The sequence below is a fragment of the Ruditapes philippinarum genome, unplaced genomic scaffold, assembly GCF_026571515.1.
Source record: "Ruditapes philippinarum isolate M1 unplaced genomic scaffold, ASM2657151v2 ctg3886_1_1_1_1, whole genome shotgun sequence".
In the NCBI taxonomy this organism is placed as follows: domain Eukaryota; kingdom Metazoa; phylum Mollusca; class Bivalvia; order Venerida; family Veneridae; genus Ruditapes; species Ruditapes philippinarum.
Window position 1 is genome coordinate 142,015 of NW_026863133.1, and position 72,089 is coordinate 214,103.

Genomic DNA, 72,089 nt, shown 5'->3' on the forward strand with positions numbered 1-72,089 from the left:
GTTTTAATCCTCACATTAATTCAACAATCTATGAATACATTGAACAGTCAAGTGTATTATCAGTACATTATCAACTTAACTCCATACATCAGCTGTCAAAAATTCTAGTGTGACTAGGTGATAAAGCCCTGTCTGACCCAATAGTGATAAACAATTCAAGGGAGATAAACTGTACTAACTTATTGATAGTTAATAGTAGAATCTGCTATATTGTATTTAAATTAGAATCAAGAGGGGAATTTTTTGTAACTGAAATTATTTCTTACAATCAGGTTAATGACATAACTTGAGGGCGTGTGATGCTTCATTAGCGAATATTATAAAGGAGATACCCTTTACTGGCTTTTTCTTTAGTATAAGGGAGGCAATTCTTGCATTTATTCAATTCCTAAACATGCTCACAACTGCAAGTGCTTTTTTTCTTTTGTTGTACAATTAAATATGTGACTACAACATGCCAAATATGTTTAAGGATGTCAGCTTGTAAGTTCTTACTTTCTTTATACCAAGGCAAGCATTTTCCCTTTCTGCTTTTATTGAATTTATAATGATCGCAAAACTTTGTGAAAATACATCTAAGGAAATATTCTATAGTTATTGAACTTACAACATTATTTTTGATCAAGGTCACTTTGACTAACAAGACCTTGACCTTTAACCTACAGACCTCAAAACCAAAAGGGATTATCTGCCAACACTTGAACCCGGGAATACTGTTTCGCAACTCTCACAACTTAGCTATCTGACTGCTTATACATTCGCTTGCCTAAATAGTGAACATTTCTGAACCATGACATACTCTCTTGCTATAATGAAATTCATCCTCGAGGGTTTACAGAGGAATGTGAATTCCAGTTTTAATATATTATTATAATTATAATATATTCCACTCCAAATGTCACAAGGTGAAAAAAAAATATGCAGCCTAACCGGGCCTTGAACCCGGGACCCTTGGAACACCATTCTGCGGCTCTACCAGCTGAAATATCTGGCTGCTCATAAATTCTCTCCCCTAAATAGTGAACAGTTCCAAACTATGATAAAACAATTGGACAAGAATTGATCTATGGACAAAATGTGCAACATGTGCAAAAAGTAAACCCCTGTGTGCTGTGTGTGTTTTCTGGGTGGGAGGAGGGGGAATCACAAGTTTGAGAGATGAACAATTTTGAAAACTAGAAATGTGTCCATAGGACACGGGTGCCCCCACCACGACACTGTTCTGTCAATCTTTTTACTAAGTCAAGGGAAATAACTCTACAAATACTGGATAAATCCACAAGCCAAACCCCAGGTGCAAATCTAAAATATGCTGAGCAACCTGCCTATAAGGTTTATTGACTATGTCAAATCCTTTTTGAGAAACTTGCGACACAAGTTGAAAATTGCAAAAATTTTCTACGTGAAGGGCAATAACTCTAAAAATACTAAATAAATCCAGACGAAAATACCTGGTGCACAACTGCACATGCTGATCAATATTCCTGTAAAGTTACTTGACTCTATGTCAAATACTTTTTGAGTTCTGTGCGACACATGTTGAAAATTGCAAAATTTTACTAAGTCAAGGGCAATAACTCTGAAAATACTAAAAATATCCAGACGAAAATACCCAGGTGCACAACTACACATGCTGATCAACATTCCTGTAAAGTTTCATGACTCTAGGTCAAATACTTTTTGAGTTATGTGCGACACAAGTTAAAAATTGCAAAATTTTACTAAGTCAAGGGCAATAACTCTAAAAATATGCACACGAAAATACCCAGGTGCACAACTACACATGCTGATCAACATTCCTGTAAAGTTTCATGACTCTAGGTCAAATACTTTTTGAGTTACATGCGACACAAGTTGAAAATTGCCAAATTTTACTAAATCAAGGGCAATAACTCTGAAAATACTAAAAATATCCAGAGGAAAATACCCAGGTGCACAACTACACATGCTGATCAACATTCCTGTAAAGTTTCATGACTCTAGGTCAAATACTTTTGGAGTTACATGCGACACAAGTTGAAAATTGCCAAATTTTACTAAGTCAAGGGCAATAACTCTGAAAATACTAAAAATATCCAGACCAAAATACCCAGGTGCACAACTACACATGCTGATCAACATTCCTGTAAAGTTTCATGACTCTAGGTCAAATACTTTTTGAGTTACGTGCGACACAAAAGTGAACGGACGGACGGAAGGAAGGACGGACGGAAGGACGGACGGACAGACGGACGGACGGAAGGATGGACAGACAAGGGTAAATCTAAATGCCCGCCACTAACGTGGGGGCACAAAAATGAAGCAAAGAAAAGTTCAAAACAAAAATGAACATATACTTGTTGGATTGAAATCAAAACAGAACACTTCATACTTGTTGGATTAAAATTAAAACAGAACACTTCATTTTAAAAACATATTTATTATTTAAGAATTTATAAAAGTTAATAGAATAAAAACAGTGGTATCACATAAGCTTCTTATGCTATGTATAAAGTTTGAATAAGTGTATGTATATTTCTGAAGTACAATGATCTATAAAATCTTTCATATAATGCACACGTCAACAGTAACCTTGGCCCACCAACCAGCCATTCAACAATGGGACTTTGACTCTTGTATGATCAAACCCCCTGTTAAAGGCCCTGCCTTTAGGGGACAACCACACTGTAAAACCCCCGTTTGATTCCCCTACACTGCAACATTGACAAACATGCTAATGGTACTTTATGGCCTACACAAAACTGCATTGACAAGGCAGTGTAGGGACAAACAAAAAGGTAAAAACTTGGCATGTTTTACCTGCTTCCCCCCTTCACTGTTTGGGCCTTGGCTACAACTGACATGAGCACATGAAAGAAAACATTAATTTGTGTATATAAAATCAGTGATTTTTTTAACATTGTGTTTAAAAAAATATTTCTAAAAACAAGAAAAGGTTGTCTTTTCTGGAATGTAATATTATGCATGAGGGTTTTTTCTGATATGTATATATACATGGAACAATTTTTTTTCTCTATAATTTTTTTTCCCACAATTTTAGCAACACACACACATGGATCTGTACATTTTTTATGTATATTTCTATATCTTACAAGGTGAAAAGTTTGGAAACAGTAGAAATTTTATGAATAATGTATATAGAAAAATATGATATTCCAAAATAAAATATATCACAAGAAAATAATATTACAAGTATCATGGTTGTTTTGATGGGGTTTTTTAGTATAACAAATAGGTAAAGGGGAATCACTGACCTTGACCTGAACAACTTCATAAGGGTAATTTCATACCAAATGTATAAGATATGTCAAATAATTTCATGCCACATATATAAGATAAAAGTCAGTAAAAGAAGGCTTCATTAGGAACACTAGAAAATATCCTGACTACATCAACCTCAAAACTGACATATTGGTAAAGGTTTAAATAAGGTAGTTGTATACCAAATATTTAATATATAACAGTCTTGAAAATGAAGGGACAATTAAAAATGGTAAATAAGAATGACTGACGGATAAACTGGACACAATATGCTTGTCCAAAAAAAAATTTTGAACTGCATAAAAATGAAAAAAAAGGAATGATTTTCAAAACCATCAAAATAGCAATTGATACACAACAACAGTTTTACAAAACAAACATGGTAATAATGAATGTATAACAAAACTGGTATAGAAAAAAGTCACTAATTAACAGTCACCTAACACCATAAATGCAGGGCTCTGTTGGTAGTAATAGACCAGGCCAGCCTACAAGTCAATATATGTACAGCCATGTGACCGGCTTAACGGTGCTAATTTTGATTTGTTGAAAAAACAAATTTAGTGCTGCCATCCCTGTGAAAAGTTATGAAACTGGTAGTTACAATAACTGTAATTTCCCAAATTGATATATAAGTGAATATTTTCATAGATTTTGAAAGATATATAAGTGAATATTTTCATAGATTTTGAACATATTTAAAGCCAGGAATTATCAAATACATTGAAATAATTTTAAATCGTTAAGACAGTAATATAAATGATAGAACATTTCTCCTGATTGACATCATTAAATTTTGCCAATTAATCTAACTGAAAAAACATCATATTTATGTTGTCAATGATTTTTTTTGGTCTTAAAGTATTGCGGGTAAAATTACTACAAATTTAAAGCTCTACATGTATAATGGTCATAATTATAACATTTTGCAAACTTGGACCAGCCAAATTTTAAGCATTTTTTTATTTCTACATAACATAAAACGTACAATGAAGTACCTGTATGACACTTCAGAAGCACACTACTTAAAATAAACTTTCACAATCAAATAATTAGTTCAATTGTCAAAAGAATTTTCTTGTTCAGCGGTGACATAATTATATATGAGCCGCGTCACGACAAAAAAAACATAATGGGTATGCGACCAGCATGGATCCAGACCAGCCTGCGCATCCGCGCTGTCTGATCAGGATCCATGCTGTTCCCTATCAGTTTCTCTACTTGTTATAGAGTTGGCAAGCGAACAGCATGGATCCTGATCAGACTGCGCAGATGCGCAGGCTGGTCTGGATCCATGCTGGTCGCAAACCCAATTATGTTGGCTTTGTCGTGACACGGCTCATATATATTTCTACAGTGAATAATGAAACAATTCTATATTATAATTGCACAAAAAAATAAGGAAAAAAGCTGTAAATAAAAAACAACAATAGTAATGTACATTATACATCTACATAATACAAAATGGATTTCCTGTTCTGTACTTTATATATCTATCTATATATTTATATATACCTGAATAAGTGTGAAATAAAATGGTATCAAAATTATATAAATATTTTCATAAATGCATAGATTCTGTATATAGTACTGTATGTACTTATCTGCAAGACAGACTGCTTATAAGTCAGGGTCTAAATATTTTACACTAAAATCTGCAGTGTATTGGTTTGTCCCTCAAACCTCTTCTATGAACAGAACTCCAAGCACTGTGTGCTTAGGTAGGCTAAATTATTTGAGTTTCCCTTAGAAAAAAAAGAAGAAAAAAAAACAACACAAAATAAAATCTCAGTTGCCTTATTTTTTTAGGTGATGAATATTGTTTAATGTGAATGAAACAGGAATGTAGTAAGTTTATATCTAATATAAATAATATCTATAAAAATCAATGAAGCCATAAAATATCTCTATGTCCAAAGGAAAATAAAAAACAAGAGAAGTTAACCTTTGCACTCTGACAAGTTTCTAAATAGAAACTCTTATGAATAAAATGTTTATGCCTCGACAGAAAATGACCTAATGATTAAAATTCCTTTTCATTTCTCTTGTAATAAATACGGTAGAATATCCAAATACATGTTCAACTAAAAAAGTTTGTTTTTTTCTTACAGAGTTGTAAAAAAGATGATTTTTTTTATCCCAGTTAAAATCAACAATATATCGGTATAAATCTATAAAAAGCAATTTAACGACTTTCATTGGTCAATTAAAAAGTTCAACACAGCATTATAGCCAATCAGTTATTAGATATTTTTGACTGGTCTTCCTAATTAAGATTTAACCGTTATGAAATATTCGATAAAATCCAATTCCTGAAAATAAGTAGTATAATACTAGTGAAAAATCAGCTGTTTTCTCATTTATTTCACATCCCCAGGTGTCATTTCCATAGCGATTTGTTGCTCCTCTATGCTAGGTCCTATATAAATAAAAAACATAAAAGTAATGTGTGATAAATGCATAATGACAATAGTTTCTTTAGCTTTGATATCCGATACAATATTATAATACATTGCACATTTAGTTCTCAATTATCTAAAATAATAAATGCTTAACAATACACTACAAGAATAACTTAAAGCTATTACCTAAAATAGTAATTAAGTAAATAAAATTGAAACAGATATCAAATACTTAATAAATGCACATATACATTACATTTACATCTTTCATCTTGTAAAAATTATTTTCTATTTAATCACCTAAGTCACTTTAAGTAATGCTGTAAAAATTATAATGATGCTAGGTAGAATGTGTTATAATAGCTAAAATTAATTTAGGTGTTAATAAAGAGAAAGCTAATATAATGATAGGCTTTGTGCAAGTGTTTGTTGTTTTATTTTTAAAAACAATAAGCTAAAATCACCATGGAAAATGGTAGGACTCTTTAAGAATGAAAAAACTGTTTCTTGACACTTGAAAAACTGCTTTTTTATCTAGAATAAAAACTTTCATGATGTTCAAAACAAATCTTTTTATCTTAATGTTAAAAAAGCTTTTTCTTCAAACTTGAATACAAGGTTTCCCAAGCTGTCTTGAAAAAAATCTAAACTTTCTTTTCTCTTCAAAAATTCTTTCGTCAAACTTAAGTTAATGAAAAAAAAATCTCTATCAAATGAAATATTTCTTTGAAGAAAAACAATCTTTCATTATGTAGACTCTTGAAGAATAAAGTTACATTGTTATTCTGTGACAGAAAGTATTGAACTAAATTCTAAATTTTTACAAAACAGTCCTGATTCTGTAACAAAATCTGAATATATATACAAAAAATTTGACATAAAACTGGAGGGTCAATTATTATTTACATCATGTATTATATATAACATTATCTTCATCACACAAATCACAAAAAACATGCTTTAATTGCACACTACAATATCTAATCAAGCGCAAAACAGTTTTATGTTAAACATAACATGACAATATATCATGAAGAAAAGATAAATTGCAGCAGATTTTTATACACTATAAATTTGTGTCCATATAATTTTGTTATATTGGTGAAACTGTTTTTGAATAATCATAATAATATCATTGGTAGGGCCTTTAACTGAAACATTATATCACTGATACCTCCATACAGTCATATATCTTTATAAAGCTGCTAAATAATAGCCATTTTATAAATATAAGTTCTTTACCATTACTTTCAACAACATTGTAGCTCCTTTTCATCTTGTTAACCTTTCCCCATCCACCCAAAACATCAAACTTATAAGAAGTGCAGTAAGTGTTCTAAACAATATCAATCATTATTTTAGAAGGAAACCATCTTTTCTTCATAATACTTGTACATATGTATGCAACATTATAACTGTTATAATAAGCTAATATATCCCTTATAGTGGGTAAAATGTTAGCAGATCTATTCAAACTTCATTAGCTATAAATACAAACAGGAAAGATTTTACTAACTGATATATATTTCAAATATAATCTTTTCTAACATTATACAGCTACAAAACTACTGAAACTAGAAATGTGTCCATAGGACACTGATGCCCCCACACGCCACTGTTCTGTCAATCTTATGACTCTAGGTCAAATATTTTTTGGACTACATGTGCCACAAGTTGAAAACTAAAAATCAACAAACGGCCATAATTCTGTTAAATTTGGTCGCAGCAAAATATCCTTCCTTTACTACCATCTACACATTAAGGTTGTTAATCCCTGGAAGTTTAAGCAAAATCTGCCATCCGGTTTAAGAGGAGTTGCGTTCACAAAATTTCTACATAGTATATAGTGTAAAAATCAACAAAGGGCCATAATTCTGTAAATTTGGTCGCAGCGAAAATTCCTTCCTTTACTGCCATCTACACATTAAGGTTGTTCATCCCTGTAAGTTTAAGCAAAATCTGCCATCCGGTTTAAGAGGAGTTGCGATCACAAAATTTCTACATAGTATCTAGTGAAAAAATCAACAAAGGGCCATAATTCTGTAAAATTTGGTCGCAGCGAAAATTCCTTCCTTTACTACCATCTACACATTAAAGTTTGTTCATCCCTGTAAGTTTAAGCAAAATCTGCCATCCGGTTTAAGAGGAGTTGCGTTCACAAAATTTCTACATAGTTATCTAGTGAAAAAATCAACAAAGGGCCATAATTCTGTTAAATTTGGTCGCAGCAAAAATTCCTTCCTTAACTACCATCTACACATTAAGGTTGTTCATCCCTGTAAGTTTAAGCAAAATCTGCCATCCGGTTTAAGAGGAGTTGCGTTCACAAGATTTCGGGACGTACGGACGGACTGACTGACGGACTGACTGACGGACGGACTGACGGACGGACTGACGGACGGACGGACGGACAAGTGCAACGCTATATGCTCCCACATTGTGGGGGCATAAAAATCAAAGAGATAAGAAACATTTTATTCTTCGGTTTATGACTTTTTGATCTAGAGTACATGATTATTCTTGGTGTGATTTATACATGAAATTATATATTCATTGTGATAGCAAATGGACATTTTTTCATAATGCTTATAGTCATATAACAACTGATCAATAAAATACAAAGCTCGTTAACATACAGTGAACTGTTCAGATTAAAGCTTTGTATACTTAACACTTTGAAACATCTAAACCATTTCAAATGCTACATGAAAATATGCTGGCAAATCCTATGTACTAAGCACAATAAAATTTTAAGCAAAACAATGGAGTCACTAAAAGCCAGACAATGGCTGATCACTATGTAGTTAATTTTAACCTGATAAGCCCATCTTGCTTTCTAAAGATGATTATATACCTTAAATTTACTCTCAGCTAATAACACAGCCAAGACAAGGCTCCCTAGTTTCTTTTTCTGTTTGATATTGCTTGTTTTTCCCTGTTTTAATAAAAATACACCAGAAAATTATCACAGCATAACAATATGTACCAATTTCCCAAACAAATACACACAATGTCATTCAGGACACAAGTACCAAAGCCAATGATAGAAGATCATTCAACACACAATCAGAAATGCAAAAAGAAAGGCTGAGGGCATACAAAAAAGTTGAACAAGAGAATATATCCAGAAGTCAAGATGCAAGTATTACAGTCTCTGAAATAGGCTGACTGTAGGCAAGGATTTTTTTTGTAAAATTAGAAAGTTAAAAACAGAGAATTTTACCCAGACTGATTAGAATAAGCTAGATTTGTCAGTGAAATCATTTTGTTTTGGGTAGACAATCTAATTTATGCACTCCTTTCTATAGATCTAGAAGAAGAAAAAATCGAACAAAAAAATAAAAACATAAGCAACCTCTTAAAATTAAATCATAAATTCATAAGAAATAATCATAGAAATCAAAGAAAAATTATTTAATCAATAAATTTTAGGTTGCCCACCACAAAATTAAATGATTTCACAGTGTTAAGACCCATTCCGATTATTATATGACAATGCCTCTCACATTTTACAAGTTTACCAATCATCAAGAGACATTTCTTCTGCATTTTTCTTTCCCCCTGATTTTTTCTTTCCCCCAGCTTTTTTCTTTTCCGCTGAACTGAAATTACCCGCTGAAAGAGTGACAGGCAAACGATGACAGAAAATGTACAAAAAGAAAAATTTACCTTTTACCGCCACATTACAAGGGTATAAAGCTGTAGCTTATGAAATAATTTTTTTAAAATAACTAACAATAAAATTATATTATTTCCATAATCTTACGGTCTATTCTCAAAAAGAATTGTAACATAGAATGTCTCTGTTATTTAACATTCATGAACATTGTACGTAAACATAATAAATTGGTTTCGGAACAAATATTATTTAACTATAACCCATTAAGCATGCGCCTTTTGCTTTTAAGGCAATTAACCAGCTATAATTCTATAACAGATCTGTCTAACTTTAAATTCAAAGTTCATCAAAATACAAAAATTGAGAAGTCTACTATCCGTATCCTGTTTTGATTAAAAGTGCTCTTTTGTTTTTAAATTTGTATATACAAAAGCCATGTAATTGCCCAGAGCTTATTAATTGCATGCAGTAATAGGAATTAGATTTCAATTTAAACACAAAAAAACAACAAAAAACAAAAAAAAACCAAAAAAGTGTATAGCGACATTTACAAATATTGCCTTTAATTAAATAGATTTATCTTACACCTTTTTCCGAATTAAGAACCTAACTCGGTTCTTAAGTAAAATCCCACCCCTTATAAATATAACAAGTAAATAAATGCTGTTTCAACAAATCATGGCAGATGGGAAATAATAATTATCATAATGAAATTTTTAATATTAAATCACATGCAAAATGCTTTTGAAGGATCAGATTATGCTTTCTATTATATAAAACACATACCATAGTAGCAAGATTCAAAATTGAATTTTACAGACACACAATTACATCGTGTATGTTAATAACAGAGTCTATATCCATCATGCATTCATCAGTAACATATATGAGGAGGAGAGAAAACTGATTCATGCAAGAACATATTCAACAGTTTTTTAACAATCAATCACTTAGCTCACTTGCATTTAACTACATGTATCAAGCACAGCTTTAACATGCAATTTCAAACTTTTATCAACAATACAAGGGTATCACAGCTTTTTGTACAAAACTAATACAAGGACAAGGTCTCTCAAAGGTCAAATAAGGCCAAGATTACACAAGCTATCAAGAAAACTATTGCTTTCCTGGTTCTTTCAGCTGTTTGTTTTTCTTGCCAATGATTTTCATCAGACCTTTACTCATAAAGTAGGGTTTCTCTGGTGTTCCATCGTTCATTTCTAGGTCCTCCACTGCAAACAGAAAATATAAATACTAAATTATGCTCATAAAGTAGGGTTTCTCTGGTGTTCCATCATTCATTTCTAGGTCCTCCACTGCAAACAAAAAATAAATACTAAATTATCAGTCTGTTACAAGAGATTATTGTACTGTTACAATTGAAAGCCTAAGAAAACTAATACAATGTGAAAGCTTCTCTTTGGCCACCTAATACTGCCCAATCCTCTAATACTCCTTAGTGATCTACTGCAATCCTGGCTAGGACTCTCGCAATCTTACAACAAAGATCATTTCTCTGCTCCTTCATATTCATATATAACATACTCTTTTAATAAATGATAACCTTATTTTATATCCTAAATTAATTTATTACCTTTACCCTCCCCAAAATTATTTTCCCATCCCCTTCATCCCATGTACCTTGCCCCCACAATCACCCCTTCTCTTTTATCCCATATACGTACTTCCCACTAATACCCCTACTTTACCCAATATACATTTACCCCATTTTTGCCCCTCTTCCATCCTCTCATTCCTCCCCAATCTTTATCCCACATACCTTTTCCCACCACCAATACCACCAGCAATTAGTCTTTTATTAATAATCATGGTCACTTTTGATCAACTGCTTAATTAATATTTCCATCATTACCACAAATCAATATAAACCTGTACTGCATGCAATTCTTATAATAAAATGTAATAAAATATTGACAGCTCTTCATTAAATACACATTATATGTGGCCAATATCACACGTAAAAAGGTAAAATGACATGCAAAAGAAGTCCTATTGCATGTTTTTGTTTATAGTTTATGATAATATATTATATGTTTACCTATATAAATACCCCATAGGCTATAGGTGATAAAACTGAGAAACGAAAGTCAATGAAAACTATAGATCAGTTAACTGAAAAGGTGACATTGTGCTTTACCTGTAACCTGTTGAATATGTGCTACATAATGAATTTGCCATTCTTTGAATCTGAAATACCGTCCATTTTTATCTTTCTCTAAAGATATCTTTTTTTGAACTGGTGGGGCGTTTGTTGCACCAACATGATATAGATCATATGGCAATTTTCTAGCTTTACAGTTTGAGGAAAAGCCTTAGGTGCCTTTCTGTGCATTATTTCAGGCACAAACAGGCACCCGAGTAGAATCATTGACATTCTGGTGAGGGGCAAGTGCTTTGAAGACAACAACCTTAACCACTTGGCCATGGATGCTCCTCCAAATGGAATAAAGAAACCCGCAGAAATCAAGAATTGAATTACCAACAGTACAGGGCTTGGTCAGACTGCATGGAAATCTCTCTAATTAAGGACCCTTATCCTACAGAAAGAGGAGTCAAAGCTTTAACCCAATTTGTTTAATCTAGATTTTATCTAGGGTTTTAAATTTGGAAAATTATTTCAAAGAGGAGCAGGCACCTAGACAGAACCACTGGCTTCTTTAAGCCAGCTTGATATTAAAATATTATACTTACGGAAGCATAAAAACAATGTGTCCACCGCCATACTGTAAACACTGAAGAAACACGATGCTATCAAATATGTTCCCAAGATGACCAGCTGCAAAATAAATATTACAGTCAGTAATGGACATTGATTTTAACACCATTTAGTTTATACAGAATTTATTTTAGTTTGATTTTGTAGGGAGCTAAAAGCTTATAGACACACTCTTGAATCCTCCCTTAAACCAACCAATACTCGGCAATGAGTATTAAGTTTCTCAAGGAAACAATGACTTGCCCAGAACTGTGGTCCTTGAAGCAAGCATACTCTAAATGTATAAACTGATAAAAACATTATTAGATCAGACCTGGTTTATACAAAAATATTTTTTTAGTTTGTGTAGGAACCTATAAGCTTATAGACACATTATTGAATCCATTCTTGGAACCAACCAGTACTGAACAATGAGTGTAAAGTTTCTTGCTCAAGGAAACAAAGGCTTGCCCATGACGGACGGGGTTTAAACCAATACAATAAATCAAGGAAACATAATTCTGACAATACATTTGTTCCTTATTTCACATCAAAAATGAGAATCTATGAAGTTAACTAATGTCTTAACCACAAAATTTCATATGCATATGAAGTGAACTGACAGGAGGATCTTTTTCATTTATGACAAATTAAAATACAACACAACTTTATGATGTTATGTTAACAAGATGTATTGTTTTCAGAATAGATCTGAGACTGTCCCATTTTATATCTTTAAAAGTTTTTTAGTCTGTAATTCTATACTTACAATAACTGGTGTAAAGAAGTAGTTAAGCTTTGGTACATAGTCACTGAGGTAAGAGATGTCCCCGTTGAAAAAGAAAAATGCAGCCACGCCCACGGCAGATACGCATAACAGCTTACTGATGAACAAGACAAAGTCTGTAACCTTGTCCAAAACTACCACTCTGTAAACAACAAAAACAATACTTTATATCTACTTTACAAATTAAACAGCCACTATGTAAAAAATAATAAAATTATAATATATACTTTGCCACATCTCAGGGAGTAGCTTAGTTGAGTTTCACTATTTGAAATAAGTCCTGGGCAAAATGAAATCCGACAAAACTACAAAATATTATAGTGTTCATAGCAACAGTGTTTCATATAATTATAGCCTGTATCTACAGTTAAGTCACTGACAAAAGGTTTGACAGTAAATAGTTTTAGCCACTGACTCTCTTAAGCAAAAGGGACACAACCAGTTAAACCTGCCAAAGATTTTTATCCATGATTATCTCCCTTCATTTTAAAATGTGCAAATGTTCTATAACTAATAATGCAGAATGAAATCTTACCTGACAACATTTCTCATGATGAGGAAAAATGCATCTTTAGCAGATGCACAGAAATTCTTCCCATATATAGCAATCTGTGAATAAAAATGTTTCAACAAATTATTTCCTTTCACAATTGTTAATTTCAAATTTGCATAATGGAATTCTCTTAAAAATATCTTTTCAGATATAAACATTAGCAATGCTGTTATAGAATTTTTAGTTATGTAGATTGCCAACAGGATTAACAAAAGAATATAACCTGAACTCTATTTATGGTAACCGGAGATGAGACTTTAAAAATTGGAAACTTAATTGACTATCAAAATTTAGAGTGATTAGCAAGCATTTAAACACTTTTAGTTTTTAGATTATTTTGCATATTAAATAAAACAAATTTTCTAGAAAAATCGAGAGTGAATGACTTCAAGTCTTTCACATTAGAGTTTGGTATAAATTAACATCATTGGTCATATGTCATTGGTATAAAAATCTGGAAAAAAATACTTTCAGCCCAGTCATGTTAAAAAACAACAATGGAACCAAATTTCTTAATCAGATGCACTACTAAACCAACTTGTTACAAGCCTCTGCATGGTGTGCATTGCCCAAATGACAGTCAGGAGAAAACTTACCAAAACAGTCAGGAAAAAAAAACTTACCAAAATATATGCATTTTTGTTGAGGAATCTCAGAAACTTTTCTAAACACCACATACAACATTTTAAACATCTGAAATATAGTAAATTGTAAGTATATATTAGTATTAACAAGTAATAACAAGTTCATTATCAAAATAAATGACAAAACAGCAAATGACAAATCATCTTAAACCTTGTGAAATAAAACATAATTTGCATGTTTAGAAAAAAAAAAGAAAAAATACAAAATTGTATGTAAACTGACTTTCAACTCAGAACAATGTGCTGGTTTGAGAGAAAAAATTCACAAAATAAAATGTGGTAATAGAATGACTGCTCTACGCTTCATGATGTACAATATGATTTTATAATCGATAGTTCCTGATTTTCACAATATTTACCTCCCTTTACCTTTCACCTTTATCTTTCCTCTTCATATCAAATAGAGTTAAAATTCTTTAAGCTACAATATAATTGTACAGAGAAGAGGGTACTTACTTAAGTATGAATTTAGCAACAACGTTTCCAGAATCTTTCAGTTTATAATCAATGTACTCAAGGAACACACGGATCATCTGCACTATTGCAATCAACAATGAGCCAAATGCTAGAGATCCCAAATGAAATCTGAAAAAAACAATAAATATTTCAATTCAATTCAATATTTTATTGAGCATATAAACATATTTACAATGTTTTTTACCCACATTTATGACATGTAAGGCAGTGACATTTATTACAATAAGACCAGCATGCTTACATGTATGTTATTAAAATGATTGATATTACAAGTATTTGAGATAAAAGTACAAATACAATGTACTCTCTTATTTCTATTTATATCATTTACTTTCTTTCTTTTTTTACTATTATTAATCCAACAATTATAAATTTAATCTTCCATATTAAATTGATGCTTATAATAATAATAATAATAATACTAATAAAGTCTTTATTTAAAGAGGCTACACAGTTGCAACAAAGGCAATCTACCCTGTGGGCCTTTTTGCAATACAAAAGCTTGAGGCTTTTCAGGCAGAAAATCAATCAATTTTGCACTAACATACATGTACTTATATTAACAATAGGAAAATCGTCAAGCGGTATTACATATGATGCAAAATTATTGACTTCTCCCCTTTGATTATGAAGATTACAATGTATCTTGAATTTATCAAAGCCTTTTTTTCTCAGCAATTTATTTTAATTATTTTCTGATCCTCTATATACTACAAGGAAAATCAAAGTTAGCCATTTATTGATTATCTTTTCAAATATAATTATGACTAATTGAAGTGAAATTTCCGTTTATCAGAGTAAATTGAGAACAATGTATAATTAGCAGGTTAATATACTCACTATAACAGTTTATAAAAAAATTACTTAAGAAAAATGTAGGAAGAGAAATATTCCCTTATTCAGATAATGGTATATAGCCCTTTACCTGGGGCAAAACCGTATAGCCCTATTCTGGTAAATTTCTATATAGCCTTTACCTGAGGCAACGGTATATAGCCTTTACCTATGAAATCATTGTAAAGCCTTTACTTGAGGCAACGGTATATAGCCTTTACCTATGAAATCATTGTAAAGCCTTTACTTGAGGCAATGGTATTGTAAAGCCTTTACTTGAGGCAACTGTATTGTAAAGCCTTTACCCTAGGCAATGGTATATTATTTTACCTTTTACCTAAGGGCCAATGCTATTAAAAAACCCTTTTAAACCCAAAGGCAATTTTACGTCGGCAAAAAGTATATAGCCCTCTTTAAACCTTAGAGCCCAATTTACAAAGTTCTTATTATTTTTAGAGAAAAGAATATAACCCCTTTCCCTAGAGAAACGGTATATAAGGGGCCCATTTGGAAAGTGGTAAAATCCTTTGGTTTTAAAATCCCCAGTATTTTACGGGGAAAAGGGCCCCGCAAATTTTTCACTGTCCGGGGGAAAACAATGAAATTCTCCCCCAGAAAAAACAAAAAATAACGGGAACATTTCCCAATTTGGAAATTTGTTTACCCTAAAAAAAAAGGTAAAAATTATGTTTTTACACTAAAAACCCAGCAAACCCCCTTTGCCCTAAGCCCCAATAAAAAATTTAATTTAAGTTTAAATTTTTTAATTTTTTCTTTTGTTTCATGTTTTTAATAATATTGAATTTTTTAAAACCAGTTTTAGTGTGTACATGTACAAATGTATATAGATTGTCTCTATATAAAAACATCAAGAAATATTTTAATAACTTAATTATTTTTTTCTATATCCTAGAAAGTCTAGCATTTCTACTGTAATACTGTTTATTCTTCTAGCTTAAGCAGCAGCAGACAATGACCATGACCTGTTCAAACCATTGAAATAGTTTCCACTTAAATCTCTTTGTCAAGCAAGAAATCTAACAAGAAAGTAAAGTTCAACATGATAGAATGAAAATATCAAAAGCAGTAGTCTGAATTTTCTCTTTACAAGTTTATACTGGATTTGCCTCGCATTCAAATTTGGAATAGTCAAATTTCATTTTAAGGGGTTTAGTATAAGAAATTTAAAGTTGAGCCTCCAATAGTAAAGTCAGGTTAAACTGCACCAGTCTACCCTTTTTAGGGGGGGGGGCGGCTCTATTAATTTGGGAGGGTAAAGGCTAAAGTTTTCAACTAAAAGTATTCATAAAAACCCCTTATTCCTGCATTATTATTTATGTAAAGGACTTTGCCCTATCACTTTGAGTCTTTGGGAACAGTCCATTAGAATTTAAACAAGCGATTTCAAATAAACAAATACATTGTACTAAAATTGATCTGACAACAGTATAAGAGCTTTGTCAGCATGCACAGATGTGCTAGGCTGGCAGAGCTCTGTACTGGTGCCAAAGGCCCACATGGAAGATTGGGAACCAAATTTCAAGCCTCATTAAATGAAGTAATGTTACTTACTAACTTACTTATCACATTAAGTTCCAGCAGGTTAAGGGTTAACACAGATAAAGTATATGTGTATAGGTAGATTAAGAAGGAAGCATTGTCACACTCTTTTTTCGTAAAAGCAATGTCTTTTTTTTCCACCAGAAGCCACCAGAAGACAAGCGCATGATGTTTTAGATACCAGGTAGGGCATGGACATTGTGTACTAAAATGTACCCCCAGTTTATGTATACTTTGCCAGGGATACAGTATCCGTGTATCTGATCCAAGAAATGGACAAGGCAAAGATTAAAGTAATTTATATAATGTATTTGCCTTTATCCTTGCAAGGAAAACATGTATTATGACCAAAGGATACAAAAGATAATTTATTGTTTGGTAGACTTGGTAAAAGGTGGTTGGTGTTGTCATTCAAAGCAGTCTCTCATTATTGGTCCTGATTAAGATTACTTCCATAAATGAACATATAAGAAAGAGATATGAGCCACGTCATGACAAAACCAACATAATGGGTTTGCGACCAGCATGGATCCAGACCAGCCTGCGCATCCGCGCAGTCTGATCAGGATCCATGCTATTCGTTTTACAAACCTTATAACAATAGAGGAAAATATAGTGAAACAGCATGGACCTGAATCAGACTGCCCACCAGATGCGCAGGCCTTGGCGGATCCATGCTGGTTGCAAACCCATTATGTTGGTTTTGTCATGACACAGCTCATATTTTTTTTTACTATTTCAAAGATGTGTTGATTCTAAGAATGGGTACATGCCAGACATTGAAGGAAGATTCAGTAAATTGCTCCAAAACTGGTACCCCTGTTCATGCCCTGGTATAAGAACATAATGGCATACCCTCAGTAGCTTTATAATTGTTGTCTTTTTTCTGTTTTATTGACAGGACAGTTTGAATATTCATACATGTTTAATATCAGAACAACAATGACAACAGAAATTATATTCACATTAAGTTAAATCAAAATTAAACCAAATTTGAAATAGATCGACATGTTTACAACAAAATACTGTTATACATGTACATGTGTAATTTAGTGACATGTAAACACAATACATAAGTCAACCTCTTCATTTTTCATGAGAGCAAAAATTCTACATAGCAATTTATTGGACAAACCACACAGAATGCAAGCTAGTGTGGCCCTTCCGACTTACAATTATTATCGGGAAAAAAAAACTGAGTACCATAGTTTAAACTAAAACATATGATAATTGCTTATTTTCATCATTACATGAATAAAGTGCAAGTGCTTTCTTTGTACAAAAACAATATACAGTATATCTTTTATTACCTCCCTGAAGCAATTCTGAAAATATTATCTCAATACATTATTACCAATGTAAACACATGTGCTATTTAAATACACTGATACTTTGAATCTATAAAATATAAGACATCATAATAAACAAATACCTGGTCATAAATATGTACAATGTGTAGAAGTGAAAATTCCAGAATACTGAAACTTTTAACATGAAGTTCAAGGTCATTTACAGACAAATGGGTCAAGGTCAAATGCCAGTATCTCTTGTCAAATGGGTGTGTTGTTTCTTCATATGAAGACTTACTTAAAGAATGAAAATGTTACAACCACAGGCAGATTGACAGGATGAAATCTACAAACACATCCATCTATTCATTCACTTGACAACAAATATGTCAACTTAAAGAAATCATATGATATAGAAATGAAAGCATGTCTGCACTCGGAAGTATGTTCAAGTAACATCAATCTGCAGACCTCTCTAATACAATGATAACATAATAAGTAAATTCACTTACTCATCACCACCATATTTCACAAAATCACACACTTCTCCTGTATTCTGATCCTGCAATTAATATGTATTGTTAAGTAATCCATATTTAAAAGAGAAAACATATTGCTATAAACCAGTTAAGAACTTCCCCCATACTGTTAGGCAAAACCAAAAGAGGGAAAATTCAAAAAAAATTTTAAAAACTAAGTGTCTTAAACAAATTTAAACCTTTAAAATTTAATCCAAAAATGGAAAGGCAAATTTAAAAACATACTGGTAAGAACATAAAAATTTAAAAAATATCAATTTAACATATTAAGGTGCTATTTAAAAAAATTTTTCCCGTAAATTTTAAAAAAAAGATAACAATATAAAAGGGTTTAAGGGGCCAAATTTATCTTGTTATATAACTTCAACTACCAGCATTTGAGCCAAAATTACCAGTTTCATCACATGGAGCACGTTTAAGGTAGTAAGTGACACCTCCATCATCTGTTGTATTTGTGGCATTATTGTAGAACTGTGACTTTCCCATAGAGGCTACGTATGCTGCACTCACTACATAATACGCGAAGAATGCAACCTGCAGCAGGAATGGTATCACAGGCCATACAAGTGTAAATATCATGTTACCAATAGCTCTGAAATAAAATATTTTGTATTAAAATGGCTAGTATACAAAAGATAGAAAAAAACCATTTTGATAACTTTTAAAAAGAACTGTAAGTTTTGAACATAGTTTTCCATCTCATCCTGGTTTCTTAATTACATGACTGTAGTATCTATAAGAACATTACAACAAGTAAATCAAGAGAATGAGAGAACACACGTCAAACATCAGAATGTTCTGTAAATTGATTTATTCAAGGATCTACCAGTTTCGGCCTTTCAAGACCTTCATCAGGATATATTTCAATGATACATGATTACTGAAGTACTAAAAAATCGGCTACAAAATATGACATATGTTACTTTAAATAGACATATAAGAACATTGATTGTTTGGTTTAATTGATTGTTTGGTTTAATTTATATTTTTGGTTATATCTCAGTGGTTCAGGCTCACCTAACCAGCACTCTGGATTACAAATTTCTCCACAAGTGGCCAACTACCAATCTTACATGATCTTTGAATCAGTGGTAAGAGACAAATGACCATAAGACATAAGTCCAGATCAGTTATCATGGAGAAATTTTGCCTTGTGTAGACATGACTTTCTTGGTCTTTAAAGTTCAATGTAGGCAAATAAAATCTAAGGTTTTAAAGTTCAGTGAAGACAGTTAGATCTTTAAATTTCAATAAAGGAGTGTCAAACCAAACCTAAGGTTTTAAAGTTCAATGTAGGCATTGTCAAATAAAAAACTTAGGCTTTAAAGTTTAAACTTCAAGGCTTAATCAATTAATAACTGTCTTATTTTGTTAAAAAACAACGAGAAAACTGAATTAAAATGTATTTGGTAAGTTGCCCATTAATTTATCTCTAGTTCTAACTGATTTTTTAGGGTGGCCCTTGGCCGATAGGTTAAGGTTGTTGTCTTCAAACCACTTGCCTCTGTGGATTTGAATCCCAAAAGGAACTTTGGATTTTTTTTATGTGAGTAAGCTATCCAGCTAGCTTTTGGAACGTCAGTGGTTCTACTCAGGTGCCTTTACAGACGGGCACCTGAGATCTTCCTCCACCAGTAAAAGCTGGAATGTCACTGTATGACTCATACTGTGTTGGTGCAATGTAAAACCCAAACAAACAAAAAAACAAAAAACTTTTACCTGCTAGATTCTTTAATGAGCTCAATAGCAATACAAATTCTCTTCACCAGGAAGAGGAAAATAAGCAGGAATATTAACAACAGTGTGGAACATGTACAGGCTGTAAAAAACAACAACAACAAAAACGTTTTATCTCAACACTTGCTATGTTATATTAATTATATATTAAGTAAAATAATACAGTTTTTAATCATATCAAAAAGCTTTGATACTGTTTTTAATTATTTTAAACTTATTGTTACAGTTTAAATCATATAAAAGAAACTGAAACAGTTATTAATCATATCAAAGCTATTACTGCTGTTCCAATCAAAACTATTGCTGTTGTTTCAGTAATATCAAAGCTACTGCTACGGGTTTTTCAAATCAAAGTTCTTACTGTTGTTTCAATCAAATCAAAGCTATTACTGTTGTTTCAATCAAATCAAAGCTATTGCTGAGGTTTAATCAAATCAAAGCTATTGCTGAGGTTTTATTCAAATCAAAGCTATTGCTGAGGTTTAATCAAATCAAAGCTATTGCTGAGGTTTAATCAAATCAAAGCTATTGCTGAGGTTTTAATCAAATCAAAGCTATTGCTGAGGTTTAATCAAATCAAAGCTATTGCTGAGGTTTAATCAAATCAAAGCTATTGCTGAGATTTATTCAAATCAAAGCTATTGCTGAGGTTTAATCAAATCAAAGCTATTGCTGAGGTTTAATCAAATCAAAGCTATTGCTGAGGTTTAATCAAATCAAAGCTATTGCTGAGGTTTAATCAAATCAAAGCTATTGCTGAGGTTTAATCAAATCAAAGCTATTGCTGAGGTTTTAATCAAATCAAAGCTATTGCTGAGGTTTAATCAAATCAAAGCTATTGCTGAGGTTTTAATCAAATCAAAGCTATTGTCGAAAAAAATTGAAACATGAATGTGCAAAGAGAATAAATCAAGACTTACCAAAAGCCAGCCATGTTTTCTTTAAGCCGAGGTAATAATTGAATTCTCCAGCAAACAGTGGTGATACACTATACTGCTCTGCCGGGTTTCCATTTTTCTTCAGGTAATAATATCTATCAAAACTGTAATATGTTCCTATTGAAGAAATAATACACAGATAATACATTTAAAATAAGTTCATGTAATAACATAATGTCAAGTCAAAAGATTTATTCAGTAAATAAAGGCCACCAGCCCAAAATACATATCATACAGAATGTGATATTTAACATTATAAAGTTGTGTCGTTTACAAGTTTTGACAAATTCTCATTACATCTAATTACTACTGTGCTATAAAGATTATGAGGTGGTAAATATAAGTAGAGATTTTCTTAATTATAAAATTATAATTTGATGGAAGTTATTCATAAAAGTTATGTAATTCAGTTCCGAAATTATACCAGTTTAGTAAATAGGTATTTCTAATTTCTTAATATTTGTTACAAAGAAAAAAAGCATGATATTCACAGTCAATGTGTTAAGTTAAATGATTTTCGATTTAAAAGTTGCATAAACATGAATATCTGGTGAATGCTTCCCTAAGTAACTTTAGTTTAAAACATGGCTTAACTATGAGAAAAAGTATGAAATGTTTTAGCCAAAGTGACATTGATGATGTTCATGGTAATCATCATCCATAGGTAGTGACTATGACACGTTCAACCTTAAACTTCCTCGATAGATAGAGGTACATGGAACACACCAAATATGTCATAAATGAAGGTGTTTCATGAAAATAAACAAATTTTGGTGTCACTTCAGAGCTATCTGCCCTTGAATCATAATATTCTACTTATTCATTTCTTATACATATGTCTATAAAATCTTGCTTTTAATTCTGAATTATGTTTTTCTTTATATTGTTGATAGTAATAAACAATTAAAAGTAATTTCATATCTTATTTCTGTTTCAAGTCTTTAAAAAAGAATAGGACATTTTTTAAGAAAAAAAGTCACAGATTTAGAAAAGAAGGGGGAAAAAAGCCAAACCACTCTTTATTCTTTATTGAAATTTTGCACATTGAATCTGACTCAAACAGAAGTAAACTATATAAAATAAGCAAAGAAAATAGGTTAATGATATTTACCAAATGCCCATACTCCGAGAAAGAGAACAAGAGTAACCCAGACTATAATTCCTGCTATAAATCTTAAAAGTATGATCCATATAAAACAGAACACTGCTGCTCCTCCTAGACACCTGTAAATAAAAAAAAAAATATTCATCATCATCTCTATCGTCATCACCAGCAGCAGAATCATTACATCATCACCATCATAATTATCATCATCACCACCACCTACTATCATAACCATCATCATCATCATTATCATCATAATAACAATCTCATCATCACCATCATTATCATCATAATAACAATCTCATCATCATCATCAAAATTATCATCATCATCATAATAACAATCTCATCATCATCAAAATTATCATCATCATCATAATAACAATCTCATTATCATCAAAATTATCATCATCATCATCATCATAACAATCTCATCATCATCAAAATAATCATAATCATAACATCATCATCATCATCACCACCACCACCACCATCTACTATAATCATCATTTACATCATGAACAACATCAACATCATATTCATATCATCACAACTGTTAACATAACTATCATTACATCATCATCATCAGCTTCATCATCTTCATCAATATTATCACCTTTATCTAACATTATGTCACCATCGCAATTGTGTTGTCAATATACTGAACGATTGTGGGTTCAATATCAAATTCATTGAAAAAAGTTTAATAAAATCATTTTATGCAAGCCTGTGGCGAGCAAGGTATGGTTTAATTCAACTTTTTCAATAACTTTAGTATTGAATCTACACAAATATAATATTCTATTTATCACATACCAAAAATAAGATCTGTTTATGGTGAAAAAAGATTCACTTATACATTAACGAGCATATGGTGTAAGGTAATATGGAACATCTTTATGCTATTTGTGTAACGTAAATGATGTAACAACAAAATATATGCTATGCCATGCAATACCACTTTTATGAAGTTATAAAAGCGGAACAGGTGTGTGACAAAAAATAATATTAAGTTTTCATGGAGTCTTTAACACTATTCCTTCGAACAGATGACCAAAGTTTACCGTTCAAAGCAGAACAGTTTGGTAAAGGCTAAGAACATAATCAACGAAAAGGTTTCTGATCTATGCTATTAACTCTTGCTTTCACAATACTTTTTCTGTACAAATTAAAATAATAATTAATAATTGAGCTTGGTGAAAAAAGGAATACTTACGCAAGAATAAGCCACCATGCATTAACACAATCTTTGAACACTAATTCCCCATAATTCTTCAATGCATAAAACTTTGCCAGATACCTATAATATAACAATATGGAAATAAATTCAGTGTTCATAGGATTCTGATTAAAATGTTTGCCAACATATTTGCAATACATATTCTGGTGATTTTTTCTGTTTTGAAAATAGGTGAAGACATTTATTTTATGGCTGTACCTATGGGATTATTTTTCAGCTTTTAATTTTTTTTTCTGGTATTACAATATAAGATAATATAAACTATGCAATGTTTAGATTTTTAACATTCTTTCTCCTACAACCTACTTAAAACAAACTCATCCAAAATCTTGACAATTAGTCTCACTTCATAAAATTATTTCAGACTATAAGGATTAAATTTCTTAATAATTTAATTAAAGCTCTTGTAATAGCTATAGTATTACATACATCCTTTCATTAGAGTCACCAGTCCTTATAAGCAAAAAATGTTAGTTAACTGAAAATGATGAAAATACTTGAAATTACCCTAAATCGCGTTTTTTCATGTTTAAACATGGCCTGTCATATAAATTTGAAGAAAAATTGTTGTTTTGCAGATTTTTTGATTTTTTTCATTAACCCATTACTTCATGAGCATTTCGTGAAAAATGGCTGTTTTCATTGAAAAGTCTCCCGTTACAAGTTCAAATTGCTATAATACTATAAAAACTGCTTCAACACTAATCAAACTTGGCACAAATGTTGACTGGACCATTGCACTTGCAACAACATGCTCAGGCTTAAATTTTCTGTTACCATGGCAACGAGGGGACATCTCAAAATTGCCAAAAATCACTATTTTGCGTTGATTTTTTCCATCAAAATTGATTTCAAAGTGCTGCACTTTCTCAATGGATTGAGATAGAGTCAAATGCTTTTCAGCGTTGGTTACACGTTACCTTATGATCAATCTGGGGTCATTTACAGCCTCTCACAAGTCCAAAATTTTTCTTGCGATGAGGGGGACTCCGCCCCCCTTCAAACCCCCCAAACAGAAGGGGGCACATCCCCTTTCTGGCAACCCCCTGATGTATCTTTTGGTTGGGGGGCCGCGCCGAAAAAGAGGTCACTTTTTTTAACAACATTTCTCAAACAAATACAAGTGTTTGGGGCCTAAATAAGGCATTTTTTCATCATTTGAGACAACAAAAAGGGGGGGGGGGTGAAAAAGGCGTTAAAAGGCGTGTATATGAAGTAATGGGTTAAAAGGGGGTATAACACCCAAAAGTTAAGCTTTCAGAAAAATGACCCTTGTCTAACAACCATGACTTGTGTTAATATGATAAGCAAGTATTCCAAGATTCATGCTGATACTTTTCTTTGTTTTAAAAACATTCTATCTACTAAATAGTTAATTTAAAAAAATAAAAAGTTAAAATGAAGCTTACTCTAAAAACAAAGCTTTCAGAATCATGCTAATTGTCTTAAAACTGTATCCTAAAACTTGTCATGATCAGCAAGTATTACAAGTTTGCATGCCAACCATGACATAGTGATCCTTATAGCTTACATAAGTTTATCATTTTGTTCGAAACAGACGAGTTAAATAAATTCAAAATTTAAAATCACAGGAAAATGTGTTAGGTGTTGAAGTGGCCAATCAGAACCTAGTATTAATAAATCCTCCTCTTTTGCTGATAAGCCTGCTTCTGCAAAGGCCAATCAGAGCCGAGTATTGATAAACCTGCCTCTGTTGCTGGTAAGCCCACCTCTGGCTAGCCTCTGCATGTATGTTTATATTTCAATTATTGCCAAGTCTGTGATTGTGAGTGCATCTGTATAAATGCAATAAAGCTATATTAAGCCATCCAGTTTAGGTTCTGTTATATTGTATATATGCACTGACAACATTTATAGGTGTACTTACTGACTGGCTGTATTTAAAACATCTCCATTAATAGAAGTGCCATCAGCAGCCTCTAAACCTGTACCACCAGTTGTTGTCATCTGTGCTGCATAGTCTAACCCGTCAATAAACACAGACGGAATACAACGTCCAACAACTGAAATAGTCGAACAATTGCTTTAATATATGTCTAATTGTCAATTATCACCCCTAGAACCATCCAAAAAACTCATGATATAACCATCATTTCCACTTGTGTCTCAAGTTTTAAATATAAAACAATCTTTTATTTCCTATACATCTGAACTGTATTTGCTCAAATTTATGACAAATAAAAATATTGTAATTCATTTGTTGAATATTCATCAAGCAGCTCACTGACTGCAAAGCTGAACAACATTACTTCACACCAGAAGTGGCTTAGAGAATTGTTATTCAAAGTATACAAATGTGTACATTCAGGTGTGTGCAATATTTCAGACACTAGCCAGCACAGAAGGAGAACCATCAACCTTCCGTAAACTGTCTGAATATGTTTCTGGCATGAAAAGAGACCAAAACTCCTGGTGGGATTCAAACTCACATTAGTAAAGAGGGATGAGTTATTTAAAGTCTGCAGTCTTAACAACTTGGTCATCATGAAAGACTACATACTGTCAGTCAAGAATTAACATTATAAAACATAAACATACGCTCAGTTGTGGGAACATTATAAAACATAAACATACGGTCAGTTGTAGGAACAATTATAAAACATAAACATACGGTCAGTTGTGGGAACATTATAAAACATAAACATACCGTCAGTTGTGGGAACATTATAAAACATAAACATACGGTCAGTTGTGGGAACATTATGAAACATAAACATACGGTCAGTTGTGGGAACATTATGAAACATAAACATACGGTCAGTTGTGGGAACATTATAAAACATAAACATACGGTCAGTTGTGGGAACATTATAAAACATAAACATACGGTCAGTTGTGGGAACATTATAAAACATACATACGGTCAGTTGTGGGAACATTATAAAACATACATAGTCAGTTGTGGGAACATTATAAAACATAAACATACGGTCAGTTGTGGGAACATTATAAAACATAAACATACGGTCAGTTGTGGGAACATTATAAAACATAAACATACGGTCAGTTGTGGGAACATTATAAAACATAAACATACGGTCAGTTGTGGGAACAAAGTAGGCAGCACACAGGTCTGTATCTATTACTGTGTCCTTGACCTCTGTTCCCTGAAAAAACAAAAGTAAAACACATTATTTATCACATAAACCACTGCTCAAGAGTGTAATAAAGCTATTTATTAAAACCAATATTACACTACTGGTACAAATTTCATAGCTGTACATTAAATGACAAGAAAGTAGGTCAGTACATCAAAATATAAATCTGCTGATTTTTTTTCTCAGTCCAAAAAAAACTAATATAAAATACATGCAGAAGGAAGAATAATTTAAAACATGAATAATAATGAAGATTTACATTGTTCTCGATTTTGCAATTTTTTACACAAATATAAAACCTTTTCCAGTAACTTTATATCAACTAATCAAGTACCACCCAGACCATACAGCAGGTTGCACAGTATTTGGTCTGATACAAAGCCCTCTTGTCAAGCTGTTTGAAAAATTACTCAATATTTATCCTGAATTTTGAGAAACTTAGATCAAACTTAGCAAGAGATGTTGGACAGCGATGCTCGACTATTCAAAAAAGTTGTCACAAGGGTGTTTCATTGAGTATATTAATGCTTACCTATATGAATACATAAAATTGACCAAAACGGTACAAAGGCTTGTTATTAAAGTTTTATCATGTAAATCACTGCTTTATTATTATGAATGCATGAAATTGTCCCAAAAAAGGCACAAAATCTTCAGTAGTTTAATGGAGATACAAGCTTAACCAAGAATTTCTATGTAGAAAAAGGGGCATAAATATGCAAAAAAGCAATGTTATGGGACTTGTGCCAATCATGTAAGATAATCACAGACAATGCGTGTGTGAAGTTTCAATCCATTCCCTCCAGTAGTTATGGAGGTACCAGCTTACACACAAAAACTTAACCAAGAATTTCTAAGTCGAAAAAGGGGCATTATTATGCAAAAAAGCAAATCAGAGTTATGGGACTTCTGCCAATCTTGTTAGATAATCACAGAGAACAAGTGTGTGAAGTTTCAATAAAAATCCCTTCAGAAGTTATGGAGATACCAGCTTACACACATTAACCAAGAATTTCTTAGTAGAAAAAGAGGCATAATTACGCTAAAAAGCAAATCAGAGTTATGGGACTTGTGCAAATCATGTTAGATAATCACAGAAAACAAGTTTGTAAAGTTTCAATCCATTCCCTTTAGTAGTTATGGAGATACCAGCTTACAAGCAAAAACTTTACCAAAAATTTCTTAGTCGAAAAAGGGGCATAAATATGCAAAAAAGCAAACCAAATTTATGAAACTTGTGCCAATCTTGTTAGATAATCATGGAGAACAAGTGTGTGAAGTTTCAATCCATTCCCTTCAGTAGTTATGGAGATACCAGCTTACACGCAAAATCTTAACAAAGAATTTCTATGTCGAAAAAGGGGTATAAATATGCCAAAAAGCAAATCAGAGTTATGGGACTTAAGCCAATCTTGTTAGATAATCACAGAGAACAAGTGTGTGAAGTTCCTATCCTATCCCTTCAGTAGTTATGGAGATACCAGCTGACACGTAAAAACTTAACCAAGAATTTCTAAGTCGAAAAAGGGGCAAAAATATGCAAAAAAGCAAATCAGAGTTATGGGACTTGTGCCAATCATGTAAGATAATCACAGCCAACAAGTGTGTGAAGTTTCAATCCATTCCCTTCAGTAGTTATGGAGATACCAGCTGACACGTAAAAACTTAACCAAGAATTTCTAAGTCGAAAAAGGGGCAAAAATATGCAAAAAAGCAAATCAGAGTTATGGGACTTGTGCCAATCATGTAAGATAATCACAGCCAACAAGTGTGTGAAGTTTCAATCCATTCCCTTCAGTAGTTATGGAGATACCAGCTAACACACAAAAACTTAACCAATAATTTCTAAGTCGAAAAGGGGCATAATTATGCAAAAAAGCAAATCAGAGAAATGGGACTTGTACCAATCATGCTTGCATACCAGCTTGCATGTAAAAACTTAACCACATGGATGCCGATGCCGACAAATGGGTGACTGCATTAAATTGATTATTCTGTGAATAGTCAAGCTAAAAATTAAGCAGTCATTATTTGTGGCAGATAAGCTTTTGTCTAGCTTGGAAATAATTAAACAATGACTCAATTAACAAGATAACAAGTAAGATGAAAACAAATATATATAAATATTTACAGCATTAGCTCCACCACGGACAGTGCTCTCTTTGTCTGTTACACTATTTTTGCACAACATCTCTTCAAAGTCAGCGGGGACAGAACTTGATGCAGTATATTTTACTTGTAATTCTACATATACCCAATAACTAGACGGACAGCTTGCTACACATACCTGTGGGAATAAGAAACAAATCATCCTTTTATTTATTAAAAAGCCGAAAATGATAAAAAAAAATTCGGAAGTGAGACTGCAGAAATTAATTTATGTTTGGTGCTAAAGAAACATAGTGAATGAAAATCAATGAGTGAAATAATATATAAAATAAAAAGTGTAATTTATTTAGAAGTAATAGTTCTGGAAAAAAAATCAAGTTTGTGATTATGAAGCCTGTAATAGCTTGAAAAACGAGAGCTGTCACGCAAAGGGGGCAAAAGCCCCAAAAGAGGTTTCTTAAGCATTGCAGAAAGATATAATGAAAAGAAAAGAGAATGCAAGTAACTAATTGCTTAATATTGTTCTTGTGAAATGAAGTACTATTTATAGTAAACTTACCACCTTGGGACAAGGGTCTTGGATGCAACACATCATCTTGATGTGTTAGACATTAATGTTGAGATTAATTTCCCATTTCATAAAGTTTTAGATCATTAACTTGTGTGCAAAATTGCAGATCATTCCATTTTTCCCAGAAAAATTGTGAACAAGAGGGCCATGATGGCCCTGAGGTCGCTCACCTGTATATAGGCCTCCCCCCCTCCCCCTTGCAGGGCCAATTTTAACCCACGGGCTTTTATTTGAACAAACATGGTGGACACCCATAAGAAGATGTTTCATGCTAAACATCTAAGCTCTAGCTCATTGGGTTTTTTTCAAAGAAGATTTTTTAAGTTTTTACTATACACATATAGTTAAAATAATGACACCCCTGGGGCGGGGCCAGTTTTGACCCCAGGGCTTTTATTTGAACAAACTTTGTAGACACTTACTAGAAGATGTTTCATGCTTAATATCTAAACTCTATCTATTCAGGTTTTTTCACAGAAGAGTTTTAAGTTTTTGCAAAACCCATATAAGGAAAATCAATGACCCCCGGGGCGGGGCCAATTTTGACCCAAGGGCTTTTATTTGAACAAACTTGGTAGACACTCACTAGAAAATGTTCCATGCCAAATATCTAAGCTCTAGCTCTTAGAGTTTTTTAAAAGAAGATATTTAATGTTTTTTCTTTCGGTTGCCATGGCAACCAGAGTTCTGCATGGAATTAAATTCTTTGGACAATTTTTAAAGGTGACCACCAAAAGAACATTCCCGTGAAGTTTCGATGAAATTGGCTTAGTGGTTTATGAGGAAATGTCATTTAAAGTGAAAGTTTACGGGCGGACGCCGGACGGACGCCGGACGGACGCCGGACGGACGAAAAGCGATCACAAAAGCTCACCCTGTCACTTTGTGACAGGTGAGCTAAAAATTAGCAAAAATTGAAAAGTGTTGTAATGCATTTCACTCAAATCTTGTTAAGAATAGCACAGAAATAATTTCTGGGTATATTTTATATGATCTTTTGCATATCTTCATGTTTTAAGTGCCAAAGTTATTTTATTTATAAATTTCAAAATTTATGTTTTTACTAGGCTTTTGGACATCAGTGGAGTTCCTTTAATAGTAAATCAGCAAACAATTAGCAGCAAAATGTTAGGATAAGGAAGAGCAGCTCCTTAGGTCTGTACAGGTTGCAAAATAATGAGGCTAGTAAATACTGCTATAAGCTATCAGAAAATTGATATATGTAATGAGTTATACTTACAGAAGGTGTTGGACATCCTGTTGCTATTGCTGCAACGCCAACTTTAGTACATTGCAAAATATCAAAATATGCCAAGTAGGGTTTTGATCTGTAAAAGATTTTAAGAACTACATGTCATTAAGTTTTTAAAGTGGAATAGTAGCTCAATGGCTTAATGGGCTATTAAAGCATGAGTTTCTAGAATTTGGTTGAATCATAAACCTATTGTAAACTAGCTTGGCAAAAATCCAAGATGAACCCTTTCAAGTCAGGGTAATGTAATTTTGAACTCGGGTACAGAAGACTCTCATATACAAGTATAATAAATAAGATAGATAAACAAGAATGGTAAAATCAATGGATTTCTTTGTATTATTAATACAAGGACAGGTTTACAGGTATTATCAATATTGATGTTAAAATCAGGTGAACAAACAAAAGTATTGAACAGGATGTGGCCAATGCTATCAAAACATTAAATCAAATAGCATGATTTCAAATTTTCAATATATCATAGTTCACTACTGAATTCCTTATTTGAGGATTACATAACTCTTTATGTGTTGTTTTGTTAAATTTTTCTACTTTCAGTATCTAATAAATCAAAAGGTTGCTTGATTTTATACACAACAACTGTGTTAGAAAGGATTTTTAAAATTTAGTCAAAACTTACTTATAATCACCAACTCCACACATATTCCCCTCCGAATCTGTTGGGTACACCAATTTCTTTGGATCTCCATAGCCAAAGCCTTAAAAATAGTGGAACCAGTCAAAATTATAAGAAAATACCACATGTGTTAAAACCATTATTACCGGTATTAAAAATTAAGTTTTGATGTATTTTCTTAAATTCCTTCAAAACAAGGATATTAAGGCGATTCTACTTTTAATTATTTGACCAGTACAATGATTATATACATTTGTAAATCCTAAATATGAAGATTGAGTTAATAACCATTTAGAAATGTATTTTACCTGCACTAAATTTGTGGGACAGGGTTTTCAATATTCATAATAAGCTAAAAGTTAAGTGTTACATTTTTTCCAGTTCTTCATGATCATTGATTAAAATATTTAACAGATCATTATTTCCCAATTATGAAGAGTATTTTCTTCCATATTAGACAGGGTTTTCTACAGTTTACACCAGTGCATGGCAATTCTGTCTTACACCCCCCTATGTAAAACAAGTTATAGGCTTAAAATGACCTTATCCTTTCACGCCTTTCATGAATGAATTGCATGCTTAGGATGGCATCATGTAGTTGTTACCTAAATTCATATGCTGCTATTAGAACAGTAATAAACAAATGTGTCACAGCCCAGTGAGAACAATGTGCAGCCTTACTGGGACACGAACCCGGAACCCTCGGAATACCGTTCTGCGGCTCTACCGACTGAGCTAAATAGTGAACAGTTCTGAATCATGCTATATGTGTCTCTCAATTTCTTTCAGGAGAATATGTTTTTCTTTATAAAATGCAAGAAAAAGAATCAAACACAAGATAAAGTCACAGACATGAGAGGAGAATATCTAGCTCTCAGATAACAATTTGGCAGAGTTTCGTTACCAAGTTACCAACGTGAACAGTTACTCTTGAGCTAGATATTTTGGTCTGTTCTGGCAGCTGGTGTAAGATCCTTATAAGATACCTACCTACAGCAGAAACAATCAACTACCTGTCTAAGGTATAAAGGTGAAACAGGATACCTACCTACAGCAGAAACAATCACCATTCCTGTGACACATATCACAAATAACAAACAGCAAATGATGTCTGTACATGATCTGAAAAATATAGTCAACAATAAAATCATTAATCCAGTGTTAATATGTAAATACTTTTAAAGGATATTTTCATGGTTGCATTGATAAATGGTGTCAAAAGTAACGTGTTTGAAAAATATTTCCTAAATATTACCATTTTTGAGGCTCAGTACATGTGGGCCTTTAAGCTTTCCAAATCAGCAATGAAGCTTGTTCATAGATACTTTTGTTCATATACATGTATAATGAAAGACCTATCATAAGTTTAGTATTACAGATCATTCAGGCATACTTGGATATGCATTACATTATTCATTTATTCCTGCACACCTGAATTTTGTAGAGCTGTCATTGATGCAAAATTTTGTATTGATGTATTGAAAGTCAATTTTTAACGATACATCAATATATCAAATTAAATAGCTAGTAAAATGGAAACCATCTCAATATAATAATGGTATAAAATGCCATCATTATATAATGCATGAATCAGATATTGATAAGTAAGGGAAAGTAAGTCCCTTATAGGAGTAAAGTCATCATAAAAACATGATATGACCTTGACAACACTGGTGTGACTTCAAATCAAACAAACAAAACATTCAATTTCATCACCCTATAAAAGATTTCAGTAAAGGTTATTTAAAGGTAAAGACACTTATAATAGATCCACATATACTGTTAAAAATACCTATCAAATGTATCAACTTACAGTCTTATTGTCACCTGCCATAATGTAATTTAAGACGTTTATTGTAAATCATGTCACCATAGCAACCATATAAAATTCTTAGAAAACATAAAAGAATCATGGAATAAGTTTTCTCAATATTTTCTTTAAGTGCCAAGGGAGTAATGACCCATTTATAATCAGTATATTTTAAACATTTTGTTCTATTAAAAAACCCGGTAGGTAAATATCAAAACTAGCACTGTTGGGTGGGAAACAAATAATTTTTTATTAAAGTATTTTATATTATGTCTTTTTTAAAACCAATATTTGACATCTATATAGACATCCTTTTTTTTTTTATTCAACTCAAAGTTATCTTGCCATTGTCACTAGTATAGGGCCCGCTCAATTTTTATACTTTGCTGAAATATATTTAAAATCCCTTAAAACTTTGTGATGGTAGTGGTGGTAGTTTACCCTCTGGATCAAGGCAGTAAGCCACATTTAATTTACCACAGCACAGTTCAACCACCGCATCGTTCCTGAGCAGGCTGTCAAACAGTTTACCAGTACTAGTTGCCTTCACTTTCCCAAGGATCTGGTAACTTCTACACAACTAAGAGCAGAGGTACAGTGCAAATGACCATAGAAAGGATTTAATGATCAATCACAATGAAACAAAAGTGACCTGCACCATATGGGAATCGAACTGTGGTCACCTGATACACTGTCCAATGCTCTACCAATCAACCTCACTAGGCATTTTTTCCCTTAAAACTTGAATGAACTTTTCCAAATTTACAGCAGAGCATTTAAGAACTTTAGTTTGTTTTGATCGGGTTTTATGTCACACCGACACAGTATAGGTCATATTGCGACATTCCAGCTTTACTGGTGGAGGAAGACCTCAGGTGCCCTTCTGTGCATTATTTCAGGCAAGAACGGGCACCTGAGTAGAACAACGGACATTCCGTAAGCTAGCTGGATAGCTTCCTCACATGAAAGAATCCAAAGTCCCTGTCGGGATTCGATCCCCCAGCGGTGAGGGGCAGGTGGTTTGAAGTCAACAACCCAAACCACTTGGCAACGGACGTGCCCTTTAGGGCATTTAAGAACCTCAGTAGGTAAATGGTTTAACATTCCCCTATATCTTAATCAATATATATCAAAGAAATTTTGACTATATCCAAACTATGTAGGATGAAAAAGATAAACTATGTGGGTTGACAAAAAAAAACCCAGTGTTGTACACTGTAGTTTATCTTAAGTCTTATCAAATGCACAATTTATGCAAGTGGTTGTACATAATTATTTAATGAAATTGTGACATTTGCATGTTTGCAGGCATCAAATTTCATGTTATTAACATTTTACTGGCTACAATCTCCTTTTAAAATGAAAATGATTTTATTTTTCTAACTACACAGACGTTTACCAGGCTTTCCCATTGATCCCTTTCTTTGGATTCCTTAAGAAAATGGATCCCCATTCCAAATGGCAGAAATGTTTATCAGCAAAATACATGTATTGGCTTAGTAAAAGCTTTTCACGATTCTATTCATACCAGTGTACAAGTGTTATAGGTATGTTAACAATCTAGAATAAGCCGATTTTAAATATCACTTCTATTGTTCAACCAGTACGTAAGTTAGTATGTGTGTAAGTTTTAAAGTCAGACTTTACCTGTTTTTTATTGGTCCTTTAAAATTCTTCTTGTGTTCCTTTGGCTTTCCTGCAAAAATAAAGCAGAACTGTTTTACATACCTACAAAACATTAGTTACAAATTGACAAAACAAAATGGAAATATTTGGAAACAACAAACAATATTTCACTCATATAAGTAACAGACTGTGGAAACTGATCACCATTCCAATTTTCAAAATCACTGGAATCTCTTAAAAGTATGTAAATTATTCATATACATGTATATAAAAACTATTGTGTGTAAAAAGTCTTCAAGTTTTTTTTTTTATAAGTGGGGAGTCAAAATTGTCGCCACACGGGAAAATTTAAAAGATCTTAATTCATATATATCAACAGGAAGTTTTAAAAAAGGGGATTCCTGGAACTTTATTTTGTTTATTCAATTTATAACAAAAAAAGTACATTTCATTTTGTATGATGCATGAAATCACATGCAGAAATAATGAAACCCAATATGCCACTTAATTGTTATAAACAAGCTTTTGTTAACATTTTAAGAAAATATTAAAACTGTAATCCAACCCTTTCAACCAGATTCAAACAATTTGAAACTACTTAAATAATATCAAAAGGTAGTTTAAAATTTCAAATTTCAAAAAAAAGAACCACAAATATCCAAACATTAACCGCCTAAAATGTAATTTTATATCAACCATTATAGGCTATGTCTTATATCAATTGAGCTGTGTCATGACAAACCAACATAATGGGTTTGTCACCAGCATGGATTCAAACCAGCCTGCGCATCGTTGATCAGGGTCCATGCTGTTCGCTATCAGTTTTTCTACTTTTTATGAGTTTTTAAGGGGAAAAGCTGGACCTGATCAGACTGCGCGGGGTGCGCAGGTGGCTGGGTCCCCGCTGGGGCAAAACCCCCTAGTTTGGGTTTTTTCATGACGGGCTCAAATTAAAAACATTTAATTACATTTACAAATTTCCCGGTCTCCCATTTTTGTCTTTAATTAATATATAACATGTAAAATCACCCTTACATTTTATAAAAGAAATGTCCCCCAACATTTACCATATTTAATGTTCTTTTTCTCATACATACCACCCGAAATATCTTAAATGGACTTGCCATTCTTTCAATCATGACAAATCTATTCATTATTTTTAGGGAAAATTTCAAAATATGTACTGACTGAATAACAAACAGTGAAGACCATGATCAGACAGCTCACAGAACGTGCTAGCTGATCTTAGTCTGCACTGGTGACATGGGTAGAATCTATTGCCACCAGTTGGCTATATAAGGGTCTATTTCTTTCCATATATATATCAAAATTTCATAAATAACATTATTAAAGTTTTCATATTTTTACCACAGAGTCCCTGAATAAATAATGCTGTATAATTTGTTCATGCCTATTATAGAAATCCTGATGCACAATATTACAACCTTGGCAGATAAGACAAAAAGTTTGGTTATAATACTACTACAAAGGTGTCACAATTCTAGAGATCTTAATTTTTTTATTTTTCAGTGCTACTTTGGGAAGAATTGATTGCTGTTTGTGCTAATTAAAAGGTCATTGCATTTTTAAAAGAGGTTTATCTGCACAAATACCAAGCATCTATGATATTAGCTAACCCATCAGCACCTAGTGATCACCATGGCAATGCCATTTCCAACCCTTGGGGCATTAATTCAACAAATGACCACTAAATAATGATTTATGCTAAATATCAAAACTTTGGGTTCATGAACATTTGAAGAAGAAGAATTTAAATGTTTCGCAATATGCATGTACCTATTATTTAGGCATCATGAAGCGTTTGCCTTTTAGAATTAGCTCTTTTAAAGAAAAAAATCAAGGCTAATGGGTGACAAAAAAAGAATGTTCTCTGCAAGACTATATGAAATCAAATAAAAAATTGCTTTGGCAAAATAGGCTTATATTTGCACCTTACACAACACTGCAATGCATTAAGGGATCAGGTCAGTCAAAATTACTAATTGAAGATTTAGTGGTATTGCAAGTTTGGTAAAATAAGGGAAAGAAATGCAACTATGCAGACAATTTTGTCAATTTAAGGGTCCATAACTCTGTCATTTATGATGGGTATCAGTCTGCTTTTAAATAAAGTACCATGTTAGACTGTTGTTAAAACATCCGGGTGGACATGCAACCAAATTTGGATAAAGGGACAATTCTATTGTTATTTTCTTTTATTTAATCGAGGCCCTTCCTCTGTTGTGACCCAACAAAAAGTTCTGGCTGAAGTTAAACACTCAATTTTCATGCAAATTTTTTATCAAATTGTATACAAATAGTTCTCAAAATATGCTAATTTCAATTAAAATTGCAAATTCTTATGAAAAAAGTCATACTTATTACACTGAGATGACTATTAAAACTTAATATCAACAGTTTAACTTCCAGTTTAATACATTACTTTCTTATACATAACATTATCTTAAAAACTTTTATATTTAATTTCAGCAAAATGAAAAAATTTATTGTAGGATTATTGCACCGGAGGGCATTGTGCGTCATAAATATACAACAATAAATTAAATTCTATTATATCTTTAAATGGCTTAGCCTATATCACCAGGCTAATTTATAAATATTTGCTAGGATCAATTTCTAGTGCGGTATAAAAACAGCGCTTTTATTATACTTGTTCTACTTGTATATATTATAAATTCTCCTACTTTTGTTTAAGATCATCATTATCTTTTACTTTTTGCCCTTTTGTAAATTCTGAATTACGGTACATTTATAAATATATATATTGGTAAATCTAATCCTGCAGTACGTTCTTAATTATAAGTGCATGCACAAATAAAGGTCAAACTGACGAAGTATGAAGATTTAACACTTGTTAACCTCTATTAAATATTTATGAGTTTATTGATTTGTATACTGTTGGCTTTTAATAGATTTGCTTTCATAATTAAACAAGAAATATTCCCTACTTGCCCACCATCAACACAAGCTTCATTAAACATAAAATAAAAATTACCAATTAGTAAACACGTTTTGAATGGACTCAATCATAGATGTATCTATTATCAATAATGTACAGGAAGTTCATAATGCGGGAGCCCCGGTTCTTTCCAATTAGAGACTCTGAGGCGTTCCAGAACATCAATGGCTGCATAGATAATCAGTTAACATTTATAGTATGTAATGCAACACTAATCATTTGTAACCCAATCTCCTCCTACAGCATTAAATTAAAGCAGCAATTGCCTTTAGATTCATGGTAATTTTCATGAAAATTTTGAAAATGTATTTGAACTTAAATTATTGTTGTGAACACAAAAAGTATAATTTACACATTGCAAATGCCACTTATATACAATCCAGGTAAATTACCAAAAGAGGTCAAAGTATGCAAAAATAGTCCTAACAGCTTACTGCATTAATCACACAGTAGAAGACTATCAGTCGAACACAGTAGAAATATGGTGATAAATACTGTAAAATCAAATTTTAATTGCACATAACAAGTGGATCATTACTGGAACCTTTTTACTTTTCTCAAGATCTTGGAACACTTTTCTCAAGTTTGTTTTTCTTGAAATATTTAAGCTCATCTGCAGGCATGCAGCTTTGAAGGGAAAAATGGTTCCACAATATTTAAAATTTAAATGGAACTATAATATTAATATACATTTTATAAATTCAGTGTTATAACAGGTATATAAATGTTAAATTAACTATTGAGATTAATGTTAATATTCTCTCTGTTATAGAAAATAATGCTTTGATGTTCTTAAGCACAGTTTCTTGCATAGTGGTATTCATTTTTACAATATCAAATATAGGATGTTTTTTCAATAAGTTTATTAACTACCATTCTTATGTCTGTGACTTTTTAAGGTATTCATCTGGAAAAATTGACATTCATCATTTCAGTGTTTATTTGATGAAGTGAGGCTTATACACCAGTTGGTTTAAACATATTTATTTAAGCTTGATTGCAAAACAAGTTCTTACAACTTATATAAATCATTTTTGAGTCTACTTCCTGGAACCAATCAGTACCTGAGGGTCATATGAAGAAAAATGGTAGTGACCCGATTAGGGCTCAAACCCATGATCCCTGGGTTGAGAGGCAGACACCCTAACCACTAGGCCACTATACCAGTTAACTGTATGCTGGTATCCCAACCTAGAGGTTTGAAATGACCCAAGATTTTATTCTCCATCCATGCATTGCTAGGTTACAATGCAGTGGTTATGTGGAAATATAGAGGGGGTTAAGACATTAAACTCCCAGTGTGACTTATATATAAGTTAGCTGAGATTTTACAATCTTACTATTAGGGCCCCAAACCAGGAGTTTGTTCATCAAATAGTCCAGTTATTACCCTCTGGTAGGGGTACCAGGGTTACAACTGACTCAAATTTCACATTTCTAAATGATTTTTTTTAAAGCATGTTTTTCTAAATGATCTTTGATTTTAGAAAAAAAACCTGTTTCAAGATACTTCCTGGATGTAGTAACTCAATATCAGATAACACAAGTGTGGGAATACGGATGTTAAAATAGAATCTCATCACAGGTCATGACCTCTTTAATACAATCTGATACCCTACCATACCTTAGTCCAAAACATTACATGTATCTGCTTTTTCTTGTTTATGTAAGGCTTGCCAAATAAAATTATAGCAAGCCGATACGTCTTATCTAAAGGTTGTCAGTTTGAAACATGATAAATATTTTTTACTTTCATTATCCCAAATTGTGTGATCTTGGGTTGCGGCAGGAAGCAGCCATCTGACATGACTTAATGTGCATTCCAAGAAAGTGGTTTCAAAGAATTGAAAAACAAGCCCAAATTATTTGATGTCTTCAAGAGATATTAAGATAATTTTTATCAAGATATTACTTTAAACAATACAAACTCTCGGCTTTTATTAATTTAAGTTGGATTTAAATTCTAGTACAAATATAATTATAGTTGGATTAATGAAATTATTATGTATCTTAAAAGCTCAATGAGTCAAAGACAATAACGTGTATTTATAAGTGTGTAATTTTATATCTCGGTGTGTCATTTTATAAATATAGGAATCGATGTCTAAAACTGTGACATCAATTAAATATTACGTACACCTGTCTACAGGTAATCAGCTAATGTTTACACAAGGAAAATTAAAAAGTTCTTTATACCGTATTTCTCTCCGGTATTTTCATCATCATCAACTTGATTCCCACCACACATCCTTAAATTTTGTGTGTCAGTTATTTAATCCGAAATTTAGTCCCTGTTTAACACGTTAATGGGAGTTAAAAATAGCGAAATCGTGTAATTCCTTCCTTGATTCTAAAGGAACTATCAACATACATGTATTGATTCTCTTGTCCAATCAAATTTCACGACTACGGTCACATGATCTTAAGCGAGCGTCCAGTCACCATTGGTTACCAGGTAACACTTCTATGGAACGCCGAAGTCACACAAAATCAGTAACGCCGAAGTTAAAAATAAATGCACGCATAGGTTGCATTATTATAATTAGCCTAGATCGTCTTATTTCATTATTTAAAAGCATCAACATGATTATAATTGAGATGTCGTGCAATGTGCATTTGATTCGTTTTGCTGTTGTTATTTTTTTGTTGTGGTTAGTTAGTATTTGTTTTTTATGACACAAGCCTGTCGCGGAACTGCCGCAGGAATTCAAAGACTTAATGAAAATTAAATTTTAATGCTTAGTACGTAGAAACAGGAAGCTCGACAGCATAGAAAGGTGTGTTTTTAAATCTTAACACTTTGCTTTGAAGACTGAATGAATAATGGTAGTTCAAAATGGAAATGGGCTTTCTTTCAAGTTTATACATTGTATGTATATGCCTCGTAGCAACTTTTTCTGAGGTACATTAACAAAATAACACCGACGATAAATAAAATTATATTTTGATGAAATATTTTTCAACCATTTTTTCCCACAGCTTAGCATTATTCTAATTTATAATACTTAAGTGGCTATACATGGAGTTTATTACATTAAGCACATTCACCATAATTAACACGTGCCAAATATTGCTTATATATTTCAATTTTAAATTTATATATTTTTTTGTTGTTTTTCTTTTTTTTTTCTTTATCTTCATTTCTTCTACATACGTCTTGTTTTATTTCGTTATGGTTTAAAAACAGAGACAAAGATAACATTATCTATGTCTCTGTTTAAAAATGAATACCAGAAAGTGTCATTTATTTTTCATAAAATCGCTTTAACTATAAATTGAACAACAATATTTTTTTCAAAAAAGGCACAGCTAAGGGTGCTGGCTCCTATCAAGACGATACATGTACTTTGAAATAGTATTTGGATAGTAATGAAAAACTATACTGTCTAAATCAAACACTTGTTATTTTAACTTTTCATCTACCAATACCATATTGCCTAACTATCTACATATAAAAAAGCGACGAGCAAATAAACTTAATATCTTACACACAGCGCTTGTTATAATTACTTACATTGCAATGAAAGTTTAATAATATTTTATTGTATCAATATACACACAATATACAATTTCATAATTTTACAGACATAATCAAGTGTACATACAAAAGGGTTGGGCCAAAAGTTCTAACAACATTACCGTGGGTCCTTGAATGAATGTCAAAATGTCTTGCACTTTTCAACATGTTGGGAGTTAAAAATGAATGACACACCTAGAAATATAATACAGTGCTATATATATGGTTAAAATGATAACGAACATTTCATACTATCCGGCGACAAACACTAACCCCTTACCATTTTTTATGAGTTATTGTTACTGAGATCTAATTTACAAATTTATAGTCGTGAATTGTTCCAAAATAATACGGCATGAAACAAAATTAAAACAATACAATTAAAGCATCTAAATACACGTTCATTTTTTATAAATTGGACGGCGACAATCACGAACCTGTCATTTTCGTAACTTTAGGTGAATATTATGAAACAATTATTCATGATCAAATGGCGAGTTATTGTGTGTTATTTAAGTTAACATCTATCTTCTTAAACCAGCATAGATTTACAGGCAAATAACCTGCAATAATGAGGAGTAATATACGGTGGCGACAAGTAAAAACTAAGGGTGTAAATTCTAACTGAGAACGGCCGTATATCGGACAACAAAAAAATGGTAATTCTTTCGTTTCTATATAGAATGACTTAGAATGAGGCCCATCGATAAGAAAACGTTCTTTCATGAAACAAACGACGCTATTTAAACAAGATGAATATTTTGCTTCACGTAGAACACGTGCAAAGCATAATGAAAAATTATGGCTTAACGTTAGCATCAATTGTTATATTTCTTCTGCTTCAACTGTTAATTCTAAATACTCTTTTGAAAAAATATTTTACAGGAATACATAACTGGGTATGCTAGAAATATTAAACTTTACTTTTCTTTTTTGATTGGAGGAGGGATGACTCATGCTCATAAACTTATTTTTTATGAACTAGGTTTGCCTAGAAATTAAATAAACGAGTATACCCGAACCAGCAATCGGTTAAGTCCGTTTTCAACGATTAGCTGCCCGAATTTAGCCGATCATAAGACGGAACAATGCACTGCGCATTCCGTCGGCTATTTACGTAAATTCCCACTCCATTTCTAAGCTTCTATTCAGTGGACGCCATTTTTTGTTTAATCTGTACTGCGTAGATTTATAATTACCCCTTTGTTAGGCGTATCTACCGTTATCTGCTTACATAACCGAGGCCTACCGGCTTACAGTGTCGAGGTCGAAGCGAAACAGTGAAGGACGGTGTGAGATCAAGGTCATGGCCGGAGGACAATGTAAACAGTGTGAGAGCATTTTTCAAAACAACAGAAACCTGTACGACGTTATTTGCTGTTTAATAACTTCAGTAAGTATGGCAATTAGTCTGTATGATTGAATTAATAATGTCCACCCTTTTTAGATCGTTAGAGCGTAATTTCATGAAGGTTTAGTAATCTTTTTTCAGTTTAGGAAAGTGATGGAACCTGACGTTTTACTGGTTTTCTGCACCTATAAATGAGAATGTAAAGCTACGTACTCAAAACAAATGTTCAGGCCATAAGGGGTTTTAACTGAAATATTACATAAATTAAATAAGTTCATTTAATGTGCCTTTTTTATTTTCAGAGATGTCGAACTCGGGTGATATAGGGATATCACCTGTACTCCTTCAAGCTATAAGCCAGTCGCTGAGTTCACCAAGTCATAAACCACATACAGCAGTCAGTACGAAAATGGAAGGTTCCAACCTGACACCAGTTGAAAGTGGGGCAGCTGATCAGAACCTTGCTGAACAACTAATGAAAGACCAGCAGGGAAGCTTGAACATGATTAACACAACAGAAGACATGAACTTACCACTTCAGAATGATTCGTTATCAATAAAAACAATGTTGAAGATAAAAATGGCAGCAAATGCCCTAACTAAAACTGCGTTACAGCAGCAGTCATTTGGTACAGAAAGTGGAGTTCTGAAAACTGAGGGAAAGGAGATTGCCCGAAGTTCTGCTTCGGACATAGCAATGGCAAACATGTTGACTGCTCTTGCTACCCAGAATAGTAAAACATTTGTTGCCACCACTACTGACACAGGTTCGAGTCTGTTGGGGCAAAATGGGGGCTCAACACAGAGTTCATCTAGTTCATTAAAAGAGCCTGAATTCAGGACTGTTCAAGTGGGAAATAAAAAATTGTTAATAAGAACTAAAGATGACATATCAGGACCTGAGTTTAATCAACAAAACACATTTTCATCTGAAAACAATAATGAGGGCACAAGTGCAAATGAAGCAGTTTATACCATAATCAAACCAGAACCTGGCATAGACACTGTGAGATTAGAGTCAAGTGAACCAAATGTGTTAGTATCGAGCTCAAATTTGAATTCAAATATGATGTTAGGTCAGGTTAAAGACACAATAGTTTCGGGCAAGTCTAATGCAGACAATAGTTTAATACTCTCTGATACACAATCAACATCTGGAGTAACAAGTGGTGAAGCTGGGGCTGGTACCCAACTTGTGTTCTCATTCAACCCAAGTGCTTCGGGTACTTCAGAAGTTTTACCAGATACACAACTGAAGGTGATTGAGCACGAAGGGAAACGTTACATTTTACAAACACATTCTTACGACTCGTCACAGGTCACTGATGCTCAGGCAGAGGATTCACAGTCATACACTGTACAAATTGGAACTGATGAGGGTGTAACATTCACAAGTGTTGCCGAGCAGGAAGTGGTCACTGTTGGTCAGCAGCAGGAAGAGGCTGGAAATGTTTCTGGATTCAAGAGTCCACTGTCTGGAAGTCCTTGTCCTATTTGTGGGGATAATGTCTCAGGTTCGGTAAAAATAATGGCCATTCCTGTATAGATCTTCCCAGCTGCCTGAATTTTAATGTTTCAGCTGCTTTATGTCCTCGAAATGTCTAAATTTGAAATTTCTAATGAATAAATGCTGAGCATGTTTCTTTTTATCTTTTGCATATATTTCTAAGTTATTTCTCACAGTTGATCTATAGATGTAAGAATTTCGAATTTTATGTTTTTATGTCCTTGTTACAGTTCCTTTAATTGTGACTAAAAACCCATCTCTTGTTTCAGGTTTCCATTACGGTATTTATACATGTGAGAGCTGCAAGGGATTTTTCAAACGCACAGTTCAGAATAAAAAGTCCTTTGTTTGCCCAAGGAATGGAGAATGTGAAATAGTGTTAGAGAATAGAAAAAAGTGTCCAGCATGTAGATTTGCTAAGTGTCTGGTGATGGGAATGAAACTAGAAGGTAAAGATATGTTTGAATTCTTATGAAGAATACCTTGTTCTATATATCATTGATATGGTTCAGTGGTTTATTGACCTTGATTTTTCCCCCCAGTTTTTCCAAGTACACACGCCAAGTCACACTTATTTGAAACTTTTTGTCAATAGTCAGTACATGTATTATTTATAATTTTTTGGTAAATTTATGTGCGATTCACTATTCTTTTCCTATTGACAGGTCCTAAGTATTAAAGAATGTGAATGAATGAAAAAAATAATGAATGAATCAATGTTCAAATGATTTAGCATAATTTCTATTGGTTGTTTACAGATATATTGGATAATGAATGAATGTAGTTTCTTTACTGAATTTAATGAATAGGTTGAATAAAATTATATTTTGCAAGCTTCTAAATTTATTAATGAACCTACACAAATGTAAAATATTTTCCAGCAATCCGGCAGGATAGAACAAGAGGTGGCAGGAGTAGTTACGGAGGTAGTTCCCCATTTGAGGAGAAGAAAAGACGACCAATCAAAATGGTTCCTCGAAGAACAAGTTATCAGAATGAAAGTGCCCTGGCTTCAGTGTTAAATGCTGGAAGTGCACACTCAGAAAAGCCTTATGTTCCACAAATATTAACAGACATAATGAACTTGGAATCTTTGCTGTGTGATGATGACATTCCATCGAGCATTTCAGCGGAAGATTTCTCGATATCAAATCCAAATGTGTTCCTCACCTTACTGCAATTGTGTGAATTGAAATTATACAAGATTGTGAGATGGGCTCGTAATTTACCGTACTTTGCAAACATTTCGGTAAGTAGTTGGATTTATTCATGATTATGAATTCATGACGGATTCCGAACATATTTAACATATTCAATATTTCTGGTTTAGAATTCCTTAAGAAAGCCCAACATGTCAAAATTGAAAATGTTGCAGGCTCGGTTTGATTGAGCCTGTTCGTGTAAATGTCATGTCTACTATGTTAAGCATTACTAATTGCAGTATTCTGCATTTACAAAACAATAAATTGAATAGTGCTCGCCAGATTTGTTTAAATAATGAGTAAAGGGCTTACACTTGAGACATTGGCTGCTGCAATTAGAGACTTAAAAAGTGATATATGTTGACATATATATTGGTTGACTGTAGTCGTTATCACAATGATATACTGTATGAGGCGGACCTCGTAATTTACCGTACTTTGCAAACATTTCGGTAAGTAGTTGGATTTATTCATGATTATGACATGTGTTTTTCTGTGATTGATGGTCAGTAATCTGATAAGGGAGATTTTTCCTAAACCAATATCTATAGTCTTGAAGATTTTCTGTCAGTGAAAAGTCTTCATAAGCAAAGAAAACTGCTATATACGATTTTCTTTAAATATGTTACCAAATAAAATGATATTTTATATTTCCAGACAGATGATCAGATATTGTTGCTGCAGAACTGTTGGTGTGAGTTACTTGCCCTTACATTGTGCTGGAAATCTCTACATCTGACAAATGAAATCATCTTCTTTCATGGCCAGGCAATAGATCTGGAGAAAGCATGTTCATTAGACCTTGGCGAAATGTTCAATAAGATGTCGGCTGTCGTTGAACAGTTCAGACGTTTGAAAGTTGACCAGTACGAGTGTGTAGCATTAAAAGTCATTATTCTCATTTGTCCAGGTAATGTAATGGTTATATATAATTCGCTTTTAAGGGTATTGACATTGTAAATCAGTAAACCTCTAAATTTAAACAAATTTAAATGAAAATTTAAAAACTGTTTAAAAAAAGTAAAGATGTTGTTAACTTAATAAAAAGATGAATTTAGTTTATACAGAATTTATTTAAGTTTGTGTAGGAAGCAATTATAAACTTACTCTCTAATTAGATCCTGGAACCATCCAGTACTGAGCAATGAGTAAAAAGTTTCTTGCACAAGGAAGCTACAGCTTGAGCCACTTCCAATTTTCTTGAGCCAATTTAGTTATTTTGTAGCCAATTTGCTCATTGATTCCTGGCAGTGAGAGCTCTGCAGTGTCTTTGACAGGGTTTCAGCCCACGCGCGACTAGCGATCCTTAATTGGATTACTAATCTGACATGTTAATTTCTTGAACATGTCTTCTAAATAAATGAAAATTAAATTGATTTATGCTGGCAAAATAAGAAGAAATTAGAATAAAAAAGTACTAGTATTTGAAAATATGTTGTCTGACTAGCATTCTAGAATTCTGTTTTCTGTAATTAAGAATTTCTGCGTTAAATATAACATTAAGACAAATGTAAATTTTTCAGATATAAAAGGATTGAATGATGCAGACAGGCTGTCTGAGCAGCAACAGCGTGTTAGCATGGCCCTTGAAACATACACATGTAGTCATTACAGACAAAGTCCCAATAAATACGGTGAGATTCTACTCCGCCTCCCAGAATTGTCCCGCATCAGCTGTATGCTTAAAGAACATCTCATGAAGTGGATGCCTGCCAATACAACATCATGTGGATTGTTGTATGAACTCCTTAAAGGCGAAAATATGAAAGATTTAGTGTGACAGTAACTAAATTATGTGAATAGGAGTGCATAGAACTCTTAGTCTTACAAACAACCATGCATGATGTAATAAAGATGCCAGTCATTACCGGCTAAAAGTGGCTTAATTCTAGGTCACATGATGAAGTTACATGTATGTACTGGCTGGGTGGGGTTTGGGGGTGATTGTAACTTGAACAAGAAAGTACTGCAATATTGGTGTGAGTCAAATCAAGGTAACAATACAGGCATTACAGGAAATATATATTTCATTATTAGCTTGTCTGTTTCCAGGAAAAAGTTGAGCTATTATGATAGCTACATTGTCGTTGTTATTGCCATCGTGCTAAAACTTTTAATAAATGCCCATTAATCAAACATTTTTAAAGTTGTCAGTTTGAAACTTGCAATACTTGCATATCATGAAAAGGTGCAGTTGTTAGAGAACTTAGACATAATTCTGGAAGCTTTATTTTTTGTAGTTATTCCCCCTTTAAACTTGGAATTTTTGTTAAAATTGGTTATTGATATTCGTCGCTTTTAACAGGCAAGGGTTAAAACCACATGCAGTGCTTCTGTTTAACCTTTAATGTGGAGACATTGCCTGTATGAAGTGACTGTTAACTTGGTAGAAACAATTTATAATTACATGGTTTATACAGCTAGTTAGTGTTTTCTGTAAGTCACCAATATGATTTGTTCAGGACCTATAAATTAGAGAACTTTCTGTCTATACTGTAGTGAGGAAGTTATACGTTATAATGAAGTAGAAATATAAGTCTCAGTTTTTCTCTTCTGTTGGAAAGATCCCATTACATAAACATACACAATTGTCAATTGTGACTCAGTTGTGATTGTGCTATCATACCTTTCTTAAAATATTTATTTTACAGTTAGTGACTTATATCATGAACAGTGATTAGTTCCATAAAAACTTATTTATTTATTTTACGTTAATAGATCTTATCTAGAACTCGGCAGGGTTATTTCCCAGCTAATCTGTTGGTCCTAACAAACTTAACAATATAGCTTCACGGTGCACTACCAGTACCAGTCACAAAAGATTAACTAACCTGTTGCGCTTGTTCTGTAAAGGTTTGTTTGTACCTACGAATTAGCTGGGAAAAACCCAAATATTCATAATTCCAGAGTTAGTCTATTTGGAAAAAATAGTTTTGTATAAGCTTCATAAACAGAGCAAATAAACCAATAATTCTGTATAGATGGCCTTAACTGTTTTATACATTCCTTCTAGTACTATATTTTGTATGCAATGTTCATAGTTAACATGAAAGTGGACTGGTATTTCAAATAAAATCAATAGAAATGTGTCAAATGGATGTTCTTGTAAAATATTTCTTGAAAAAATTAATGTTGATAGGAGTTCGAAGTGTATGAACATTTATGTGATGGATAGAATTTTATGTTTGTTTTAGAACAATTTATTATCTGGTATATATAGATATGTCATAGAAGATCATGTTACACTTACTAACAACATTAATGTATAATTATTTATAAATTCTGAATATGGTTCCCCTTGACAACAGAGCAATGTCTTATTTTATTGCTATGGTTTTGGGGACCTAACAAGAATATAGCTTGCTGTTTGTACCTTAAATTGTTTTCTGTGGGAACTTTAGAAAAGAAAACTATATGCTTGTTCCGAAGGTCTTAAAGCAGCATGCCTCCAGATATCTGCCAATTTTCATGAAAATTTTGAAGATGTTTTAAAAAGTAAAATGACAATATTTTATACTTTGTAAACAACATTGATAATTATTGTAAACAGCAATTTTATAACTAATGTTAATTACCAAAAATAGGTCAAAATATGCAAAAATAGCCATTACTGCATTAGAAACGCGATAGATACTGCATAATCGGTCATTAATCATACATACCATGTAAATTTTTACTTAAGTTTTTGATTTTTTCACTTTTCTTAAACTTTTAGTACATGATTCTCAAATTTGATTTTTTTGAAATACATTGTGTATTTTGGCTTATTTGGGGGCATGCAGCTTTTAAGGTTGCTTAGTTAGTCACTATTTTGAATTTGTTTGAAACCAGAGCTTTAAAAATGTGTTATCATTTGTATAAGTTTTATGCCCATAGAACAACAAATGAACTATTTCCTAGGACTTGTTGTTTCTCAGTTAATGTAATATAGAGCAATTAATGAGATGTAATAATGAGCATTGAATAAACATTATACCTTATTCTAACACGACCCGCATTTTTCCCTATTGAACATAGAAGAACTGAAAGTGTGTGTTATTATGCTATAAAATCACTGTTTGACGTACTATATTTAGACATGTGACGTAACCATTATACACGTGACGTAACAACTAAAAATGTGACGCGCTGACAATAAGTACGGAAACAAATCAGGCGCAATTTAGCTAATTATAATGTACGGCAGCATTTATTTGTTGATGTCGTGTTAGAATCGAAATAATATATCCAAATCGGTGATTTTATTGCTTGATAAAATCACTGTTTGTCGTTCGGATGCGCATCATTATATCACTCGGGCTACGCCCTCGTGATATAATTCCCCGCATCCGAACTCCAAACAGTGATTTTATTGAGCACTTGGGCAATGTTAACATTATTTTTCTAAATGGAATCCATATAAAATAAATAATTACACCCGACTTAAATGACCGAAGTGCATCAACAATTTGTAGTTTGTCTTCCAGTTTTAAACAACACATTCTATTGTTTACATTACACACGTTTTGATTGGATAAGTGAGAATATGTAACACATGAAAGAAACACTTAGAAAACAAATTTTTAGTATCAGAAACGAGATATTTTCCGGAAAATGTTGACAACTAATCAAATCATGAGCAATCAAGAATTGAATCGTTAGCGCTTATTTGCAGTTTGGCATAATCAGTAGTAATCGCTTCACTCCTATTTACTGTAGATGTGACTTAGATATTTGTACATTTTGCTCTTTAGAATTGTATATACATATGATATACTTTAGTCTTCTATAAATCAGGTATATTTTAATTTTTAAGAATGAAATGTTATTTATAGAGTTCCAGCTTTCTTACCTATTTTAGAATGCTAATAAAATGAACTTGATAAGGGGAGGAGGTCAGTGGAGGGGGGGGTCTTCTCAATTTTTGTAAATGATTATAAGAATGTTCAAACAGCTCATATAATGACGTTCATACTATGTGTTCAGTCATATTCATATATATTTTTATCCCCCGCGGGAAATTTTCGGCGGAGGATATAGAAATAGTCTCCGTCCGTTCGACCTTCCGTCCGACATTTTTGTCCGGCGCATATCTCTAAAAGTATTTGAGTTATCAACTTGAAACTTAATAGGTGGATAGACCTCATTGAGGAGGAAGTGCAGTGCACAAGAATGATAACTCTACCTTGCATGATTTTTTGAGTTATTGCTCTTTGTTATTTTTCAAAATTGATTTTTGTCCAGAGCAACTTGAAACTTCAAAGGTGGATGGATCTCATTGAGGAGGAGTGCAGTGCTAAAGAATGAATAACTCTACCCTGCATTATTTTTGAGTTATTGCCCTTTGTAATTTTTCAAAATTAATTTTTGTCCAGAGCATAAATCAAAAAGCCTTTGAGATATCAAAATGAAACTTCATAGGTGCATAGATCTCACTCAGGAGGTGTGCACTGCACAAGAATGATAACTCTACCTTTTATAATTTTTGAGTTATTGCCCTTTGTTATTTTTCATACTTAATTTTTCAATTCAATTTTTTTCTCAAAAAAGTATTTGAGGTATCAACTTGAAACTTCATAGGTGGATAGATTTTACTGAGGAGGGATGCAGCACACAAGAATGATAACCTACCCTGCATTATTTTTCAGTTATTGCCCTTTGGTTATTTTCAGCCATCAGTATTCACATAGGTTTCAAATCTGTAATCACTATAGCCATCAGTTTTCATTACCAGAAGACCTCTTAAAATGGAATTATTCTGCTCTACTACAAATACATTCTTCCAATGAGCAAACACATTCGGCGGGGGATGGCCATGTTGACATGGCTCTTGTTCTCAAAGTATCCAATTTATTAATAAACCCATACTTAAATGAACATGTCCGTCTTTTTAATCTGGGCAAAACAATCATTTTTTAGGGAAAATTTGAAAAGAAGTACTGAGTGAATAGAGAACAGATGCAGACTATGATCAGATGGCACTGATATGCCAGCTAATCTTTGACTGCATTGGTCTCATTTGCTACCATCAGACCCATGAATTAATACAAAATGAACAAGGAACAAATGAACTCATTTGAAAATAAGAGGTGTGGTAAATGGAAACGGTTAGACATGGATATGTTTGGATTTTAAACATTGTTCAGGTCAGGTTGTTTAACTCATTGAACCCTAGTGCTACAATTATGTTGTTATCCATAGCATGGTATTTCTGTGCTTCTTTACCAAGGCAAAAACAGCTTTCATATTTACTGACCTGCAATATTAACTGAACTTTAAACTTTTTTTAAAGATAAATAATCATGTATACTAAATCTGTTACTTTTTGTTTTCATGTGTTGAGATACTTTACAATTATGGCCTGTGTAAATATATTTGAGTCAACTTGTGAATTATTAAATAACTACTGTATATAAGTTATTGTTGTTCTATTGTATATATTGCAGTAAAATGCATCCTGTGACAGGGAAAATAAAAAATAATCTGCAAAAAAATGTGTCCTTTTTATATCAATACCTGATAAAGGAACATAATTTTGTTCTCCCTTTACAAATTTTTATATTGAAACAGAGAATATATGCCATTATCAAAATTTAAAGTTTGAAACTGCTCTTATGTAGTTGCAAAGTTGTTTTCTTCTGTCTAGTTCTCACTTTTTTTTTGGGCCCTTTTTAAATTTACGACTATAATCGGAAATTTTGTCTTCAAAACCTAAAATCCCAAAAAGGTCTTTTCATTTTACTGAACTAAAATTTCTATTATATTGCAGGAATGCTCTATTCTTTCTAATGTATAAATAATTTCAGCCTGCCCATTTAGCTTGGGAAAGTGAGCATTCAGTTTATGATATTGAGATTTAAAGTCTGGTGCTGTAAAATTGTATTTGACCCTGAGTTGGTTCAGGGGTGGCATATGTTCTGCACATTGCCTTTTTGAGGTGAATATTTGAGCCAGGTTTGAAGAAAATCGTTCATTAGGTATAGGATTTTTAAGCTGACATGAAATTGTTTACCTTCATGTGTGACCTCCTTCAAGGAGTACTGCTGGAGTTGAAAAGCAGACACAATGGAAACAGACTGACCAACAGATGGGGAAAAAGTGATTCCAGACATGTATATCCCCTTCCACATGATGTGGTGGGAGTTATAATGAAAAGCTTTAAATCAAATTTTGAGGAGCAAAAGGTCACTTCTGTCACATAAGTCATCTCTGGGTTATCTTGGTTGCCAAGTGATAATGGTCTTTAACTTCAAACACTAGCATTTCACTGTTAAGGGTTTCAAATACAACAAGGCTGTTCAATCCTGTCATGTGAGGAGCCTACCATGTGACCTATTGCTACAGTAAGATACTCCCTTGTCTGAAATAAAGGATATCTGATAGTGGTATCTGAGGTGTTCATCTGCCAATGAGGCAGGAAAGTAGTCATATGACCCTAGAGGTGTCGGTAAAATCTTAATAAATCTGTATAAAACTAGAAATGTGTCCATAGGACACGGATGCCCCTACACGCCACTGTTCTGTCAATCTTATGACTCTAGGTCAAACATTTTTTAGACTACATGTGCCACAAGTTGAAAACTAAAAATCAACAAAGGGCCATAATTCTGTTAAATTTGGTCGCAGCAAAAATTCCTTCCTGTACTACCATCTACACATTAAGGTTGTTAATCCCTGGAAGTTTAAGCAAAATCTGCCATCCGGTTTAAGAGGAGTTGCATTCACAAAATTTCCACATAGTACATAGTGAAAAAGTCAACAAAGGGCCATAATTCTGTTAAATTTGGTCACAGCAAAAATTCCTTCCTTTACTACCACCTACACATTAAGGTTGTTAATCCCTGTAAGTTTAAGCAAAATCTGCCATCCGGTTTAAGAGGAGTTGCATTCACAAAATTTCTACACATTATATAGTGAAAAATCAACAAAGGGCCATAATTCTGTTGAATTTGGTCGCAGCAAAAATTCCTTCCTTTTACTACCATCTACACCTTAAGATTGTTCATCCCTGTAAGTTTAAGCAAAATCTGCCATCCGGTTTAAGAGGAGTTGCGTTCACAAAACTTCTACATAGTATATAGTAAAAAAATCAACAAAGGGCCATAATTCTGTTAAATTTGGTCGCAGCGAAAATTCCTTCCGTTACTACCATCTACACATTAAGGTTGTTCATCCCTGTAAGTTTAAGCAAAATCTGCCATCCGGTTTAAGAGGAGTTGTGTTCACAAAATTTCTTCATAGTATATAGTGAAAAAATCAACAAAGGGCCATAATTCTGTTAAATTTGGTCGCAGCGAAAATTCCTTCCTTTACTACCATCTACATATTAAGGTTGTTCATCCCTGTAAGTTTAAGCAAAATCTGCCATCCGGTTTAAGAGGAGTTGCGTTCACAAGATTTGGGGACAGACGGACGGACGGACAGACGTACGGACGGACGGACGGACAAGTGCAACGCTATATGCTCCCACATTGTGGGGGCATAAAAAGTTACACAATTAAAAATATTAACATACTTTATTAACAATAGCTGTAAACCTTTTTAACAAAACATACATTTTTTATCTACTCTATTTCTTAAAACATTTATTCATTCATTTAAACAGTTTGCATTGTTATAGCTACACAAATTTGCTATGATTGCCTGTTATTGTTCACCTTAGTTAAATCTTGAGACTAACTCCTGTCCTCCCTGATGATGGACAAAAAGAAGGAATTTTTATCTTTGGTGACCTTGACCTAATTCTAAATGACCTTAAACCCAATGCAAGGACAGAGGTCCAGGTAAGGTATTCTCTTACCAAACATTTAAGTTGTCAGTCAATTAATGAAGGACCTTTGAGGAATCAAAGTGCTGCAGCACTGAATGCGACGGACATGCAACTGGAGAGACATTAAGGCATTTTTTAGAAAAAAAAACAAAAACAAAACACAAAATATATAACAGAGAAAATTTGTTCCGTACAAGTTCGAGATTTGTAGAGCAATATATTTTGTGTCCCAAACTGATATAATTCAGATTTTCTACTTTCAAGCATTTAAATACAGAATGAAATTTATGCCTGAAAACTCTGGTCAAACTTGTAAATCAGTGTCCTTATCGATTTATTCCAAAAAATGATATGTAAATAGAAAAAACAAGGAACATCGCAATGCGATGCAACCAGGTTTTCAGCAAAATATTTCACAGAAGCTTTGTCATGAAGAGGCATTTGTTTTTAATTGAACTTTTAGGAGGAATTATGGCTTTTTTAATATTCCTCAAACAAAAATGATTGAGAAATTTTATGTTGTCTATTCGCCTTTTTTTCCCAAATGTTTTAGAAAGGTAAACAGTACTTTATTTTTGCTTAATTTTTGCATTTTTGCGTCTCTTGTCATTTTCTTTTGTCAACAATATTGGCGTGTGGTGTTTTGTGCGATATCAAGAAAAGTATGTTCACAATTTAAAAAAAATACTTGAATGATGTCTTGGAAGAAACATGGGAATTTAGTGAGCGCCAGGGCACTTGATGACAAAGCTTCTGTGAAAGTTTGGTCAAAATCCATTGAGAAATGTAGGAGAAGTTGCGCACTGTAGAAATTGTTCACTATATATTCTGTATAAGGAAAAAATATACAAAGGGCCATAATTCGGTCAAAATTATTATCCAATCACAAAACCCCGACAATATGTGCCAGGCACTTGAAAACAAAGCTTCTAAGAAAGTTTGGTCAAAATCCGTTGAGAAATGTAGGAGGAGTTGAGCACAGAAGAAATTGTTTCTCTATATATTCTGTATCAGGAAAAAATATACAAAGGGCCATAATTCGGGGTCAAATATTATCCAATCACAAAACCCCGACAATATGTGCCAGGCACTTGATAACAAAGCTTCTAAGAAAGTTTGGTCAAAATCCGTTTGAGAAATGTAGGAGGAGTTGCGCACAGAAGAAATTGTTCACTATATATTCTATATAAGGAAAAAAAACAACGGGCCATAATTAGGTCAAATATATACCAATTGCAAAACCCTGGCAATATGTGTCAGGGCACTTGATGACAAAGCTTCTGAGAAAGTTTGGTCAAAATCCGTTGAGAAATGTAGGAGGAGTTGCGCACAGAAGAAATTGTTCACATATATATTTTTTATATAAGGAAAAAAAACAAAGGGCCATAATTAGGTCAAATATTATCTAATCGCAAAACCCCGACAATATGCGCCAGGGCACTTGATGACAAAGCTTCTGTGAAAGTTTGGTCAAAATCCGTTGAGAAATGTAGGAGGAGTTGCGCACAGAAGAAATTGTTTACGCCCGCCCGCCCGACCGCCCGCCGACATACCTCAATCTAATAACCAGTTTTTTCCTTCGGAAAACCTGGTTAAAAACTGTCAACGAAATGTTTCTAAAATAAAACCATGCAAATAAAATTCAAGCATAATACATTATACATGTGAGAATGCTATTTAGAATTGCTTCGTGTTATCATAGTGGGCATATAGACAATAAAATATAAGTCATTTGTATTTTTATTTCTTTTGGATCTGTCTCATTAAAAATATTTTTGGTTAAAATCATCAGCAATTAATAGTGTATTATTTATATTTTTTTATTTACAAGAGGCCAGAGGCACATCGGTTTTTATTTTAATTTAAATGTCACTTTAGCACTACAGTGTTTAGTTGTCCTTTTCAATTTCACACTAAATTCCATTTTCAACTTGTTTGCTTCTTACAATTGTATAGAATTTCTAAAAGTATTGCATGTAATCCGCTGGTTTATTACATCCCTAATCGCCTGTCCAAAAATCAGCACAGGTGAAGAAGAATCTATTTTTTAGAATAGCGATGTTAAGTCATATCGTGACCTAGAAAAATATGTAAACAAACCACAATAATCGGAAGTAGAACTGATATTATAACTTCCTTCAAGAAAGACTACATGGTGGTAAAAGTGTTGAAAACTCTCTTGTTACATGCATTTTCAAAAATAGATATTTATACTAACCATTGTACTGTATCTAATTTATTAATAACTGCTGAATATTCAGCTAAAACCCGCGGTATGAGTCACGAAAATAGTTCTTCTTTTATTAATGCGCGAGTTATTCTAGAGTCACGAAAAACTTTTGATTTGTTAAAGATTATGTTTTGTATAATGTAGAAATATTTATTTCCTACTAATAATTTCTTGGAACTCAGAGCTTACACTTTATTATAAGTATAATTTGCTGTCCTACTTTTTCGACAGCGGTAAATCGTTTCGGCAGTAATTTGCATATTGCGCAATAATACTACGGGACTACAACGTTTTTATCATTCATATACGTTCACATTTTAACTTGAATAACTTAATTTGAAACTGAAAAGGCTAAATATGGAAGATATTAAAATATCCCGACAAAGTATGGGAGTTTTTAAAGGATCAAATGCATGTACTATTTCTTGGGCTGTTAATCGGTTGAGGACACCTTGCGCGATTGTAGCAGACGAAATCCCATGTGTAGATGACTTAGCTCTGAACGTGCCTGAGGGCGCGTCCGTCGCAAAAATATAAAAATATTGCCTTTACCTTGGTGACCTTGACCCTAAAGACCTCAAGCCCCATACAAGGGTCAAAGTACATGCAAAGTATCAAATACCAGATTAGATAAGATATTCTAATGACGTTTATGTCCTGTGTAAAATATCTACTAGTATTTTTTTTTTTATATTTCGCTTTGGAAATCTACTTAAAGCTAGAGTCACCTGAATATGCAACAGAACAAAACCATTTAAACATCTTTGGAAGGGCCTCTTTCAAAAAATTGAAAAACATTCTTAGCAAATTTCTTTATAAATAAATGACTGTTTCACTTCATGAAGATATCATTTGAATAAACAGTGGACGATAAGAGACAAATAACAGACAGTCATAGATCATAATCACAAAGAATTATTTTTCAATATGTACATGTAAAATGCTGTTTGACTTGTTAAAAAGATAACTAGTGACACATGATGACAAAAGCTCCTATAACATTTCATTTCTTGATAAAAATCTGACGATTATAAGTGATATATCTCTAGTATTACACACCAATAAAACACCAATATATACAAACAACATGCCATTTATTTTCTACACATACCATAATACCCCTTATCTTGCTTTATATTTGGTAATGACTCAATTCTGCAGTAAATCTCACTATTTTCATAACTGCATAAAGTTTATAATTTATAAACTCAGCCAACTAAAGGTTATTATACAGTCATTTCCCTATAAAAGATTTTGACCAAGATTTAGTCTATAACAGTAAATGATTCAAAGAACAGTCGTCTAGCAAGCTTGATATTATTACTTAAAAGATTTTGACAGGTTATTTAGCTCAGTATAAACAGTGGGAAGCCTATATAACCAGAGCAACAGGTTCAAGGTTATATGGCAAAAGGCCATATAACATGTCAAAATGATAATATTCATAATGAATCTATAAGGCTACATCATTGCTTTCTTTTGTTAAAATACTAGAACATTATTACTAATTATCATCACAAATTTGAAGCAGCAGTGTAAAATAAGAAAAATAAATATCACAAATGCCCAATGAAAATGGATGTTATAAACATTCAGTATCATAAGTAGACAAAAATATTTTTAATTTAATATATGTATACAACTTTGCACTTGACACTAGAAAGCAACAAACACAAACAATCTTAATTATTTCACAGGTAATCTCTTTAATTTAAATTTTATAGACAAAAAGATTCAAATGAGTTTTCATACAATTATAAGTCTATGTCATCTAAGTGATCCGGGGGAAAGATTTGTATTACTTGAAGACGACCACAAGGTGAAGCTACATTTCTGTAAAGACTTTTCTTTAAATTTATGTGTGTATATTTAGTGATAGTGAAAATGGTGGAGAGTCACTTAAGAACTTTTTTTTTGAAGTTTGGTCAAAATCTGCCAAGAGGTTAAAGAGTAGATGCTAATCTAAATGAAGCATGGCAGAAAAAAAACCATTATGTATCACAAAAGCTCAGCTGTGAGTTATAGATTGTCCTCAGGTCATGAAGTGAGCTAAGTTTTCTGTAATGAAATATTTTGCTTTCAAAGTCAAGTTCTCTAAGATACTATTTTCAAAATTTTGATCACAGCCAAACATATACACATATCACTTACACATAATTTGTTCACAATAAAATAGACCATTGGAACAACAATTTTGCTCACACAAAAAATCAACATGAAATTGAAACAACAATTTTGTTAACAATAAAATACACGAGCATGACTGGAACAACTCACAGAGTCCATGTATTACAATATCCACATAAAAGTTAAATAAAACAGACAATATAAAATGGTTAATGTTTACATAAATGAATAAACTGACATATAAAAAATTATTTACAAGTAAAATATTAAAAGATTTCTATCTATTCAAAAATCTGAAAGACAATTATTTCTATAAACACTGGAACAGTTTTAACATAGGAACCAACACCGGGACATAGGTATGAAAAATAAATTTGACATTTAACTGTTACACTAATCTTCGTCTATATTCAAAAATTGTTCATCTAAAATAAAATGGGAAGATATTCTTTTAAAAAAGAAGATAGAAAAACCATCAGCTTGTTTCTCAATTATGAATAATTATTACAAGATAAAGATAATCATTTGTTTGAATGCTTAAAATTAAAATTTGTATTTTATGCACCTTAGTGAACTACATCCTTCATTAATATCAGCAAAGTAAAAGCTCTTTATGCAGATTACCGATTTTAAAATATCTGATATAAAAATAGTTTAAAACATCAAATATAAAGAAACATCTTAGTGACATACTAGCTGTTTCTATGACAACAAATTTAACGTGACATCATTTTATTTATAGGCATTTCATGGTTTATGTTAAAAAAACTTAAAATCGTATTTTAATATTTATGTTGTGACAAACATTTGTGATAATCAAACTGTACAGGTAAAATATTATATAACAGATATTCTATGTGTTCATCTGAGGCCCGTTTTCACAGATTAACATTCTGTCTAAAGTTAAATCCTCTGATTTTTTACAGCTGCTAGAATTCACCAACACCAAGTTTAAAGTGTTGCAGCATAAACAGCAAATTTTTCAAAGTAAGGGACCTCAACCCTACTATAAAGAACCCCATACTCTCAGTCAGAAAGACCCACCACTGACTAATTATTTGACTGTTCTCGTATACTAGTAATTAATTGTACATAAATACAAGGTAAAATGTAATAGTATAAAGGTAATCAACATGTACTTCAATATTACCGGGTAACATAAAAAGAAAACAATATTATCAGTGGTTGATAATTAAATGCTAAAAATCTCTCTTAAAATGTAGGAAAAAATGATCGTTTTTTTCTCTATATGAAGCACCTTAGAAACAAACACAAGTGGCATTGACTTGATTTTATCATTTATAAAAAACAATAAGATAATACTGACATTTGCCATATAAGTGACATTTTGCATTTCAACACTACAATTATTCAAATTACCAACTGTACTACAGGCAAAAAAAGAACACAATTACACATATGATATGGAATCCAAAGAAAAAATGTGTTCACATTACAAATGAAAATGACTGAAGTATAACTCTAGCCAGCTGAGAGATGTCTCCCTAGAGATCCAGAGATAACTTAACACTAAATATTCCCCGATTCCTAACAAATAGCCGCAGATCACATCAACTAAATGGTGACGACCCAGCATCACACGCGAAAAGGTTACGATGAAAGACCACAGTAGAGTGAATACTATCCATGTTGGAGAGTCTAAAGCACGAAGGGCAAAGAAGCAAGCCAACATTCCAGCCCTTGAAGCATGGCCTGATGGGAAGGAATAATTGTCTATTGATACTGTCACAAACATGTCCATCTCATTGTGTACTGGACGCGATCTTTTGAATGCCATCTTTGATATGCTGATAGCAATCAGATCAATAATGAGACCTGAAATTATAAATAATAACTTTTTTAATATTCATTTTTACACATATAATATTATATGTTATTTTGGCTTTGGAGTGATATATGTGGATATGTTACCTGCTAAGATTTTATATCACCCGAGCCGTCAGGCGAGGGTGATATTTTATCTTGGCAGGTAATATATCCACATATATCACTCCAAAACCAATATAATAATTTTATTACCCTTCCCCTGCCGAGTTTAGACGATTTTTTAAAAAATCATTGCTGTTTCAAATGAAACGTCGAAATAAGATTCCCTTTAGGGTACCTCTTCGTCACAACATGACGTCACATAAATACATGACGTATTTTTCCCGTTCCTAACGAATGTAAACAAGAGAAAAGGAGTAGTCTATTGAACAGAACTCACTTTTTTGTAATTAATTTCAAGCTTTCACAAGGTTATATTTGTTTTCAATACTGATGGTAATATGTATCATTACTCTACTTTGGTAAATATTTATCATTTGACAGTTAAAAAGTGCTTGTAAATCGGAATTTACACCGCGTAAAATCGAACCGTACGCGCATCACCTCAGCCCATGTTGTTTACAACGTTGGGTACCCAACGGGAAAATTTAGTGTGTATATTACCCGTCTGGCTCGGTGATATCAATTTCTTTCGGGTGATCAATATCCAATCAAAAAGGCGGAAAAAATCTGGAAGGGTAATATTATTATATATTATAATTATTAATGTATATTGTAATAAAATTTATACACAATGGTACTTATTCCATCTGGAAGATTATTCTGTCGATTGACACCATAAAAAAAACAGTAAACTTGTGTAAATTTAAATGTTTTAATTGGCTTTAAAAAGATACATTGGATCTGTGTTTCTGTCTGGTAGTCTGCAGTCTTTATTGAGGCTTGATGGTATTTTATTTTTAATTCATGTGTTTATAGAATAAAATTAATATGATGACCGAGACTGAGATAAACTACTTGCCTTAAAAGTTGCTGAGAATTAAGTCAACATTAAAAGTTGCTGAAAATACAGGGTGAAAAAAAAAGAAATAGTCCAGACAGACCGGGACTAGAACCCGAGAACCTTGAAATACCATATGGCAGCTCTATCGACTGAGCTATCTGGCCATTTACACACTATCACCTCTAAATAGTGAACGGTTTTCAACCATGACATACTCCCCCGCAATACTGAAATTTGTTTTTGAATTTTTTATGGGTTTCAAAGAACAATGTAAAATAAACTTGAAGCTTTGTACCATTACAGTCCCCCGTTGGGCGCTAATTGTTACAGGGTGAGAAAAATGTGCAGCCTGACTGGAACTCAAACCCCAAACCCTCAAAATACCAGCTGTACGTCGGATTTACCAACTTAATTAATAGTTATTTTGCGGCGTCCACACTATTTTACCTAAAAAGTGAACAGTTTTAAACCATAACACCAAGATTTTAACAATTTAGTCTGACCCCAATTTTACTTACCATAGAACAGATTAACAAGCAATTCTATGTGATGTGCTTGGTGGACTGATAATATTAAAACGATTGTTGCAAGAAGCCATGGTATACCATGACAAGATATCTCTAACAGCTTCATTACAGGTCTGAATGTGGAGTTCTTATCTGCAAAAACTGCGCACTTGCTGGTATATTCCTCGTCCCATTGTAAAAGCCCTTCCAAAATGTTGTTGCCACTTGACTGTCCAATACAACGCTGCTTAGTTTTGATTTCTGAAGTTCCATTTGTAGTTGATTCGTTTTCTTTACCGTTTTGTTTGTTTCGTTTACTCATCTTGATGAAGCGAGGAACTATTGTAAATTATATCTGTCAAATTCGTCAAATTTTTGTGTTGTCAAATCAATAACTATAACGGAAGTAGGGAAATCCACTTGCTTTAGAATTTTGGGTAATGTTTCTAAATATAGCCGCAAGACTTGGCAAATAAAACCATAAAATATATATCAAAGTGCGCGAATAACTTTCGCGCTTCAGCCACGCGTGACGATATCATTGCAAAATGAAACTATTTCTAAATCTCGAATATTCAAGAATAGTGTCTAGCAAAATTCAGCTTTGTATGCAAAATGTTAAAGTTTAAAGATCCTACCACTATTAATAACTGCACATTGTTCTTTTATCCTAAGTATAAAATCCAAATATATATATTTACACAAAAATGATCATTTATTTCTTCTGTTATACAATTAACATGGATTTCCTTCAGCGCCCGAAGAAATTATCAAATTATAATGAAATACCTCTATAAAAGACGTTAAAAATTTATGACTTAACACGTTCAATATATAATAAAGAGCTAATACAAACTTAAACAAATACGACATGCAACTTATATTCTTTTGCAATATTCACAGCGCAGCGTGGTTTTGTGATTCGTAATTCTATCAAATGACACAATTTCGATATAATTTAAAGAATTAAAATAATAAAATATCTACTTAGTAACAGCCTCTTTAAAACAGGTTTTTGCTAATTTTTGCTAACGTTTGATTTAACTTCGATTAATTTAATAAATCTAGGCTTATGCAAAAGGCAGTGGGATTCATCCTATCAAATTACCTTCGGTGAAAATTATTTATTTTGTTTTATTTCAGTGTAAGGACTCACTATCAAGTGTTCACATGCAAACTACTTTTTTTGGGATGAACTATATGTGCGAGCATATAAAATTTCCCCTAACCCATAACGCTGCCACTGTCAGGAGACGTTATGCCAGATGGAAGAAGCAAAAACTGTTGACGTCACATTAAATTGTCATTGGTCAATATGCCTTCTCTTCGGCGTCGTCAAATAAATAACGACGTTTGACGTCGTAACCAAGTCAGCGTCGTTACTTCCGCCCTGAAGTTAATGGCGATGAACAGAAAATTTTCTTGTCTTTATTTTTTATAAATAGCAGAATTTGCGTCCAAATGGCTCAGAGGGGGCCTAGTGACCAAACCGACATGGGCAATATCAATAAACCTGCTATAAAACCCGGCCGATTAAAAGATATCCATCAGAAAATAAGGATTCTCAACTTTAGAACGCTGATAGACAACCTTCCAACATCTATAGACGAAGGATCTTCAACTGTTCTCAAATACAAGACTCCAAACTTTAGGTAAGACCTGTTCTGTTAGGTTTTCAGATTGATTCCAGTAGATGTTGTAGTCTTGAAAAGTTTAGAAATAGCAAATAACGCTCGTTAAACTTATGAACCATCCAGTTTCAACTAAGGTTAAATAACAATTAATAAGATATAAGACGAAATTTTGTCATCCGCACACGAATATTACTTTATTCAATATGTCTTTTTATTCACAGGGCTAGCGCGACAGTCGAGATAGCGCCAATGCCTGATAATCACAAATATAAGATAGGTTGGATTCAAGCTTGTACGGACATGATGTTTCACAACACATATTCTGACGAGGGATTGTAAGTTCCATCATTGAACTTTAAATATTTCCACAAGTTTTATATACTTGAACTACTTAAGTTAAACATCCTGATAATATATATGATAACGAAATAACCATCACTTTTTCAGGCTTAATATTAAAGGCACATTATGCCTCAGAAACGAATTAGTTTTTGTCTTTAGAAATATATCGTTTAAATAATGGTTTTAGGGCAATTAAGATGTTAATCACCTTAATTTTTTTTTCGTTATAAAAGTAGCAAAATGTAAAACAAAATAGTATTTTTACTTCCATACAAAATACTAAACCGCTTTCTTTTTACTAATTCCAAAAATAGCAAGAGAAGCAAAAGATGTTTAATTAAGTTAATTGGCCAGTGAGTAACATTTTGGAAACTATAACATGTTACATTTTAACAAAAAACTGAAAATAAAAGCATTCCCCACCCCGAGACAAAATGGACATTTTAATTGGACTGAGGATACGGCTTTATGTTTAATATTTACATCTTACTACTTTCAATATAGATATACCATGCAAGTAATAAATACGTACATATTTTCAGTATGGATTGCATTGCATTCCGCTGTATTTATTATATAGTATTTCATATAAAATGCTTTGGAGAAATTTCTTTTCAAATGCATTCCAAATTACCTTTCTTAGTATCACATAGATCATAGGATAGCCCGACATCTTAGCAAAAGAGTTTTTTTTCAAAATGCTATGCCTTTTAAATAACATAGACATTTATATACGTCCAACTTATTCTTCTCTTCCAGCACAAGTTGGGAATTCCCTGAACTCACTTCCGGTGCCCAGAATATGATAAGCGACTGCGACGGACATCATTACCCATGGTATGGCTCGAGGAATGAAACTGTTACCTTTGATGGTCCATGCAAGATGTACCAGACTGCTACCGTTACCATGAACGACAATTTCCATCCTCACGTGACATGGCGGAATCCATCCAACAGAAATCAAGGTATCCTATCTGTGAATTTTTTTTCCTTTTTACAAAAAAAAAATCCGTCCACTCAGGATTTCCCCCAAGAGTGATTTTTGATAATGGATTTTGTGGTTATCTCGAGTTATTGGCAAGTCGTTTATAGTGATTAAATAGTTTGTGCTTTTATCAAATCTTAATAATCGTTTCTTATATGCGTGCTGAAATTACCATATGTTTATCTAACTAATTATACTGAAATTCAAGTCTATATAAAAATAAAAGTATTTTTTTCTGTGCTATTTTTACCAAGTATTATCAATACCTCTCTTTCGTTACGTCACCAACACAGGGACCACAATAGGGTGTTCGTGTGCACGTCATGTTGATCGTGCTTATGCTGTGTTATGTTTAGTTAACTACAGGTTGTTATTGTTCCATGAATGTACATAGTGCCAAAATAAATCTTAATTGTATCTTATTTTGCCAATGTATAAAACATTTTTATCACACACCCGTGCCGATTTTGCGACTCCGTAAATATAGTATTGCACGGCCGTGCATATATTTTGACGTGACGTAATTAGCGTTATACAAACATAGTGTACAGACGCGCTAAATGTTAGCGTTATACTGTAAGCGAGTCAATGAAAAATGACTCTTATTTCACTTTAAACGGTCTTTATTTTGGGTATGTGATAAATAGAATATTAAATTCGTGTTAGTTCATTACTGAATTTATTGCACTCGTTGAATAAAATAATATTATGCTCGCCAGAGGCTCGCATATTATTTTATTCAACTCGTGCAATAAATTCAGTATTGAACTTACACTCATTCAATATCCTCTATCTATCATACATTTTCTGTTTTCAGGTCCACCAAACTTGACACGTATTGCACGTGATCAGAGCTTCTATGTGTGGCTGGTCGTCTGGGATATGACTTTACAGAAAGCTTACATCTTGAAAACAATCATGTGGAACATGAAACTGGACATAGAAGTCGACCCTAATAAACCTTTAGGTAATTTTTGTGTTGTAGTGTGCAACTAAATCATTCAGATTTTTCAAACAAAGACCTAGTTATCTCCCCTGATATGCTATTTATAAGAGTAAGCTCCCCTGATATTCTGTAAATACCTTTAAAATAAACAGTTCCAAAGTTTTGCATTTCCACCTTAAGTTAATTCCTTTGACATTCTGTTTACAATTTAAATCTACAATTTGAAAATCTCTCCAAACATGATTTTGTAAATATGTTTACCATATTGAGTAGCCTCCCCTTACATTCTGTTAATATCTATTCTCAAGTCGTCTTACATTCCCAGAAAGCATTTCGCAAATTGAGTTGTTTCCCCTAACATTCTGTTTACATCTTTTCAAGAAAGCATTTCTCAAGTTGAGTGATCTCCCCTGACATTGGTATAATCCATTGTGTTTTTATTCACAGGTCAGCGAGCCAAGCTGGTGAGCAACCCAGTGCCCAAACAGCCTACTATTCTTGATGATATAGTCCCTATCCCACGCTGCGCACTTATGCCACCCAACGCTAACAGCGCCCAGATGTTAGTCTGGCGTCCCAGGATTGGTAAACCAATGTGTATCATACCACCAGTATGGAAGAAAGATGTACCAATTGAAAAACAAGTTCCAAGATATGACAGCAAATTATGTCGACTTTAAATTTTTCTAATTTTGTTTTCCAAAAAACTTTACATCAAAATTCTGTGATATCTTTTTTTTAAAACAAAGTCACCAACTAATCTAACTTTTTTTGTGTAATAAAAACTTTCTGATTTTATAACCAGCTTTTGTTCTTTTCTTTTGTTTCCTTTTTTAAATTTTGCCAGAAATATTGATAAATTGATCAGAAATTGCCACTGAAATGAGACAAAACTTATTATGGACAATATATACTGGTCTGGAGGTACAAGCACAAGTTGGACTTTGTGCTAATTTCTTTGGATTTATAATAAACAGCCATCATCTTGTTAAGTCAATTTTTTTTGTTGAAAATGGTATTTTATTAGGAGAGGAGTGTTCATTATATAATTTACAAGAAGTTTATAAGTAACGATGGTCAACACATGGTCATATGACATATTTTTATTTCAATTTCACAAGTAAGATCTTTCAAGTTAGTATCACAAGAAACTTATCACTAAGAAAAATTGAAGTTCCAATTTAGAACATAACTAATACAAAATTTTAATGTATCTGTGAATTATTATTCAAATTTCAACAAAAAATCACAATGTAACATTATTATCAAACTTTATTTTTGCAGTTTTCAATTCAACCTTTAAAGGAACCCAAAAGAAGGGAAAACATATTTTCATGATCAATAAAAAGTCAAAAGAGAGGGAAAACAATAACTGTCACACAGGTGTACACTTAAAATGTCTCAATTCATGATATTTCTTTCTATCCAAAGGAATTGCTTTCTGCTTTCAGCCTCTGTAGCCAGTAAATGACGGGCTTGCCCTGTAAAACATATTGAAAATGTGGTATTTTTTATTTGTTTCACATCACACTGACACTGTAATGATCACATGACAACTTTCCAGCTTTACAGTTTTCAGTTGTGCATTACACAATAGTTAAAATAATTACATGTGTCACAGGGTGAGAAAAATGTGCAGCCTGACCGGGACTCGAACCCGGGACCTTCGGAATACCGTTCCGCGGCTCTACCGACTGAGCTATCCGGCCGCTTACACATCTCCTCCCCTAAATAGTGAACAGTTCTAAACCGTGACATATGTATAAAGTTTTTCCAACATACAATTTAAATACAATTGAATGGTTTATTGATATAAACAAGTGATGTCTAATAGAACAATGTTGATATAAAAATCTTTAAGAAATTTGAAATTATATTCTATCATAAGGCATACTATACGTAATAATCGAATAGAATTATTTCACCAGGAACAATTTCGTTTCACAACCAATTCATTAACTTCATCATTATACAATGGGAGTGGTAGCCCAGTGATTAAGGTGTCAGCCTCTCAACGGTTTCGGGCTAGAGCCATGCTGAATTATGACCATATTTCCATGGCAATGGTACTGGTAGCAGACCCAAGAAGGAATCAAATAAAGTGCAAGCTGTCTTCACAATGAAATTAACATACCTATGATTAAATGAATTATAAATCATTTTACATGTATATTTCAGATACACATGTATATGACATACATGTATATGTAAAGTACTTACCCAAATGAAGCATTTCCTCCAAATCCTGCAACAAGAGGAAAACAATATGTTAATTTCAAATGACATGTACTAATTTCAAATACACTGTGTAAAATTGTAAAGATGTGAATGATGTAGTGAATAACACAATCCCAAGCAGCATCCACTAGTATAGCACATTGTGTCAGCTTTACTTGACTATATATTACCAGGTCTGAATGCATATTTATGCTGTATGACTAGAGCTCTATTTTACTGCCTGCTTATTTTCATACACTTACATTAATGCTTTGGTTTAAAAGCTCTTATAATTTACAACTTAAAGGAGAACCATTCCATTCCATAAATTCTGCAAGATAATGGATAATTACTGCTGAAAATGCCTGGATATGAATTATCCAGCAAACCCATGTTTCTACTTATATTCAGCTGACCTCAGATGCTGCATAAAATAATCACATTAATTTTTCTCCATATTACTATTAGCATAAATATGTAAAAATAGCTGAAATTAAAATAAACATACCCTTAAAATTCTATGACTCCAAAGACAAAAATTACCCAATAAATAATAAATATTTCAGTTTCAAGACACGAATAATTATTTAAACAAGATACCTCCAGTATCTGGTGGTGATTGACCAATGGAACCAAAGTTTGGTGCATCAGTAGACTGGGCAAGTGCTCCAAATGTTGGACTGCTGCTGCCTGCAAACCTGTATGTTATGATGTAATATTGCTTAATAATGTTATATAGTTCATAGTTAGTTACACGAAAAACAATATTTGCAGCAGAATATATTTAAACCTATAACTACATATATGTATTATTGTTTAACTAGAAATGAGTACATAGAAAATAAATGCCCCCCGCATTTCACTGTTTTGTCAGTCTACAGACAGACAGAGTGACAACAGGACACCTAGAGAAATGTACAAGGGTTAATCTATATGTCCCCAACCCATCAAGTGGGGACATAAATATCAGCAAAGGTTTAGTGCATTGCACTTTATCCTTTTCATGACTTGTTTTTTTTTTCTTTAATTATTTTATATCGAACACTACTACAAATACGCATATGATAATCTAAAGCCCCAGTCACATTAGAGCTTACGACCAGTGAAGACCAGTTCACGATCACCAGTGACCTCTGGTCACGGACAATCTTTAAAACGTCTTACAACGGTCATCGGTGATCTTTGACAGTCGCAGGTTATCTTATTTAGGTCCCATGACCAATTTCAGTCGTAGAGAGGTTTTTGAGCTTGCACAAAAACCTCCTTGCCATCAAACAGGTCGCTAGTGATCTTATAAGGTCTTCAGGCTGTCGCACGATGGTCGTTCGGAAGTGCGACAATCTTATGACAGTCTTTACAAATTGCCACTAGTCACTGATAATCTTAAGTAGTCTTTAGTAATCGTGTGATGGTCGTACGACAAGTTGTAGGTGATCGCATGTTATGTCACGGGTAGTCGTAAGTAATCCCAGGCAATCTTGAGACCATCGTATGTTTACTTATGACCTGTCGTGCGATTGTCAATGATGACTTGTCTTACGATACTCGCAAACGTAAATTTATCTGTGAAAAAATGGTTTTGGTCGCAGACAATCGCTGATGATTGTCAGTTTTACAAGTCGCCGGTGGTCGCAGGTAATCGTAAGCTCTAGTGTGACTGGGGTTTAAGCTGTTTCACTATTACTACTAATTAATACTAAATGTATATTTTTTTTACATTTTTTTTCTTTAATACCAACATACTTCTTTACAACATACTGCTTTATACATAAGGCAAGGAAATTTTAAGCTGTAAACTAATTGTAAGTTTAAATATATCTATTTAGACTGACTATGAAACAAATTCCAACAACTTGTAAGAATATATTTTGAGTTTGCTCACAATGAACTTGATCACTATTGATATAATATGAGAAAATATGGTGATGAGAAGTAAGGCTCAAACTTAATATCCCTCGGTTGAGATGTATGAACCCTTGCAACTACTTCACTAATAAATAATCTTATGTTAATATAGTTAATGTAACCCTTTATTATTAGTGAAAACAAACTTTCAAGGCAAATTTCAACCATTTACAGAGATTTAAAAAATAACTCAATAATTTACACATATTAACTATTTACCCTGCAAATCCAGCCCCTTCACCAGCTCCCTGGGCAACTGATCCAAACGTTGATGCACCAGGCGAGCCAAAACTAGGTGCTGATCCAAACCCACCCTGTGTGCCTCCACTCCCAAAGGCTGGAGCCGTGCCAAAGGCTGGGGCACTGCCAAATCCAGGCGAGCCTCCAAATGCAGGTGTACTGCCAAAAGCTGGTGCAGCTCCAAATCCACCTATGTGACATAAAGTTACATTTTAAACATAGCTTTCATTAATTTATCACACACCATGCCGATTTTGTGACTCGGTAAAAATGGTATTGCACGGCTGTGCATATATTTTGACATGACGTCATTAGCATTATACAAACATAGTGTAAAGACGCGCTAAATGTAAGCGTTATATTATAGGCGCGTCAATGAAAAATGACTGTTATTTCACTTTAAACGGTCTTTATTTTGGGTATGTGATAAAAATAATATTAAATTTGTGTAAGTCCATAACTAAATTTATTCAGAGGCTCGCATAATATAATTTTATTCAACTTGTGCAATAAATTCAATATTGAACTTATACTCATTCAATATCCTGTATATATTTCCAACTTGTGATGCAATTTTTTTAAAGAAAATATGGTTGGTTTTCAGTTTAGTTGAAAATCATAAGACAGGCACTGGAATATTTTCTTGTTACCAGATTTATTTTTTTCATTTTAAAACAGCAAACATGTTTTTTATTACAAACAAAAATCTTGGAAAAAGTATTTTTTTAGGATTTTTAGTAACATATATTTTATATTTCATTTATTAAGTTGGGTTTATGAAAGTATTAACATTATTTAAATCACTATATCTGATCACAGTCTTGAAATATATTTACTGCTAAATGCACATAAATTATTTCAAATTTCAGAAGAAAATGTAGGACAAATTGCATTAGACATGTTTTCTTTATTCAAACTGTCCAGGGCCTGAACTGACAAACCCAATATTTGTAGACCTAATTATAATAATTTTTATTCAATGTTGTATATACCTGCACCAGTCTGAGGTTTAGCCGCCCCAAATCCCGTAGACGCCACACCAGTTCCACCAGAAAATCCACCTCCTCCAGAAAATCCTCCACTTGTACTGGTTCCCCCTCCAAATGTTGAGCTGGAACCACTTCCAAACAATCCTTGAGCTACAAAATGAATATGAAAGAAATAAGTTCTATTGATCAACTTATACTTAGATTTATATACCTTACCAAAACATATTTTTTCCTTCCCTTTTGTTAATGTCAGAATGGTATTTTTTTCTTACAACATTAATGGACAGTTTACATTTATAAACAGAATTTTATCAATCATATGTTTTGTATATCAAACAGAACATTTTGTCCTTTTCCAGCTACCTAGTTTGTATTTTTTGCTGTTGGGTTTTACATTGCACAAACACAGTAGAGACCATATGGTGACTATCCAGCTTTACAGATGCCTCCCTTAAACAGTCACTATGCACTATTTCAGGTACAACCTGAGTAGTTTCACCAATTCCATAAGTATATAAACTAGTTGGATAGCTTCTGCAGACTAATTTTTTAAAATCTCTGGGAAGATTTGAACCTATAGCCAGTGAGAGCCAAGTGGTTTGAAGTCAAAAGACCTTATCCACTAGGCCTCAAACAATGAATATTTCAACTATAATAGTACACATGAAGTCAAACTAGTAACAGAACGTTTAAAGGTTGTCAGACAATAAGATGGGTCAAAGGACCGAATTAAGATATTTTATGACAAGTCAGCTGTGTTTCATTTCAATTCAGTTCAAATTTTCTGTTGTCTAAAACATTAAAACATATAAATAATCATATCTCTCCCTCAATAATCTTATCATTTCAATGAACAAAATACATGGAATGATTTATTACTGTTAGACTGCGATGACCCAAATGATTGAGCTGTTCCAAATACATTAGTGTTGGCCTTCTCAGCACTGGGTTTCCCACCTAAACCACTAAACATTCCACCATTCCCACCACTGTCTGAACTTGACTGACCAAATGGAGAACTTGTGCTGTAAATAAAAATAACATCAG

At 32.8% G+C, this 72,089-nt stretch overlaps 5 protein-coding genes across 5 annotated transcripts in view; 2 read left to right on the forward strand and 3 right to left on the reverse strand.

The window, feature by feature from the left end:
* Positions 1-2,403: 2,403 nt before the first annotated feature.
* On the reverse strand, positions 2,404-40,190 carry LOC132721227 (choline transporter-like protein 2). The gene is made up of 22 exons (XM_060705492.1): positions 40,001-40,190; positions 34,846-34,894; positions 32,437-32,510; positions 31,392-31,470; positions 30,740-30,827; positions 28,951-29,106; positions 26,759-26,828; positions 25,589-25,724; positions 23,677-23,760; positions 22,468-22,580; positions 21,339-21,473; positions 20,401-20,500; positions 19,074-19,273; positions 18,164-18,178; positions 14,439-14,571; positions 13,962-14,031; positions 13,321-13,394; positions 12,768-12,927; positions 11,995-12,079; positions 10,410-10,514; positions 9,170-9,278; positions 2,404-5,680 (listed from the first exon to the last, which is right to left on the reverse strand). Exons 1-21 carry the CDS (start codon positions 40,050-40,052, stop codon positions 9,181-9,183), a joined length of 2,076 nt encoding a protein of 691 aa, XP_060561475.1. The 5' UTR covers positions 40,053-40,190; the 3' UTR covers positions 2,404-5,680; positions 9,170-9,180.
* Positions 40,191-42,365: 2,175 nt separating this feature from the next.
* Positions 42,366-47,962, forward strand: LOC132721233 (nuclear hormone receptor FTZ-F1 beta-like). The gene is made up of 6 exons (XM_060705498.1): positions 42,366-42,714; positions 42,975-44,186; positions 44,449-44,628; positions 45,061-45,428; positions 46,039-46,291; positions 46,905-47,962. The coding sequence occupies exons 2-6, from the start codon at positions 42,977-42,979 to the stop codon at positions 47,159-47,161; spliced, it is 2,268 nt and encodes a 755-aa protein (XP_060561481.1). The 5' UTR covers positions 42,366-42,714; positions 42,975-42,976; the 3' UTR covers positions 47,162-47,962.
* Positions 47,963-59,630: 11,668 nt separating this feature from the next.
* Positions 59,631-62,209, reverse strand: LOC132721234 (polyisoprenoid diphosphate/phosphate phosphohydrolase PLPP6-like). The gene is made up of 2 exons (XM_060705500.1): positions 61,797-62,209; positions 59,631-60,323 (listed from the first exon to the last, which is right to left on the reverse strand). Exons 1-2 carry the CDS (start codon positions 62,104-62,106, stop codon positions 59,941-59,943), a joined length of 693 nt encoding a protein of 230 aa, XP_060561483.1. The 5' UTR covers positions 62,107-62,209; the 3' UTR covers positions 59,631-59,940.
* A 946-nt stretch (positions 62,210-63,155) lies between these two features.
* On the forward strand, positions 63,156-66,467 carry LOC132721236 (protein FAM78B-like). The gene is made up of 5 exons (XM_060705502.1): positions 63,156-63,436; positions 63,640-63,753; positions 64,520-64,725; positions 65,563-65,712; positions 66,139-66,467. The coding sequence occupies exons 1-5, from the start codon at positions 63,246-63,248 to the stop codon at positions 66,369-66,371; spliced, it is 894 nt and encodes a 297-aa protein (XP_060561485.1). The 5' UTR covers positions 63,156-63,245; the 3' UTR covers positions 66,372-66,467.
* Positions 66,468-66,779: 312 nt separating this feature from the next.
* LOC132721235 (nuclear pore complex protein Nup214-like) overlaps positions 66,780-72,089 on the reverse strand; it is a gene marked incomplete at its 5' end in the record, with an annotated part of 19,063 nt that continues 13,753 nt past the window's right edge. The window contains 6 exons of the mRNA XM_060705501.1: positions 66,780-67,172; positions 67,912-67,936; positions 68,509-68,606; positions 70,033-70,243; positions 71,046-71,192; positions 71,922-72,067. Coding sequence (XP_060561484.1) covers positions 67,139-67,172; positions 67,912-67,936; positions 68,509-68,606; positions 70,033-70,243; positions 71,046-71,192; positions 71,922-72,067 — 661 coding nt within the window. The remainder of the gene's footprint in view (positions 67,173-67,911; positions 67,937-68,508; positions 68,607-70,032; positions 70,244-71,045; positions 71,193-71,921; positions 72,068-72,089) is intronic.

Bases quoted from the DNA above. Each gene is read 5' to 3' on its own strand.
- LOC132721236 (XM_060705502.1), top strand. From the start codon at position 63,246: ATGGCTCAGAGGGGGCCTAGTGACCAAACCGACATGGGCAATATCAAT. The intron at 63,437-63,639 runs GTAAGACCTGTT...TTTTATTCACAG, and splicing joins TACAAGACTCCAAACTTTAG to GGCTAGCGCGACAGTCGAGA. The intron at 64,726-65,562 runs GTATCCTATCTG...TTCTGTTTTCAG, and splicing joins TCCATCCAACAGAAATCAAG to GTCCACCAAACTTGACACGT.
- LOC132721234 (XM_060705500.1), bottom strand. From the start codon at position 62,106: ATGAGTAAACGAAACAAACAAAACGGTAAAGAAAACGAATCAACTACA. The intron at 60,324-61,796 runs GTAAGTAAAATT...TTATAATTTCAG, and splicing joins GCTTGTTAATCTGTTCTATG to GTCTCATTATTGATCTGATT.
- LOC132721227 (XM_060705492.1), bottom strand. From the start codon at position 40,052: ATGTGTGGTGGGAATCAAGTTGATGATGATGAAAATACCGGAGAGAAA. The intron at 25,725-26,758 runs GTATGTTTATGT...CGACTATTTCAG, and splicing joins CTTTGTTCCCACAACTGACC to TTGTTGGACGTTGTATTCCG. The intron at 23,761-25,588 runs GTAAGTACACCT...GTTATATTATAG, and splicing joins GTTTTAAATACAGCCAGTCA to GTATCTGGCAAAGTTTTATG.
- LOC132721233 (XM_060705498.1), top strand. From the start codon at position 42,977: ATGTCGAACTCGGGTGATATAGGGATATCACCTGTACTCCTTCAAGCT. The intron at 44,629-45,060 runs GTAAAGATATGT...AATATTTTCCAG, and splicing joins GATGGGAATGAAACTAGAAG to CAATCCGGCAGGATAGAACA. The intron at 46,292-46,904 runs GTAATGTAATGG...TAAATTTTTCAG, and splicing joins CATTATTCTCATTTGTCCAG to ATATAAAAGGATTGAATGAT.